Source organism: Copadichromis virginalis, linkage group LG4 (genome assembly GCF_057382275.1).
Source record: "Copadichromis virginalis isolate Kocher_CV1m ecotype Utaka linkage group LG4, C_Virginalis_male_GT1.1, whole genome shotgun sequence".
Taxonomy (NCBI): Eukaryota; Metazoa; Chordata; class Actinopteri; order Cichliformes; family Cichlidae; genus Copadichromis; species Copadichromis virginalis.
In genome coordinates, this window is record NC_140621.1 from 35,835,482 (window position 1) to 35,889,083 (window position 53,602).

The 53,602-nt window shown below is 43.1% G+C and overlaps 5 protein-coding genes across 6 annotated transcripts; 4 read left to right on the forward strand and 1 right to left on the reverse strand.

The window, feature by feature from the left end:
- Nucleotides 1–9,753: 9,753 nt before the first annotated feature.
- On the forward strand, nucleotides 9,754–12,256 carry LOC146712071 (GTPase IMAP family member 4-like). Its single transcript, XM_085455487.1, has 3 exons — nucleotides 9,754–9,834; nucleotides 10,563–10,586; nucleotides 11,092–12,256. Exons 1-3 carry the CDS (start codon nucleotides 9,828–9,830, stop codon nucleotides 11,874–11,876), a joined length of 816 nt encoding a protein of 271 aa, XP_085311613.1. The 5' UTR covers nucleotides 9,754–9,827; the 3' UTR covers nucleotides 11,877–12,256.
- Nucleotides 12,257–16,670: 4,414 nt separating this feature from the next.
- Nucleotides 16,671–20,208, forward strand: LOC146712072 (GTPase IMAP family member 5-like). The gene is made up of 2 exons (XM_085455204.1): nucleotides 16,671–16,770; nucleotides 17,724–20,208. Exons 1-2 carry the CDS (start codon nucleotides 16,710–16,712, stop codon nucleotides 18,587–18,589), a joined length of 927 nt encoding a protein of 308 aa, XP_085311330.1. The 5' UTR covers nucleotides 16,671–16,709; the 3' UTR covers nucleotides 18,590–20,208.
- Nucleotides 20,209–22,713: 2,505 nt separating this feature from the next.
- On the reverse strand, nucleotides 22,714–28,332 carry LOC146712073 (GTPase IMAP family member 4-like). The gene is made up of 2 exons (XM_085455488.1): nucleotides 28,221–28,332; nucleotides 22,714–25,354 (listed from the first exon to the last, which is right to left on the reverse strand). Exons 1-2 carry the CDS (start codon nucleotides 28,285–28,287, stop codon nucleotides 24,540–24,542), a joined length of 882 nt encoding a protein of 293 aa, XP_085311614.1. The 5' UTR covers nucleotides 28,288–28,332; the 3' UTR covers nucleotides 22,714–24,539.
- A 4,470-nt stretch (nucleotides 28,333–32,802) lies between these two features.
- LOC146712074 (uncharacterized) lies at nucleotides 32,803–36,476 on the forward strand. Its single transcript, XM_085455489.1, has 4 exons — nucleotides 32,803–32,888; nucleotides 33,128–33,484; nucleotides 35,106–35,214; nucleotides 35,842–36,476. The coding sequence occupies exons 1-4, from the start codon at nucleotides 32,816–32,818 to the stop codon at nucleotides 35,852–35,854; spliced, it is 552 nt and encodes a 183-aa protein (XP_085311615.1). The 5' UTR covers nucleotides 32,803–32,815; the 3' UTR covers nucleotides 35,855–36,476.
- Nucleotides 36,477–42,866: 6,390 nt separating this feature from the next.
- On the forward strand, nucleotides 42,867–45,531 carry LOC146712075 (uncharacterized). 2 transcript variants are annotated; one of them, XM_085455492.1, is made up of 4 exons: nucleotides 42,867–42,984; nucleotides 43,452–43,808; nucleotides 44,168–44,276; nucleotides 45,386–45,531. In XM_085455492.1, the coding sequence occupies exons 1-4, from the start codon at nucleotides 42,909–42,911 to the stop codon at nucleotides 45,396–45,398; spliced, it is 555 nt and encodes a 184-aa protein (XP_085311618.1). In that variant the 5' UTR covers nucleotides 42,867–42,908; the 3' UTR covers nucleotides 45,399–45,531. The 2 variants fall into 2 exon arrangements, with proteins under 2 accessions (XP_085311618.1, XP_085311617.1); XM_085455491.1 differs by lacking the exon at nucleotides 45,386–45,531 and having other exon boundaries at nucleotides 44,168–44,766.
- Nucleotides 45,532–53,602: the final 8,071 nt, after the last annotated feature.

The following is a 53,602-nucleotide window of genomic DNA, read 5'->3' on the forward strand; positions in this document are numbered from 1 at the left end:
AACAGTCTAAATATCTTGGTTCTTTTAAATTTTGAGACAAGCCAGTTGAGTCTAATAACCGATTAAATGCAGTGTTGAGGCTGTCATTTTTAGCATCTACATGGATGTTAAACTCACCCACAATAATAGCTTTTTTTTCTTTATCAAACATAAAAGCTTCTTTAAACTAAAATGACGTCATTTTCTCTGATTATTTTGAGGATCTTTTTCTTTTTTTTTCCCCCCCAAGAAACCTAGGATCACTGGACTAAATGACTACAGACCCGTGGCTCTGACATCTGTGGTCATGAAGTCTTTTGAGCGCCTGGTTCTCTCCTATCTCAAGACCCTCACGGCCCCCCTCCTGGACCCCCTGCAGTTTGCATACAGAGCCAACAGGTCTGTAGATGACGCCATCAACATGGCCCTACACTTCATCCTGCAGCATCTGGACTCCCCAGGAACCTACGCCAGGATCCTGTTTGTGGACTTCAGCTCTGCCTTCAATACCATCCTTCCAGACCATCTCCAAGGCAAGCTTTCCCAGATGAATGTGCCTGATCCCATCTGCCGGTGGATCACTGACTTCCTGTCGGACAGGAAGCAGCATGTGAAGCTGGGAAAGAACGTCTCGGACTCCCGGACCATCAGCACCGGCTCCCCTCAGGGCTGTGTTCTTTCTCCTCTGCTCTTCTCCCTGTACACCAACTGCTGCACCTCCACCCACCAGTCTGTCAAGCTAATCAAGTTTGCAGATGACACTACCGTTATTGGACTCATCTTGGACGGGGATGAGTCTGCCTACAGGAGGGAGGTTGAACGTCTGGTGTCCTGGTGCAGCCACAACAACCTGGTGCTGAATGCCCAGAAGACAGTGGAGATTATTGTGGACTTCAGGAAGCACACAGCTCCACTCCCCCCCATCATCCTGACTGACACCCCCATCACCTCTGTGGACTCATTCCGCTTCCTGGGTACCACCATCACCCAGGACCTGAAGTGGGAGCCCACCATCACCTCCGTCATTAAGAAAGCCCAGCAGAGGATGTACTTCCTGAGGCAGCTGAAGAAATTCAACCTGCCAACACGGACGATGATGCAATTCTACACTGCAATCATCGAGTCCATCCTCACCTCCTCCATCACCGTGTGGTACGCTGGAGCCACTATCAGGGACAAACAGAGACTGCAGCGTGTTGTGCGCTCTGCTGAGAAGGTGATTGGCTGCAGACTCCCATCTCTGCAGGACCTGTACACCTCCAGGACACTGGGGCGTGCAGCTCGGATCTCAGCTGACCCTTCTCACCCTGGACACAGTCTGTTTGACCTGCTCCCCTCAGGCAGGAGGCTCCGGTCCATTCGCACCAGAACCTCTCGCCATAAGAACAGTTTCTTCCCCTCTGCTGTTGGACTCATGAACAATAACCGTATGACTGTTCCCACCACTAACACATGACCCTACGCTGTGTCACTGCATCATTCCATGTTTGCACTGATCACCACCTGCACTCATGTATATATCATGTATATATCTATCTATCTACTTAGCACTTTTAATTCTTATTCTCATTTTTATTTTCATATCTATTTAAGCTTAATTTATAACAGTATTTATGACAGTATGTTTGCACTGAAGCACCGCAGCAATTTCCTAATGTTGTAAACCCGCTCAACATTTGGCAATAAAACCCTTTCTGATTCTGATTTTTTTTGTTTTTGCATCAAGAGAGCAGACTGTGTGAAGTGAACCTGCTCCCTGGCGGGTTCTCTTTCTGACTCCTCCTCTTCCTGCTCAGCCTACAGCAGCTGTCTGATTCGGTGGCTGTGTCCCCATCCAGCGACCGCAGGCTTCGGAGGACGCGCAGTTCGCGTACTACGTGCGGCGGTATTATATGTATTGTCAGATTATTATGATATATATATATTACAGGATATATTACAGCAGAGTTTGAACTCTGTGTCAAAGATTCAAGTTGCAGTTATTTATATTTCCCATCACCTTAAATCATCACTCAAAGACAAGTATCTGTGACAGTGTATATGTAGGTGTATTATATATAAGAGACAAATATTGTTCTTTTAATATGTTGGCATTATTACATTTGGCTCAATGCTTATATATGTGTGGAAAAAGCAAATGTACGAGCTGTGATAACTGTTTCTGATAGAATGAAGAGCAGACTGATATATGAAATATTCCTTTATTGGGTGAGAAAATCAGACCATGTCATAACTGCTGTAAGTCACACAGAATAGATATCAGAGCCTTAAACAGGCTGACGTCTGCTAAATGGGTCAAACTGGGCAGGAAGTCTACAAACACATAACATCCTTATAGAATATGATGTAACACTATAGATCAACTTAGCTCTGAATATATAAAGCATATAAACAATTACAGCAATATGATGCAACAAACACAGCAGCTACTGATCCAAAATACTCAAAGCTTCATAGAACTGAAACCAACATTTATTTTAGCTCCATTCTGCTGCTGATACATACTTGATGGGGTGACCGTGGCTCAGGGGGTTGGGAATCGCATCTGTAACCGGAAGGTCGCCGGTTCCATCCCTGGGCTCTCTGTCCTGGTCGTTGTGTCCTTGGGCAAGACACTTTACCCTACTTGCCTACTGGTGTTGGCCAGAGGGGCCGATGGTGCGATATAGCAGCCTCGCTTCTGTCAGTCTGCCCCAGGGCAGCTGTGGTTACAACTGTAGCTGCCTCCACCAGTGTGTGAGAGTGAATGAATAGTAGCATTGTAAAGCGCTTTGGGTGCCTTGAAAAGCGCTATATAAATCCAATCCATTATTACTTTATGTTTCTGAACATTAAACTTGTTGCTGCCTTTCACAGTGTGTAACTTGAAGGCCCTGAGTACTTTCTACCACACTGAAAACACTGGAATAATAAAATTATTTGAACATTACCTAATAAGACTGATTCAGGACAGACAGACAGGTGACAGTCTCAGGTGTACACACTGCTACAAACAGGAGGATTTAGTGTTTGTGTTATTACGAGTGTAAACAAGAAGAGTTCCAGATGGTGCAGTGGACACATGTGTGACTGCTGTGATTAAAGCATCTTTCTTTCAGCTTAACGAGTGAACCGTCAGCTCGTTCAAACACACGTTAAAGTCCGTTTGGCTCGACACCACCGAACAGAGGCAGCAATATAACATAGCTAACAGTCATGTTTTAATGTTCTTCATTATTAAATATTCACACATAAATAAGTGACATAATGTTCAGTACTTACTTTTGAAAGTAAATCTGTCGTCAGTTAAAGACAGAGGCAGTGTGGATTTATTCTAAGCTCAGAATAAAATCTCGAGGCTCCATCTTTCTGTGTGACTCTGGACTAATGCAGCTTCAGACCCACAGTGGGCCTGAACTGGGAGGCTAAACTGGAGCTAACTGATTAAAAACAGCATCCTGCACACACGTGAATTTAGTTACTACTTACACAATTAAATCAGACTAAAGCTAACTTGTATTTTTATGATTATTATCTTTTAATTCCCCTCTGCAATGTAATTAATTTAACGATAAGCTTGTTATTTTTATTTGCTACAAGTGAGAATTTGAATTTTCAAAGGGGGGGACTGCAGTGAAAATAAAACGTGGCATTTTAAGTTCATGTGCATTCATCAGTGTTTTAACAGAGGGGGTTAAGTTCTGTACTTGTACCTCTGCATGCTGCATGTTGCATGAAACAGAAACTCGCGGTTAAGATGCCTGAGACGAGCTCTTGCAGTTCACCAAGGTGATAAATATCAGCCTCTTGTACAGGAACAGTTGTGTAAAGCCCCTCCTCCTCAGCCTTTTTGGATTCACCGCCTGTTTGCAGTTTGCCTTCTTGCTGTGCAGACTCCGATCTCCGTTTGAAGATATGATTAAAACTCAGAAAGACTCCTGCTCCCTTTTGGAGTCAGACTCAAGTGGTCACTAGGGGAGTTTCATTTGTGAGTCATAAAAGACTCAATGAAAACATGGCTTCCAGATTAATTTAACCGAAACTGTGAGCAGAGCCTGCTCTGAACTAGGTCAAGTGTTCAGTATAGGTTACCATGGTGATCTGATAAATTAAAAGACATCCATCTTGTGAGACTGACAACTCTGACTTTAATCTGTGTTAACCCATTAACTCAGCTTCATGGTACAGCCCTCAGGGCAGCAGCTTCAACTGTTTAACCACGGTGCACATACAGGGCTCGTCCCAGAGAGGAAGGCAGGCTAGTTCAGGTTCAGCTGTAAAAACTAGAATGAAAAACAGGACCAAAATCAGAGGAAGATTATTCTCTCCATTATTCTTTATGGTTATTTATGAACTTTTCCTGTCATCATGTTGTCTTGATAAGCTGCTTGTCTCAGTCCTCATGTGTGCGCTGAGGGGGCGCAGAGATGTTTAGACAGGAAATGTAAGGCACACTTTACAAAGGTTACAGGCGGTGAAATACAGCTGTGATGTTTTGCATCTGTAGGAGTGCAGTGCAGTACTCATGAAAGAGGAAGTACTGCACGCTTGTGAAGCAGAGCATAAAAAGAATGAAGAGAAGTGAGGAAAAAAGTGAAGAAACTGACGTGTTGAAAACACATGAGGTATACTGGCATAAAAACAAAGGTGCTGGTGCAATCCAACTGCCCGTTTAATGCCGTCTAAGGACAGGACAGACATTTTAAAGATGACCAGAACTGAGTGGTGATGGATACAATGAAGACCCACACCCTGCTGTACAGGAACATCCACACTGCATGGAAAATAAATAATATTCCACACCCTGAGGCCTGCAAACACACTGAATGCCGAGTCCTTCTCCAAGTGTGGAAACATAGTTACACATATCACAAACACGTGGCTGCAAACCATGGTGTTTCATTGCTTTAAGAACATGCTGTGTGAAAATTGGACTCATACCCATAAAACCTCACCCTGTGGTTACAAAGCAAGTGGCACCTCAGGAAGTGACAGCTACACAGTTCTTTCAGTTTTACACACAGACCTGTAGAGCACATTTGTGAAGAAGAAAAAACTGGCTGGGTCACAAACAGGGCGTGTTAAACCGTCCTGAACATGCTGATCTGGCACACAGCAAAGACCACATGTCAGCAGGAAGAGATCACAATCTGCACAGTTAGCCAGGGTTAGTACCGAGACACTGTTTCAAATGACTTCCCAACATTTTGTGAGTATGGAGTAATCTGTGCTTAACACATAACAGAGAAAGAGAAGGAAGTAGGTAACACAATCACTGATTCACAAACATCCAAACAAAGGCTTCAGGCATCTGTTTTGCTTCTTGACGCACCTCTGAAAAGCAAAATGAGCGGCCTAGTCCAGACCTGAATCTGTCTGAGATGTTGTGGCATGATTAAAAAGGCGGTTCATGCTGGAAAATCCTCCAACGTGGCTGAATTACAACAATTTGGCAAAGATGAGTGGGCCAGAAATCCTCCACAGTCCTGTAAAAGACTCCAGGTAGCCAGTTAATGCAAATGCTTGAATGCAGTTGTTGCTGCTAAGAGAGGCCCAACCAGTTATTGTGTTTAGGAGGCAATCACTTTTTCACACAGGGTCATGTAGGTTTGGTTTATTTTCCCCTCAATAAAAAACATCTTCATTTAGAAGCTGCATTTTGTGTTTACTTGTGTTATCTTCGTCTAATATTTAAATTTGTTTGATGATCTGAAACATGTAGGTGTGACAAACATACAAAAAAACAGGAAATCAGCAAGGATGCAAATACTTTTTCACACCAGTGTAATTCCTGTTTTTAAATCAGATATCGGTCTTTGCATGTGAAATGTTTTTCATATTGTGAAACGTGCTGCAAAACAAACTAGGCTGTTATCTAAAGGCTGCATTAAAATACTCAGCAGTTTAGGTTTGCAGTACTGTGATGGATTTAAAATAAAGAGCAGTGTGTGATTGGTGCACAGTGGTTATCGTGTTCACAGTCACAGTTAGGGTTCATCAAGTGTAGCGTGATGAGTTTGGGGTGGGGGGCGGTAGCTCAACAGGTAAAGCAGGTCACCAAACAATGACTTCCAAGTCTCTGTTAGTACATGACTTAATAATTGATCAACAAATTGATTTACTCTGCCTTACAGAAACCTGGTTGCAGCAGGATGATTATGTTAGTTTAAATGAATCAACACCCCCGAGTCATTCTAACTACCAGAAACCTCGAAGCACAGGCCGAGGGGGAGGTGTGGCAGCAATTTTTCACACCAGCCTATTAATCAACCAAAGACCCAGACAGACTTTTAATTCATTTGAAAGCCTCTTACTCGTCCGTGTCCAGGCTAGCTGTAAAACTCAAAAAACGTTTTTTTTGTTTTGTTGTTGTGTTGTTGTTGTTGTTGTATGTAAAATCACACTGGATCACTTTCCTACATATGGCACAGTAAATGAACATTTTCAGTATTTCCTGAAAACTGAGGGAAAAAAAATTCCATTCCAAATCACATTTAAATTTACAATAAAGGTTTACACGGCTGTGAGTAATAGATTTCATCACAGTAGACGTCGTTCTAAAAGTGCTGTAACTAAGTTTATAATTCCTATAGGATATAATTCCTTCGTTGATATTCAATGCCATGCGCCAGCACAGTGCAGGGAAGCTACCTGAACTCTGCCTCCACAGAGGTCGATTATCTTGTTAATAGTTCAACATCTACACTGCACATGGCTCTGGACACTTTAGCTCCTCTGAAGAATAAAAGTCTCAAATCAGAAGTATTTGACTCCCTGGTATAACCCTCAAGGACACACCTTGAATCAGAAAAACTACAAGCTGGAGCAGAAATGATGTCTCAGTAATTCAAAAGATCTTTATGTAGCCTGGATAAAAAGTTTGTGTATCGATAGGAAAGCCCTCTGTAACCATCTCGTAACACGTAACATATATACAGATACTTTCAATACTACTGATATTTTTTAGACTCTTTTTCTCCATCTATTTTCTTCTACTTGTCCAGGGCCATGTCACAGGAGCATAAGCCCAAGAAGAGGCGTCCAGACATCCCTCTCCTTAGGCACCTCCTTCAGCTTATCCTTGGGAACACAAGGACATTTCCAGGCCAGCCAAGAGACATAATCTCTCAAGTGTGTCCCGGGTCTGCCCTGGGGCCTCCTTCCAGTGGGACATGCCTAGAACATCTCACACAGGAGACACCAGGAGGCATCCTTATCAGATGCCCGAACCACATCAACTGGCTCCTTTCAATAGCGAAGAGTATCTCACCCGGTTTCTCTAAGGGAGAGACCAGCCACTCACTGGAGAAAGCTCATTTCCACCCTTTGTATCCACGATGTAATTCTTATACTTTTGGTAACTACCCATACGTGAGGATGAGGATGTAGATCGACCGGTAAATTTTGACCTCCGCTTCAGCATTTAGCTCTCTCTTCACCACGACAGACTGGTATGTCTCGGTCCGTCCAGTCCAAAAATAACTTCAATTTTTATTTCAATTTTATTTATACAGCTCCAAATCACAACAACAGCTGCCACAATACAAAGAAAAAAGAGAAGACCCCAACAATCATATGACCCCCTATGAACAAGCACTTTGGCAACAGTGGAAAGGAAAAACTCCCTTTTAACAGGAAGAAACCTCCTGCAGAACCAGGCTCAGGGAGGGGCGGGGCCATCTGCTGTGATTGGTTGGGGTGAGAGAAGGAAGACAGGATAAAGACATGCTGTGGAAGAGAGACAGAGGTTAATAACAGATATGAGTCAATGCAGAGAGGTCTGTTAACACATAGTGAGTGAAGAAGAAACACCCAGTGCATCATGGGAATCCCCTGATTCCCCAGCCAATGAAGGGAAGCCAAAACAGGAGAAATCTGCTCTCTCTTTCTAGTCCCTGTCAGGACTCTTGCTGCAGCATTTTGGATTAGCTGAAGGCTTTTCAGGGAGTTTTTAGGACTTCCTGATAATAATGAATTACAGTCGTCCAGCCTGGAAATAATAAATGCATGAACTAGTTTTTCAGCGTCACTCTGAGACAGGATATTTCTAACTTTAGAGATGTTGCACAAATGGAAGAAAGCAGTCTTACATATTTGTTTAATATGTGCATTGAAGGACATGTCCTGGTCAAAAATGACTCAGTTAATCCAAAATACTGCAGCAAGACTACTCACAGGGGCTAGGAAGAAAGAGCAGATTTTGCCTGCATTTGCCTCTCTTCATTGTCTCCCTGTTAAATCCAGAATCAAATTTAAAATCATCCACATCATATATATTATATATATATTATATCTTGAATAACCAGGCCCCATCTTATCTTAAAGACCTCATAAGTAGGGCTGTCAATGTCAACGCATTAATGTGTAATCATGATTAACGCGATTAAAAAATTTTAACGCATTTAACCCATCTGGAGCACAGACAAGCAGCTTTGGACAAACTGCCTGAAATGTGTTGACATTTCAGGGATTTTGAGTCATTCTGTGCTCTGGATGGGTTAATCGTGATGACAGATTAATCTGCATTAATGCATTAAAATTGACAACCCTACTCATAAGACATGATCACCCCATTAGAGCACTTCACTCTCCAACTGATCTCAGTTTTCAGGCCCCTCTTTGGAACCAGCTTCCAGTTTGGATTAGGAAGACAGACGTCTCTACTTTTAAGATTAGGCTTCAAACTTTTGATAAAGCATATAGTTAGGGCTGGACCAGGTGACCCTGCTTCAATAATGCTGCAAAAGATCTGAGGATTCAAGGATTCCCCTGATGGACTGAGCACTTCTCTCACCTGTTTTCACTCACTATGTATTAACAGACCTCTCTGCATTGAATCATATCTGTTATTAACCTCTGTCTCTCTTCCACAGCATGTCTTTATCCTGTCTTCCTTCTCTCACCCCAACCAATCACAGCAGATGGCCCCGCCCCTCCCTGAGTCTGCTGGAGGATTCTTCCTGTTAAAAGGGAGTTTTTCCTTCCCACTGTCGCCAAAGTGCTTGCTCATAGGGGGTCATATGATTGTTGGGTTTGTCTCTTTTTCCTTTGTCTTGTGGAAGCTGTTGTTGTGATTTGGTACTTTATAAATAAAAATGAAATAAATTGATTATGGAACTTTTTATATATTTTTTTTCTTTGGTGCCCATTAACAACAAAGAAATTAGAACTAACTAAAGTTTATAAGATGCTTATATTAAAACAGAAAAATGTAGCATTTAGTAACTAAATGCAGCGTAATGGTTTGCTCTTCTTTCTCTTGTCAAAGACATTAGCGCCATTCCTCTATGCGCTCTGAAATGGACAAGCTAAAGGTCTGGTTGTAGGTAAATAGCTGGCTCAACTTAAATTTATCTGTTAATTCAATGTCAATTATCTAGCATCAGAAATTTTAAGAACATGGTATTACTTACTCTATAACTACTAATTTTATAACTAATTCAGTTATAAAATGTTAGGCGAACAATAGAAAATGTGCTAATTCAACATTAATCAAGTTGACGTTTTTACAGTGTGGGTAATCCTGCTGCACAAAAAAAATACTTCCTCTATCCCGCTGTGGCTAAACGGTCAAAATGCCAGGTTCAGCATCCTGGAAAGTTCTCATTCCAGATTGCCTTTTCGATACTCAAACATGATTTTACTGTAAGAGAGGGAGCTTCCCCGATTCCTCCAGTCGTCAAACTTTTGTTTGGTTCTATCGTTTGCTGCGCACGGATATTTTGGTTTCTGGTTTCTGAGAAGTCGGCTCATTGGCAAGCAGACGATAGTCGAACGTCATTAAGGGGAGGACGCGGCACACTGCTGAATATAAAGATGGCAAACTGTTCAACGACATCAACGACACACTGCTTTTACAAAGGACAAAGATGGGCGGTACGTACATTTTACATTTCATACAGGTTGTAAATAAACCAGCAGAGCATTTCTGTTCTTTCTTATTACGTTTTCATGTGTTATTAACAGCAGTACTAACAACACAAATGTCTCATCTGTAACAGAGAAAGCTACACTTACACAGTCCAACACTCCCTGTTTAGTCTACGAGCTCGCTGGTTTTTAAAATAGTTTCTAGTCATCAGACGCCTCATTGATTACATCAAAGGTCACTCGGCTTTTTAATCGCCTTCATTTGTTGCTTCTTTCATATAATTTAATATTTGTAATAATTTCTTGATTACTTGTGTAAGTGTGTAACATGTAGAGATTTCTCTTTTTTCTAAATTGAATCCTGAACAGTTCTCAGTTAATCTGACGACATGAAATAATAGAAAAGTTGTTATGTGCAGTCAGTGCTGAGTGCAGCTTACATGATCACTCCGAGCACCCTAAAACTTTATCATCTATAAAATAGTAATGTTATTACATTTAATATCATTTTGACTAAATTCAGTTTTTAAATAATTGTGGCAAAGTTCTGCTGAGCAGCATGACAGAAAGGCTTCAGGTGCAAACTGCTCCAGATTTATGTATTTTTAGCCATTTTAGTCAGAAAATCCTCATGTAGAACTGCTGGATCTGTTGAAATATGCAGTGTGTACCATAATAAAATTAATACTTGTACACATTTGGGGTTTTAACATCTTTAACAATTCTCTTTATAGGGTCCCAGGGGAGTAAACCAGAAGGTAGGACAAACGTCTTATGCAGCTCCTATAAGTGACATTAACATAAAAAGCAGCTTTCTAGGCTAAATCTTCTATGCATTAATATACCTGCTTTTAATTAAACGCCTGCCCTGCACCAGACCAACAATTACTGCAGTACACAATGAAACTGTTACTTTATGAAGTACATTTTCTGAAAATAAAAACATTCAACTGTACAAATGGTCAATATGCTGCTATCATATTTATCTGAAGTGTTTCTGAACTTTGAATTTATCAGCGAGACACCATAAAATTAAGATGGGAAAGTGTGGGAGTAAAACGAGACTGACTGTGGTTTACATGAAAACTAATGAGTCTATAATGCTGATAATTAAGATAATAAAAACTTCTGAAAGTTAATTTCTTTGTAATGCAAAGTCAGTAAAACAAATGCAAGCTGGGAACAATTGAAGCGTCATTCAAACATCAGCTGTTGTTCAGAGTAAGTGCTGCAGTGCTGATATGTGATATGATTCTCCAACAGTGCCAGAGGAGCTCAGGATCGTGCTCATTGGAAAGACTGGAGCTGGGAAAACTTCAATCATGAACACATTCCTGGGAAAAGCTGCTGTGACGAACAGCTTGTTTGCCTCAGATGAAGCGCCGTGCACAACCGAGACGGCGCCGTTTGGAAACCAAAGACTGGTTTTAGCTGATACTCTCGGCCTGTGCCACACCAGCAAATCTAAGGAGGAGGTGCTGAGTAAGATCATTGCATCCACCTTTCAGTTCAATTCTAAGCAGGGGCCTCACGTGTTCCTGTACGTGCACAGCTGGGAGCACGATTTTACGACACAGGATGTGGAACGAGTGAAAGTCCTGAGGAGGATCTTTGGTAAAGAGGTCATGCGTTATTTCTTCCTCCTGATCACGCATATCGATGGAGACTTGTCTGGTAGGCAGAGAAACCAGATAAGGAAGTTTATTAAGAAAGTGGGATTTAAAACACAGAAATACTGTGTTATTAACAACAGAGGTAATGAAAAAGATAAAACAAAAGAACAAAAGCAGCTGGTGAAGGAAATCAATGAAATGGTACAAAATAACAAGCTAAGAAACTACACCAAGGAACTGTTCGAACATGCACAGGAAGTCTTAAGGAAGCAAATCCAAAAGTCAAAAACTCAGAGGCAGATGGGGGCTGGAGACCAACATGTGGCCACTGTTGCTAAAGCCCTGTTGTCTCCTGTGCTGCCAGCGGAATTTGTTACCTTAGCCCTACAAGCAAATGTCTGGCTGGCAACAAAGTTTGAAAACTGTCTCACTTAATAACAAAAAGCAGGGAAGTAAGTCGAGACCTTAAGCCTTCAGACTGTAGCAACAAACCCATTAAAAACGATCCACATTTATTGTGCTGTAATAAAACTGCAGCTGAGTTCTATAAAAGAGTAAAATATTCAGCTATTTTTACTGCACTTTATTAATCTGATACCTTCAGCTTCTCTGCAGACCGCAATCAATAATAACCAATGCATCACCATGCTTTAGAGGAAGGACATTTCCATGCTTGCTCCATCTGTGCCGACTCCACCTTTATCATTTTTCTGTAAACACTTATGTAATTTTTTTTAAAGTGATCGTTGTGTTTGGTGATGCCACATTCTTCTCCTCGTGTGTTCTTTTATCTTTCTGATTCAGTAAAGTTAAAATGCTAATGTATCAATCAGTGTGTGAAATTAATCAGACATTAACAGCAAAATCAGCAAATAAAAGATGATTCAAACAAAACGGTTGATTTTCTGACATGACTCAGCTGTGATGTGACGGGAAGATTTTAACAAAGCAAAATACAAATTTACAAAACTTGGAAAGAAGAAAATATCAAATGCAGCAATAAAAATAATAAAAATAAAACTGTACAACAAAAGATTATTCTGATTTCTTTATAGACCTTTTGTAAGAGCTAACAAGAGTACAGAGACTCAAAAAAGAAGCCCAACAACATTTAAAGACTCAAAACAGAAAGAATGAAAACAAAGAAAAACTACAACAACAAAAAGTGATCATGACAATACACAACAAGTTGCTGCTGTCATTATTATTATTGTTACTGATGACATCATTGTAAACGATTATAAGGGTGATTGGTTTTACTATTGTATAATTTTACAAAGTATTATTATTTTTATTATTATTATTGTTATTATTATCTTTTAATGCTATAATGCTATTTGATCCTGTGAAATCTAAGGCCTCAAATCAGAAGTACCTGACTCCGTGGTATAATTCTCAAACACGTAGCCTAAAGCAGACGACTCGTAATCTGGAGAGGAAATGGCGTGTCACAAATTTAGAGGATCATCATTTAGCCTGGAGAAATAGTTTGCTGCTTTATAAGAAAGCCCTCCACAAAGCCAGAACATCTTACTATTCATCACTGATTGAAGAAAATAAGAACAACCCCAGGTTTCTCTTCAGCTCTGTAGCCAGGCTGACAAACAGTCAGAGCTCTGTTGAGCCAACCATCCCTTTAACGTTAACTAGTAATGACTTCATGAACTTCTTCACAAATAACATTTTTATCATTAGAGGAAAGATTACCAGTAATCATCCCACAGATGTAATATTATCTACAGCTACTCTTAGTACCATTGATGTTAAGTTAGACTCTTTTTCTCCAATTGATCTTTCTGAGTTAACTTCAATAATTACTTCCTCCAAACCATCAACGTGTCTTTTAGACCCCATTCCTACAAAACTGCTCAAAGAAGTCCTGCCATTAATTAATGCTTCGATTTTCTTAAATAGAGTATCAAGTACTGCTGTAATGCAGAAATGCACTGTCTTTAGTCTGGTTTTATTTTATTTGAAAAATCTTGTACTTATTTTTTTATTATTATTATTTGTTTTCCATTAAAATGATATTAGATTAGATAGAACTTTATTAATCCCTCGGGTGGGTTCCTCTGGGAAATTCGATTTCCAAAAAAGCACAGCACCGACAGAAGTTACAGAGTTACAGAATATTATATATATATATATATATATATATATATATATATATATATATATATATATATATATATATACACACACACACACACATATATATAAATACAGAGACAATATAAATAAAATATACAAAGGGGATAAATAGAATAAATAGGAATAAAAATAAAAATACAAGTGAATTGCACATTTCAAGTATTGAGTCTATTGCACTGTTGACTATTTACAAAAAGTATTGCACAGTGAGGTGAAGAGGCACTACAGCTTAGTTGTTCCCCCCTCCTTTGTCCTCCTGTTTCCCCTCCCTCTCCCCTCCAGAGAGGAGTTAAACAGTCTGATGGCGTGTGGGACAAAGGAGTTTTTAAGTCTGTTAGTTCTTGTCTTTGGGAGAAGCAACCTGTCACTGAACAGACTCTTCTGATTGTTTATGGCCGTGTGCAGAGGATGCCCAGCATTGTCCATAATGTCCAGCAGTTTCTTTAATGTCCTTTTCTCTGCCACTGTCACCAGAGTGTCCAGCTTCATGCCGACCACAGAGCTAGCCCTCCTGATCAGTTTCTCCAGCCTGGATGAGTCCTTCTTTGCTGTGCTGCTCCCCCAGCACACCACAGCATAGAAAAGTACTCCAGCAACCACCGACTGGTAAAACATCCTCAGGAGCTTCCTGCAGATGTTAAAAGACCTCAGCCTCCTGAGGAAGTACAGTCGGCTTTGGGCTTTTTTATACAGGTGCTCTGTGTTGCATGACCAGTCCAGTTTATTGTCCACCCACAGCCCGAGGTACTTGTACTTGTTGACCACCTCCACCTCCTCCCCCTCTATCTGAACCGGCAGTGGACCTTCTCTGGACCTCCCGAAGTCCACAACCAGTTCCTTAGTCTTTGAGGTGTTGAGTTGCAGGTGGTTTGTGTGACTCCATGCGACAAAGTTCCTCACCAGACTTCTGTACTCCTCTTCCTGATCATCCCAGATACACCCCATGATGGCCGTGTCATCTGCAAACTTCTGAATATGGCATAATTCAGAGTTGTAGCAGAAGTCAGAGGTGTACAGGGTGAAGAGAAGAGGGGACAGCACAGTTCCCTGTGGTGCTCCTGTGCTGCTGACCACAGTGTCAGACGTGATGTCCTTCAGCCTGACGTACTGTGGTCTGTCGGTGAGGTAGTCGGAGATCCAAGCGACCAGGCAGGGGTCCACCTCCATCCTGTTCAGTTTTTCTTGAAGCATACAGGGCCGGATGGTATTAAAGGCACTGGAAAAGTCAAGAAACAGGATCCTGACCGTGCCTTTTCCCCCATCCAGGTGTGAGTGGGCTCTGTGTAGGAGGTACAGGATGGCATCCTCCACTCCGACACCCGCCTTGTATGCAAACTGTAGTGGGTCCTGGGCATGTTGTACCTGTGGTCGGAGGAGGTTGAGGAAGAGCCGCTCTAGAGTCTTCATAAGATGTGACGTCAGTGCCACCGGTCGGAAGTCATTCAGCTCATTGGGCCGGTTCTTTTATATACCACCCATTAAAAAGATTCAAAATACAGTTTCAAACAGTAGTAACTGAATATATACTTATAGCAATCTACTCTTCATTTTTGATTATATTAACTACAAAAAAAGTTTAGCTAGCCAAACAACAACTTTAGCTGAGTATAAGCTAACATTATACCAGCTAATGTTAGACTCCAGTATGCTAAATACTAAACTTCTAAGAAACAGTTTAATTATTCTCAAATTGTATTAGCAATTATTTGCGTCAGAGTCCAACAACATTAGATCCACTTCAAAGAATTTTTCACCAACGCTTGTAACAGAGGCTAACAGCAGCCAACAGAGTGTAACAGCAGCTAACAGAGGCTAACAGCAGCCAAAAGAGGGTAACAGCAGCTAACAGCAGCCAAAAGAGTGTAACAGCAGCTAACAGAGGCTAACAGCAGCCAAAAGAGGGTAACAGCAGCTAACAGCAGCCAAAAGAGTGTAACAGCAGCTAACAGAGGCTAACAGCAGCCAACAGAGTGTAACAGCAGCTAACAGAGGCTAACAGCAGCCAACAGAGTGTAACAGCAGCTAACAGAGGCTAACAGCAGCCAAAAGAGTGTAACAGCAGCTGTGGCGAAAACAGCAGCTTTTAAGAAGAAAAGTTAACTATATCCTCAAAAACTCACCGCAATAGTGAGCTTGTCTCATGTCCTTTCCTGAGTAAATGAAGGCAGATGCTGCACAACCAGCACCAACAGCAGAGTGACAGCATTCCACAAACAGGGAAAAACTCAGGGTTTGGTCCAAACAGTAGTAGAAACAAGCCAGCTGGCCTTGGCCTTCATGGGGTACAAACCAGATTTATTGTTTCTGATCTATCTTGGCTGTCTAAAACATGTTTGTCCTATAGCCTCCACCCAGCTAGGATTATGCACCTAAACTGGTTGGAGTAAGAAAACGTTTCACTGCAATCTGCAGTCTACTGACATCAGGCTGTGAGATTCTACACACTGTAACTGCTGGTAACTTTTTCATGATTTTACTCTAACTGGAAACTAGGAGCAGACTCAGACATCAAGATACAAGAAAAAACATATTTATTTACAAAGTGAAGCAATGAGGAAGAAGTGAGCGAGCCTGGGAGAGTGACTCTGCCAAAGAGAAAGGAAGGACCATCAAACTCGCCCCAGAACCCGGCATGTTTTTAGGGTTGTCTTATTTTATATGAATGAACAAATAGTTCTTCTACATTCACATTTGTCCAGGTTTAATAAGGTGTTGTCTGTGCTTTCTATAGATGTGTTGCTTTTGACAGCAGGTTGTTTCTGTTTCCAGCTGTAAATCTTTCTTACAGATATGAAAATGCAAACATAACTGTCAAAAAAGACAAAATCATTTTTCATAATGTGAAACTTTTGTTTTGAATTTGCCACTGTTAGGGTTTAAATGAAACTGTGAACAGATGTGTTACTGTGATGTCTTCATGGAGTCATGTAACTGTTATGGGTGAAAAGGCAGACCTGTGGAAATGCACTCTGCATGATGCACTCTTTTTCAGCCTTCTGATTGGTTGCTTTGTGCCACACTTCCTGCCCTAGAACAGCTGAAGTGCTGTATGTGAGGAAATGAGCAGCGGATGGTGAAATAGAGGTGAGATGGAAATTTAAGCAGCCAGATGAAGACATGGGCAGCACTGAGCCTTCAGAGAGCTCGGTGATGATCAATGAAGATCCAGAGAATGAAGGTGAGGTTGTCCTGCAGGGATACTCAGGCTGCTGTTTGGCTCAGTTTAGTGTGAGATTAGCTCCAGTCTGCATTCATATCCGAGTGCAGTCAGTGAGAGTTTAGTTTGAAGAATTACTGCCGAGTAACCAGCTAATAAAATTATTGTAATCACCTTTTATTTCACAGTAAATAATGGACAATCCAAGCATGCTGCATGACAGATGTTCAGTCCTTTGAGTCAAATCCTTTAAACAACTTGAGTCGTGTCTGAAACTTCAGTTTGTTTTTTCATTTTAATCTGTAAATGCTAACTTGTTAGCATAGTAGGGTTTTCCATGAAGGAAAAAAGATTACAGGCCCTATTAGTGATGGTGTTTGTTATGTTAAGTTTCCAAAACCTTTATTAGAAAATAAATCAAATGTATGCAGAGGCCGCATTCACAGTGTTGACCCTTCTTCATGCTGAGTATCAGCGCCTGGGCCCAAATAGCCGGAAGACTCCCCAAAGCTTAATCTGACTGAGAATCTGTGATGAGTCCTTAAAAAGCCCACAAACTGTGCTCATGTTGGAGCTCTGAGGTACAAACAGCTCTCGACCAATCCGGATCTGACCCAGAAGCTGCATGGAGAAGCTTCAACACTGAATCCAGACTGTTTGCACATATTTGATTGATCTGCCGAGAAAAGTCTTTGAAACTAAAATACTTCCGATTGTTTTCACTTCATCGTGAATGAATGAATTTAGATGCATTTTTATTTTTGTGCGTATATCGAATTATTAAGTTTCCATGTGTGCACTATTACATGCATATCGATGTCAGTGCAGCACGTGGCCTATGAAGGTCATTCGAAATGTCTCTTTGAGAAAACTGCTCATGAATTTGTGGTCAGCGGATGCATTTTGGGATAAAGTGATTCCACAGTTAGACACAAGAGTGGGACTTTTCTCACATGCAAACCTTTTTGTAACAGATGAGCAGGAGCTTCCAGAGCTGAGGATCGTCCTGTTCGGGAGGACGACGGTTGGGAAAAGTACGCTAGGAGGCATCATCCTGGGGGACAGTGCTGCATTCACGTTGAGCGATCCTCATGGAGAGCGCACAAAGACCTGCCACGTGGAAAGAAAGACAGACTCTGACAGTCACAGCGTGGTTGTTGTGGACACTCCGGGTCTGTTTAAAATGGGATCAAGTGAAGAGGACGTGGTGAAAGAGATCAAGTGGGCCACTGAAAACGTTGAACCTGGTCCTCATGTGTTCCTGTTGGTGGAAAGGCTCAAAATCATCACATCTGAAGAGTTAAAAGCACTGCAGGTTTTTGAACGCACTTTTGGCAAACGTGCAGTGGCCTACGTTACGGTGGTGTTCACCCACAAAAACGATCCGAGAGGGAACGAAGCTGACATAAAAGAGGGCATGAAAGACAATGAGCACCTCAGGGAACTGATTGAACGGTGCCAGTGGAGATATTTTATTTTTAACATTGCTGACAGGAGCCCTGTTCAAGTCACCGAGCTGCTGGAGAAGATAACTCAGGAGAGACAAGATTACTCGGACTTCTTCTACACGCCTCAGATGCTCCAGGCGGCTGAAAAAGCTGCGAACGAGGAGCGAAGCAAAGACGACCGCAGGAGGAAAGCATCAGAAAACAGACTGGCTATTCTTGAGAAGAGCGGATTGTTGGGAATATTTCTCGGGAGTGTTGTTGGGTATTTTAGCTGTGGTGGTGAGCTGACACCTACATCAGGAGCTCTACTGGGAGCTTTACTGGGTATGATACTGATAATGGGAATGACATTTTCAGGGATCTGTGTATTCGAGAAATACCATAAAAAGTGACTTTTCACTCATCTGCAGGGAATCCTGAGCTGGAAACTTTCTAAAGTTACTTATAGCATCAACACAGTGTGACACACTGACACAGCATCTGTGAGAGAGGGCTGATGCTGCTCTATCTAAAGTCCTGTAAAGACATGGGCGCAGGCCAAAGGGAATATAAAAACCATCCACTGACAAGACACTGCCCCCTGTTGGTAAAACAAGCCACAACATGCTGCATGGCCAAAAGCAGCATCTCACAGAAGAACGCAAACAAGTCGACACATGTTAGTCTGTTAATCTACAGAACCAGTCAGACCTCTGAACAGCGGATCAGGACAAAGCTGCTCAAAGAAACAACCTGCATAGTTATACAAGCACAACATGCAGTGAAATGTGACCTGATGCGCTCCTGTGCAGAAACAGAGAACATTATAGTAAATACATGCAAAGAGGACATTATGTGCAGTAAGCGAGTGAATTATATACATCAAGTAAATTCAATAGAATAAAACAATCTGGAAATTTGCAGTTCGAAATTCGAGAATGTACATTGTGAGAGTGGGGTGTTAACGTGAAGCCAGATCAGGATGTGATAACAATGAGTCCTGTCTCAGTCACTTATGGTTGATGGAGCTTGGGGGGGCAAAGATAGAAGCTCCTCTTGAGCCTCTCTGTTCTAGCCTGCATGGTGCCTGATTACAGAAGCTGGGACAGTTTATTGCTGGATGGGTCCTTCCATATCTGAGCAGCTCTGGTTCAGCATCTTCTGATTTAAATGTCGTGTAGAGGGAAAGCGTTCTGCCGTATGGAGCAGTCTACGAAGAGCTTTTTTATCCTTGACACAGCTGGTCTGTGTGAGGATGCTCTCCACAGCGCCTGTAAAGAAAGTCCTGAGGATCTCTGGAGAGACCCTGAGCTTCTTCAGTTGTCGTAGGTGGTACAGGCGCTGCCTGGCCTTTCTGGACTGCACCTGGATGTGGGCAGACCATGTCAGGTCTGAGCAGATGTGGACACCGAGATACTTGATGGATTAAAACAATGATCGGCACACAAACTGGTCACACGCTGCCTCCTTGTGGTAACAATTTTCATTACATGTCATTACAAACGTGCCTCTGGCCAAGTCTGTCCATTCATCCATTCATTCTCTTCTGCTTATCCAACAATCCTCACCTTAATTATATCTTCCTCTTAAATGTTGTATCCTTGTCTTATTTATACCCCTGCTAGCTTCCATTGTTTTTCTACATATACATAATATTTTTAACTTCTGTTGTTTTGTGTCACTGGGACCTAAATACTTCATCTGCTCCTGTTCTTATACCTCACGTGTTGGAACAGCAAAGCCCAAAGATCCAAGTTACCCAAAGAAGACAGGAAGAACTGACAGCACGATGCATACAAACCAGGACTATGAAGCCAGGTGTAGGAACCATTTTGTGATGTTACCTTATGTGTGAAACTTTTTGTGTTTTTACAGTATGGTGTGTTTATGTGACTGTATTTAAGGTAGACACACGTAGTTAATGTCAGGTGTTGTTGGTCGGACGGAGCAAACGGTTTGTGATTTATGTTACGTGATGTTGGATACTGTTGAACAACAAATACAGGAATGTATTAAAGATGTTATACAGACAGGATGAGTAGAGTTTCACTGATAACAGTGGCACCGCGTCACCCCAACCATCGAACACCTCCGTGGATTCAAGCGTCGGCTGAGCCTCTACACCAGGAATATGAACAGACAGAAACTGGGACAGCAAAACTAATGAACTCACAACACAAAACACTATAAAAAGTAATAAAATCAAAGACGGGAAAAACAAACAGCACAATAACGACTAACAAATAGAACTAGAAAGACCAAAAACTCAAAGTGCAGGCTCCAAAACCCAGGAGGAGCTGCCTGGATGTGTGCAGAAAGATTCGACCTCAGAACCAAAAGCACAAATCAAAGTACAGGTACGTGCACTCAGAGTGAGCTCAGCGTGTGCAGGGTATCGCTTTCTGTTGTCTGGATTCACTTATCCTAACCGGAGATCAGGACAACCAGTTATCAGATGGTAAAGTTTCACACGAGAGACCAATGACGCTGATGACTGTGCCGTCAGCAGAGCAGCTGATTGTTCACAGAAAGAATAAACAAAACATTAGAAAAACATGATGTCGTCACACAGTTTGGTCATAAAGACTGGAGAAGAGCGGCTGTGTTAATAAAGTTTAGCCTGTTTGAAACCTGGGAGGAGAGCCGAGGAGGAGATTATGGCGAAATCGTGCTTCGTAGCTACGGAGCACTCTGACATCACATGGCCTGCAGAAGCAAACACATGCAATGACGTGTGCATTTACAGTGACGCAGCAGCACTAACAGCGCCAAACAGACGGACGACCTGAACTCAAAGACAAAAGATGACAAACTGACCCAGGAACCATTATATGCATTTCACTCAGCACCAGTCCAGACCAGCTTCACCAGTAACAGCAACGTGTGCAAATAAAAGACAACAGCAGGTGAAAGTCTTTCACACACACAGGTTACAAAGAAGCCTTCGTTTCTTTCAAATATATGCAAACAATTGCAGAAATCATCATATGAACAACTATGTGATTAAATTCTCTGATGATAAAGCAGTTTTTTAACGTAAGATTCAGATGTTGCTACAAATCAGCAACATCTGAATCTGTTGTCTGGTGTCCCTCGCCTGAAGCTCTCTGTGAGAGCTGCTGTTACACTCGTTCCTGCACGCCTTCCTCTAAGTCTGCACAAACACCTTTTCTATTATTTTGAGTGCTCAGTATGCAGACCCAGGACACTCTGGACAGATTACATCTCCCAGCCAGCCTGCGAACGCTGTAGTGTTGCCCTGGATAAGCCTGAGGAGCTGGCTGGGGAGCGGGGGAAAATGGATGGGTGGAGTTTTCTAACCGTATATATATATATATATATCCTTTTATAGTTTAAGTAATGTAAAGCCAGTCTGGTGGCCTTATTGATGTAAAAATCAAAACTGAGATCACTGTCAAAATGATACCGAAGTTCCGACTCGCTCCCTGAGTTTCAGAGAAAAGGATGACAACTATGAACAAATCTGTTTCTGACATTTTGGAACAACAAAAATGTTCCCATGTTGTCTCTGCTCAGCTCTGAAAACAGACGCCAAGTAGTTCATCTCATCGATGCAGCTCAGCAGCATGACGTGCAGTACTCCCACGCAACATCGCGGTTCGCCTTTGGAGGTCACCACAGATTTATCAGTAAATTTATATTGTGTGAAATGTATTATTATGCTGCCTATGGCTATTTGAATGTTGTTAGAATTTAATCATTTTTGTGGTGCAATAAGCATCTTCTAGTCTAAAACATTAATAACAATATAAATACCATGTTATAGCTGAACAGCACAGCACTGATCCAGTCTATGCACCAAGGTATTCTCATTTATTCACACATTTAAGAGGCTTCACAGATGCCATATTACTCAGGTGATGACTCTTCACTGAATATCTAAGATTTGTCTCTAAAGTGTGTTTAAGAGTGTACGAAGGGTTTGTAACAGTGCAGAGAGGATTTTATGGCTTATAATGCATGAAAATACTAAAATAAACAATCATTTTGATCATCACGTCAACAGTTTCGAACGCAGCAGTGAGATCAACAAGAACTGAAACTGAAACTGTCGGTGAGTCACTGCTGATCCTCAGAGCTCTCTCTGTGCTGTGATTGGTTCTTATCGTAAAGTCTACAAGTTAAAAAATATTCATTCAGTTGTTTATAAACATTTTTTCAAATATGTTGATGAGGGATGAAAGAAAAAAGGTCCATAATTATCAATTATCAGTGGGGTTCTTTGACTGAGTGGTAGCAGCAGCACATTCAAGAGAAACATGGAAAGTTCTAGACTGTAGAGAGCCCCTATCCCCCCCACCCACACCTCCAAACCAGATCCTAGAACCAGGTTGAGGTGCTTCCATAGCAGCACTCTGAGCTGTGAACGATACAGGTCAGCCCGTCCAATCTCCCAGAGGAGGACATCTGAGAGCGTTCTCCTGTGGAGAGCTCCTGGAGCTCAGAGACTATCAGGACACAAAGAGAAGAAGACGTCTGTCTTTCAGCAGGTTATCAAGAACCTACTTCTGTTTTATTACATGCACGAGGTTATACAAAGGCAACAAGTGAAACAAGTCCGACATGTACAGGAGAATGACCTTTGACCTCTGATCTCGGTCCATCTATGAGACGGACATGTTCCTCTGCTAACACAGGGAGACGTCTGCAGACACGTCCCACTGTCTGTCTGCATGTTCACATGTTTGCTGCTCAAAGGCACAAGGTCAGGACTTCCTGCACAACAAGTTCAGGCACAAAATCCAAAGCAGAGCTGGTACTTAATACAACACACAATAACAATAACAGTCAGACATCATTTAGACTGTTTACCAAACTCCTCAGCACGAGCCTGTGGGTTCACATCAGGACAGATGTGACTGTGTTATATGTGCTCATGCTCTGGACTACAGAACATGCTGTAACATATACTGATACAAGAGTACAAATACTGGATTACATGTGTATGTGAGTAGAAATGCTGTCTTACATGCATTAGAATACAGGTAATGGATTATGTTTATATATATGTTTACAACACCAAACTTTTTTACAGCATGTGAAAGTTGAAGCACCTTTCTCCAGCCACCTAATCGATCTCATCCAGAGATGAAAACTCTTCAGCGTGTTCTGGGTCTGCTCACCTCACCCAGGGGGCGTCCAGTCTTCCTGTATTCTGTATGTAGCTTTGATTAACGAACAAGCTCTGTTTTCCAGTTCCCAGTCTTAGATCCCAGGGAGGTTGAGGTGTGCGATCTCCCTGTGGTTGCAGCACCCCAGCCTGCCAGCCCAGAGACACCCCCTCAGATCTCCATGGGCGAAGGCGTATCAACCAAGAGTCCTATAACATCCAGAGCCATTAGGAGCTGAGCCTTGGTCACCTCAGTGGAGATGTTTGACTATCTCAGTGACCAGCGAGGGGCGAGTTATCCCCCTTATCCCCAGACTGGGGATACTACGGAGGTCCTCAAAGCATTCCTTCACCTGCCCGACTTTACCCTCAGTTGAGGTTAACACCATCCTATCCTGCTATACACTGTGCGAGCAGAGCACTGCTTTCCCCTTTTTAGTTGGCTGACGGTTTGCTATAAATGCTTCAAGACACGCAAAGAAAGTCGAAAGTCTTGTTCTGTGGCCCAACTGAAATCTTCCAGCATCCAGTTTTTGGTTCAGCCACTGACCGAGCCTTGTTCTGCTTGTTCTGCCAGTATGTGCAGCTGCCTCCAAGTCCCCAAGCCCAACAGGATCCTTCAGCTTGATGGCTCCCTTCACCTTCGGTGCACACCATCTGGTTTGGGGATTAACACTACAATAGGCACCAACCATCCGCTCGGACTCCCAGCCTCCCTCAGTATGCCGTCAAAGTTCTGCCAGAGTTGGGATCAGGAAACAGTCCTGTAAAAGGGCTTTGATTCACGTCCACCTCTTTTTATCCTATTTTAACTGCTTCAGACTCCCAAAAGGAAAGACTGTGAAAGCCAAAATTTGAGAAATATTATTTGAAGCATCTTGTTGCTTATTTATTGACGTGTGTCTCAAGCAAACCCAGGCTGAACCCTGAACCCTCTCCCTGCACGTACACTGAAGCAACAGCAGTAACTAGAAAATATTTAGTTGTTTATGCTGCAAATCGCTGGTTCTGTCTTATGAACTGTTCCTGGAATAGAACATTTAACTGCGTTTGACTCGTTTTGAAAAGCTCAACCAGTCAGCAGCCGACTGAACAAATAACTTTTAGAATAAAGAACTTTACTCAAAAATAAAGTAAAATACCTAAACATACATCTTTATGGTTTCTAGACTAGATTTGGTCTGATCAGCGTAAGCAACAAAATCACTGACGCTGTCTGAAATCTATCTGCATCATGCCTGAAGTTTAATTTTAGCAAGTACGCCTAAAAACGCTATTCCCACGAACAGCATCATACCAACTACAGCTCCAACCCCAGCTCCTGTTGTAGGCGTCAGCTCGCCACCACAAATAAAATACCCTGCTGCACAGCCGACAGCCATTCCAATCAAACCACACCGGTCATAAAAAGAGCGCCACTCTTCTTCTGGCTTTGGTTTTGTTTCCTTTCGTGTTTTCAGAGCTTCCTCAGCCTCCTGGAGCATCTTAGACGTGTAGAAAGGTTGACATTTTTCTCCCGTCATCTTGTTTATAATCCCCAGCAGCTCGTCGAGTTGAGACCCTTGTTGTTCGTCTCTAATGTTAAAAACAAAGCATCTTTGCTGGAACTGATCGGTTAATCTTCTGAGGGATTTCAGTGTTTCCTGCATGAAAGCGGCGTCGATTTCCTTCCTTTTAGTGGTGAACACCACTATAGTGTAGTCCACTGCCTGTTTACCAAACGTGTCCTGAAAAGTCTTCAGTGCGTCTAATTTCTCTTGTGAGATCTCTTTAAACCTCTCCACGAACAGGAACACATGAGGACCAGGTTCAGCATGTTTGATGGACCGCTTGATCTCTTCCACCACTTCCTCTCCATCATCAGCTACTTTAAACAGACCTGGAGTGTCAACAACAACCACGTCTCGACCCGTGATGGTCTTTCTTTCCTTACGGCACTTCTTTGAGTCCTTATCAGAAGTGAATATTTCTCTGTTGCCCAGGATGATGCCTCCTAGAGTACTTTTACCCTGTCCACTCTGTCCATACAGGACGATCCTCAGCTCACCTGTTGGAAGAACGTCAGTGAGAATTATGATCACTCACTTCAAATACAGTTATTACTTCAAATTCATCGATCTATCAGTCTCAACCCTGATGTGGGTCACTTCTCATCTTTTGAACCCAAAATGTTTAATCGAAAAGCTGTTAAACCCTTTAAAGCAGATATGCTGCATTTGGTCAGACGTGGATATTGTTTGACATTAAAAATGTTGCTTTTAAGTAATTTTTCTAAAAACTAAACACGTAAAAAAAACTGTTAAAAGTCATTCAGCCTCCGGTTTTGGTTCTGCGCTTGAGCCCAATCCCTATTCTCGGGCCATTGAGCCATGCCAATAAATCCTCATCTGAACTTAATCCCTCCACTAGAGGGCAGTACAACCACCTGCTCTAATTAAATGGGTTGCAAACTGCCAGTAAAACAGAAGAAGATGAAAGAGAAATGAAATAATAGTCATGCTGTGAGAGAGCGCAGCACGTAATGGCAATAGATAAATATTTGAAAAGAAAAAGTCAGTCTGAGAAAACTCTGATCCAGATGATCCAGAGTTTTTTTGGTGGTGTGATTTCTCTGAAGTGAAATATAGATTGGTAAACACCGGTCTTAGGATTGTTGCCATTCCTCCTCCTCATCCTGTGATTGGAAGAGTCTGATAGTTGACTCAGGGGTGTCAAAAGTGCAGGAGGGACTGATGAAGAGGCCAAGCTGCTAGCAAGTCGGCTACAAGATAAACTAACATAGTGAATCCCTAAAACAGAGCGAATCAACAGAGACTGTGCTTTGGAAAAAAGTATGTGATGATTACACTATGAAATAAGAAGTTATCAGTACGTTTTTCATTGAAATGGCTACAAAAACACCACTGTGTGCTGTAACAGGAAGTGACCCACTACCACAGAAAGAGCCAACACCATTTAGAAGAGAGAGGCCTGATGCAATAATCCATATTTCACTGTTTTATCACTTGGTGCAGGACGTTATATTTTTCTTTCTTTGTGATTTTTTTGGTATTTTTTAATGTTTTTGCAGTTTTTTGGTTTCGTTTTTTTTAGGTGTGCGAGCTGACACAGTCCTGCAGAGCTGCGGTCCTGCTGCTTTTTAATGCATCTCTATAACACAGCTGAATCAAATGGTTGGATTACCTCTTGTTTGGCAAAGACCTGGCAACAAGCTATTCATTTGATTCAGGTGTGTCAGAACAAGAATGTGTCTAAAAGCTGCAGGACGGTACCTCTGCAGGACTCGAGTTGGACACCCCTGCCCTGAGGGGACGGGGTTTGGGGGTAACAGGAGGAGAGAAGCTGCAGAGAGGCGACTGCAACTCTGCTTCCTGGTCCCAACTCTGGAGATTCATGGTTTTGGGCAGCTTAATACATTTCAACAGATTTCTAGAAATGAGAGCTGCTACAAATCACAGGGCTGAACACACAATACACGGTTCAGTTTACTTCTCTTAACTGGCTGGTTTATTTGTAACTGAGAATAGAAACTCCAGAGTCGATTCCACAAAATTCTACCTTCTTAACTTCTTGTCTACATCTGCTTGTAAAGGTTGGTGCAGCTCTGTTTAAAGGATGAACTCTTTTTATCACTCTTATCAGTCACAAATTTTGTTGCTATATATAGTTTGACATTTTGAATTTAGGGCACTGAAGCATCGTTTTGACATCACAGAAATATAAATTAACTGACAGATTTTGTACCTCAGCAAGATACTGAGAAGCTGATTTCGTTTCTTGTAGAAATAATTCTGCAGTGCTGTTTGTATTGGTCCCAAACACTATCAGAGTTATGGTTAGTTAAGCATGCTGACAGAGTTTGAAGAGAGCCGGTCGAGTCCTCATATGGATCGATGTGAACTTGTGTTAAATGTAATGTTATCATCAGAATACATGTTGAATTTAAAGGAATTGTTCATGAATCATTAAATGGCTTCTGTCCAAATATATATGAGATCATTAATGGTAACACACAGATCTGAAACTAAACAGGCTGATGAGGCATTCAGTCACCGTGCTGTCCATGCAGCCATATCGGCCTCAAGGCTGAACAAAACAAATTCACCCTGATAACGACGGTGTTTAGTCTGTTCCTCCCCGACGCAAGGCCACCTGGGTCGGCTGGAGGACTGTTTACTTAGCCTGGCAGGGCGAAGGACACGGTCTCAGCTAAACTCAGGACACACACACTGATACACACTCATCCTCCCGTTCCAAACGCCTTCGATGCTTGTCTCCTCCCGGGCAGATGGCGGTCGACTGGACCAGCGCAGACATGCTGCAGGACCGGACGCGCCGTCTACACCGGCTCTCACCTTTACCCGCCCCTGTTGCTGTCTTGTGTCTCTGGGGTGCATCGACAGTCATGTGCTTTTTGAGCTGGGGTGTTTTTTCTGTTCTCCCACTAGGAGCTCAGTCTGAGTGGAGTGTTTTTCTCCTCCTCTCACCTCATGTTATGTATTTTCGTTGTTTTTTCCTGTCAGCCTACCTCTCTGACGTCTCCCAGTCTGATGTTTGTGTAAAGTTTGTTCAGAGGGTTCCTTTGTAAGTGTGCATGCACCATTAGCGTGCTGCCTGCTGTAACCCATAATTTCCTTCAGGATTAATAAAGCGATTCTGATTCTAAATAAACTTCCCTCGTCTACAGCAGCTCACTCAGTCACTGCATTCGTCTCCAGTGAAAACGTCTCTAAATGCTGCTCGGTACTAATCAGGCTTCAAACCGAACATAAAGGAACAATCTAACATCTCTGAACCAAACATCTGTCCAGATGAGCTGCTGCTGGTTTGTTTCAGGAATTAATTACTATCCCAAATATCAAACTAAACTCCACCCAGTGATCCTCCACCCTGAGTAGGATAACTTCACTTACCCATGTTTTCTGGATTTTCATCATAAATAGGAATCCTGGAGCACGTCGATAGCTTAGTATAGCTCATGTTGGCGTTTCTGTCTCACCTCTACATCACAATCAGTTATTTGCTTCCTCCTCACAACACTTCACCAGTCTGAGGGGTGAAAAAAAGTGCGTCAAGTAAAGTGTATTTCCACACATCTGGTTCCTCACCCCTAACCTCACAGTTACATCCCTGCATGAAGACATCGTAGTAACACACCATGTGTTAATAGTTTCATCAGCTAAAGTGTCCTGTGAGTGCAGAAAGTCGGCTAAACACAGTTTTTACATTCTGGAACATGTTTTGCTCTCTTTCTAAGCCACAGTGTCCAACTCCAGGCCTCGAGGGCCGGCGTCCTGCAGGCTTTAGATGTGTCCTGCTCCAACGCAGCTGATTCACATGGCTAAATGACCTCCTCAGCATATCTTGAAGTTCTCCAGAAGCCTGGTAATGAACTGATCATGTGATTCAGGTGTGTTGGCCTGGGGTGAGATCTAAACCCTGCAGGACACCGGCCCTCGAGGCCTGGAGTTTGACACCCGTGTTCTAAGCTCTTCGGGCTGTATCATCACAGAATTTGATCACATAAATTCTCTGACCTGAACAACTGCAGTAAAGATGACACCACGTGTAACACGTGCTTTCTACCATGGCGTCCCCTCTCCACTTTGCATTTTGTTGTTGTTTCTGTGTGGCCTGCAAGATGTGAAGTCTCTGCTGGTGTACGATTGGCAAACAGTTCTGGAGCTTCATCTGTCTGCTGTCAAACTAGTACAGTTCCACCATGAGGGGCCAGATTGTTCCATCCCATTCTTGGATTGTCACAGCCCTGGGTCGGTGACTCAATGTTTTCTGTATTATTATTTTAATTTGTTATCTCTAGTGTGTAAAATAAGTTTAGTTCAGTGCCTCTGAGTTTTGTCTATGGATTTCCTGTTTTACTTTGAAGGTCTGTGCCTTGTGTTTCCTGACCTGCTCCTCGTTCCCCTGTGTTCCTGTCTGTATTTATACTGTGTGTCCTTCAGTGGTCGTTGTCATGTCGTACCACCATTTCTGCCGGTGTGCTCCGTTCCTTTGTTATTTCAGTTTTGTATTTTGGCCAGCAATAAAGCTGAGGGTTTTTTAGGTTCACTTTTGCCTCCAAGAGTCCTGCACTTGGGTCCTTTTCCTGCCTGCCTGCACACAGACTATGACAGGGATACTGGTTTTCATCTACCAACCTCCAGGATCACCTCCCTGGATGAAGTGTGACAGACAGCAGCTCTGACTGTGAAGTCATAGCTATCCTGGCCCAAAAGAAATCCTTGCTAGTTGGATCCGGTGAACTCCTGGCTGGATACCTGTCTTTGACTGGTATCCAGCGATTCTACCTCCACGCTCCTACCCACTACACCTGCGCTGGTGAGGAGCACATCTCCAGAACTTGTGGCATCGGGTGTGCATTCCCCTCACCTCTGCTGTTTTGGATGTATTTGCCCTCTGGATGGGTCTGGTGAATGCCAGATCAATCATATCAATCATTACTGAATCCTGGATGTCTCCTGGTGAGTCCAGAACCTTCTGAGAACTGTGACCATGTGACTCTTTGTTTTTAAAATCCCCATGGGATTAGCGACTGTGTTCAAGTGACTTCTTGAGTGATCTCTAGGGGGAAATTGTGCTAAGATGTGACAAAGTTTTAATTGTCGGGAACTTTAATATCCACATTTGTTGTCCTAAGAAGCCTCTGGTGAAGGACTCTTTAGATTTAGTGGACTCTTTTAATCTATTTCAATCAGTAGATAGTTCTTCTGAGGAACATGTGCACACTTTGGATCTTGTTGTATCCGTCATCAACTTGGAAATTGGTGATGCAGTGTTTTCTGACCTGTTTTAACTGACTTTGTTACTAAACTGTGCGTTCCTGCAAGGCGCTGCCGTGCGATGGATGGATGGGTGGGTTGTCCATTTCTTGATGAAAACATGTAAACTGTTCTGTTTTGTCAAACTTCTCTATGATGCCTTCTTTATCTAAACTACCCAACTAAAGTCCTTCCTGGATGAACATGCAATTCTGGAAATGTTCCAGTCTGGGTTTAATGTTCGATTGTGGAGCAGCAGCGGCTCTACTCTGAGCCCCTCCCGGATGGCCGAACTTCTCACCCTATCTCTAAGGGAGAGGCCAGCCACCCTTCGGAGGAAGCTCATTTCTGCCGCTTGTATCCGAGATCTCGTTCTTTCGGTCACTACCCACAGCTCGTGGCCATAGGTGAGGGTAGGTCGACCGGTAAATTGAGAGCTTCGCTTTTATACTCAGCTCTCTCTTCACTACAACAGACCGGTAATCACTGCAGCCGCTGCACCAATCCGTCTGTCGATCTCCTGCTCCCTTCTCCCATCATTCGTGAACAAGACCCCGAGATACTTGAACTCTGTCACTTGGGGCAGGAACTCATCCCTGACCCGGAGTGGGCACTCCACCCTTTTCCGGCTGAAAACCATGGCCTCAGATTTGGAGGTGCTGATCTTTATTCCCACTGCTTCATACTCTGCTGCGAACCGTTCCAAGGCGCGCTGGAGGCCTTCACCTGATGAAGCCAACAGGACCACATCATCCGCAGAAAGCAGAGATGAGATCCTGAGACCACCCAGGTGAAAGCCCTCCGCCACTTGGCTACGCCTACAAATTCTGTCCATAAAAATTACAAACAGAATCGGTGACAAAGGGCAGCATGGGGGATCCCATCACCCACTAGGAAGGAGGAGTGTGAGTTCCCTGTAGTTGGAACACACCCTGTCTGGTCCAGGAGTTCTGCCCCTGATCTCTACACAACATTGTCGATTCAGTTCAGTTAAATTCAAATCAAGTTTAATGAACTGAAGTGAATTTAATCAAATTACAATTGAAAGAACCGTGTAGCTGCTGTTTCTGTTTCCACTGCTAGTTTTGCAACCATGAGGTTTTAGTGTGACAATCCAATGTTCACACAGTAGCTTCTCTAATATGGTAAAATGATAAAACAACAACCTCAAAATACTCAAGCATAGAATCAATTCATCCATGAACCAAGAAATATCTGATTAGAAACCAAGTTTCTAAGACATTTAGGGTCACGTGCAATGACCTCAGTTCTGTCTGAATTCAGAACTAGGAAATTACAGGTCATCCAGGTCTTTATATCTTTAAGACTTTCACACACCTTAAGTAATTGATATGCGCTATCTTCATGGACAGATAGAGCTGGGTGTCATCTGCATAGCAGTGAAAATGTATGCTATGTCTTCTAATGATACTGCCTAAGGCAGGGGTGGTAACCCCAAGGCCTCTAGGGCAGGTTTTAGATCTCACCCTGGGTCAACACACATGAATCAAATGATTAGTTCATTACCAGGCCTCTGCAGAACTGAGGAGGTAATTTGGATTTGGATTCGCAACTTTTCTTTTCTTTTCTAGGCTGAATGAACAAAATCTAAATTAGTGAGATGCCATTTCTGTCCACCTTACAAGTTATCTGTTTTAAAACATGTGTTTGAAAAAGGCCTGTGTGGGAGAGGTTTACACAAATGTCCCTTTATGAAAACTAACCACAGAGTTCAGCTTCATCAAATATGCAGAAGTACCAAAAGAGAACTAAACAAACTCTGCTGGGTTGTGGTGACAACTGATGTAAATTCAAACAATGTTCCATTTTCACACAAAGTTCTTTCTGTTGACTTTAATTTATCAATAAAATCTGTTTTCTGTTGCTTTTATAGAGCAGCAGGTAATAGGAAGAGTTTGATGCTCTATAAAAAAGCTCTCCATAAAACTAGATAAAACTAATCCCAGGTTTCTCTTCAGCTCTGTAGCCAGGCCGACAAAGAGCCAGAGCTCTGTGGAGTTAAGCATGACTTCATGAACTTCTTCACAAATAAAATCTGAACCACTCGAGGACATTCCCCAAAGCCTCCACTGGCTTTCCTTCTTCCTATACTGGTTTTAAGGTGGTTTTAAGGCAGCGACCATTCCTGTGCTCACACTGGTACAGTAGAACCAGGAGTCCATCACAAATGGTTCAAATGACAGTAAATGTTTTGGCCAGCAGGGGGCGATGTGTGCACATCTCCAGAACAAACACCTTTTTTATTTGGAAGCAGTTGAAAGCTTCAAGGCTTCATCTGGACATCGCTGTTCCCCATCTCAGCGCTTTCTTTCTTTGGGATCCAACACGTGTTGATCACAATGATTGATAATCTGGTATAACAAGTAGTCTTGTTCAGAACGCTGCATTGTCTGTGTCGCTAAAAGTGGCCAGCAGGTGCCGCTGTGGAGCTCGCTGTGTCAGAGTGGAAACCACATCTGTATGATACAGAGGCCAACTCAAAGTCAGCTTTTATCAGGCTTTTTTAGCATAAATATATTTGCAGTCATTCTTTTCTGATGTTATACTTATATATATATAAAAGTGTGTTTTTGAATCGCCTTCATCAGCCGTGAGAAGACAGAGGTGTGTGGTCTAAACCACAACTTCTCTACAGCTGAGTGCTGTCTGAGGGAGGAACAGAAGCTGTGGGTCTCCACAGAGGAGCTGTGAGAGATGAAGCAACGGTGATGAAAAGGTGTGAGAACATTAAGCTCTTACTGAGAAGCCTGCTTTTCACCTCTGTCTGCACCTCATGTTGGCGTGAGTAGAAACACAGCTTATTGATTTAATATCGTATTTATCTCATTACACTGAAAACTCCAAAGCTAAGTTGTTTCTGAAATTTCTTTCTCATCGATTTCTTTGGTCGTGAGTGATGACTTAATGTCTGTAAGTCTGGGTGTGATGTTTTTCATGTGGTGAAATGATCTGTGTAAAAGAGAACCTGACCATGGCGCCTTTATTTATGATAATAACTCACAGGTTTGTGTCTCTTGCAGCTGTTTCATCTGGCATGTTTGTTGTGACCCAGAGTCCAGATGTTTCTGTCATGGAGGGAGAGACAGTAAACATCACCTGCTGCTGGGCAGGAACGTTTGAAAGATTCAGAGTGAACTGGCTGAAAAATCAAACAGTCATTAAGAGAGAGGCCAAATTAAATCAATCTCATGGGTCTCTGAAAAAGGAGGCAAAGACCTGCTCACCTTTGAACATTTCAAACATCAGAACAGAGGATTCAGGAACGTACATCTGTAAAGTGACTGTGGAGATTCCATCTTTAACTGAGGCTACAGGAAATGGGACCATCATCACAGTCGGAGAGAAGACGATGAACAACAACAACCACACAGACTCCAGTAAGTGAACAGGTGACCAGCGCGCCTCCAAAATATGTGAATGTCGTCTTTTACAGGTTAAACGCTGTCACACATTTGTTGTAGTGAAACTACGGTGATGATAAAGAACGAAGGAAGAGCTGACACACTGTAACGTGGGTTAGACTCAGTGGTTGAGAGGAGGCGACGCACTCACGACCACACTGGTACTGGAAACTCCACAGTGCTCATCCTTTAATGAACACACTCTTCACCAACGTTACAAAGCTCGGCTGCTGTCTTATCATACATGAGTCGAGCCATAACATTACTCTGAGTTAGGGAGGTAAAGACATGAGGTCCGTCTCAGTGTGAGCATGGACACTGCCTTCTGTGGAGCGTCTCCCACACTCCACAGAGGGCAGTGGTGCACACTTGTGACATCACATTAACTTCAGTTGCGACTGTGCCTTGGGGGTGGGCAGACATCTGTCATCTCTGGCGCCGGTGCCCACATCTCAATTTTAAATACATGTCGACATCGAGGGTTGTGAACGGGCCGTGCTGACTCCAGCTGTTATCTGGCAGAGGTTTGCTGGCTACATGGCTCGGTAGGGCACCTTCTGGGGCGTGGAGGGACCTCGGACCTCAGGTCTCTGGGCCCGAGGGCTCAGGTCACTCTAGCATAACTGGCTGCCAGCAGAGACCGCAGGCTCATCGATGCAGCTTCTGCATCATGGTTGCTCGGTGACTCCCATCCAGAGCTCTCCTCAGCTCCTTTCTAGGTGGTTCTTCTTGGGCTGTCGTTCTCTGGGGGCCAGGTCTCCTCCGTGCCTGCTTCATGACCTGGGGGGCGGGGACTATTAGACACCTACATGGAGGAATCTTACGAACATAAGCGCGCTCACACACACAGGTCACAGACACTCTGTCTTGGTTGGCTGAGCCTCTAAACCAGGGGTGTCAAACTCAAATACACAGTGGGCCAAAATTCAAAACTGGAACAAAGTCGCGGGCTAACATTTATATGAAAAAAAATCTTCCTCCAGATATAAGAATGAATCTTTTCTTATGGACTCAAACAGGTTTTGCTGAAAAACTGAATATGGAACAAGCAAAGCTTAATACTAAACAATATATACATTAGCTGTATAATACCAGTAGGCCAGCTCTGATAGTAATTTGGTATGGCTTCGCGGGCCAAATGTAATTAGGCTGCGGGCCAAATTTGGCCTGCGGGCCAGAGATTGACACCTGTGCTCTATCAGTCCTGCGTGCTGCTCAGTAACATTCAGTATTTATTATTTACTGTTACGTCAGTTGGTCTGTGTTGGTCGTCGCTGTGCTGTTTTCTTTTTTGCTTGCTGTCTTTCTGTGCAGGTGATCAAACAAACTGCTGGTAACGCCCAACCTCTCTTTCGTTCCTGTGCCCGGTGCTGTCCATTCTCATTGTAATAACTCAACTAGAAAAAACCTAAATAAAAATAAATCACAATAATAACAATAAAGATCGAATAAAGAATGACAGTCAAGAAGTCCAGTATAGCAAATGATCCACTTAGGAACTGGAATCTTTTAGGCGTTTTCTTGGCCTTCAGACAATAATTCTGGTTGCTGCAGGGCAACGAATGAAGAGCTGAACTTTGTTTTGTGTGAATTTCAGCTCCTTCATCATCGCCTGTCATCTTCGTCCTGAGGAGTCTGCCCTTCATTCTCCTTGTTCTGATCTTCTGCTGCTTTAGAAACAAGTGGACCACGTCACAGCGTCACAGGTCACTACAACACATCTGAACCAGACTCTGTTACACTTCATGTGTTTTGTGCTTCTTGTAGTTTGTCGGTGTGAGTTGGTGTTTGTTGGCGCGTCGCTTTGGTCCAGACTGAAGTACCAACGATGGGATTTTATATTCATGCTCCTCAGAGGATAACCCCGTCCCTGAGGTTTGGGGGTTTAGTGACGACTACAACTTTTACTACTGATAACTACGGATTATGTTCCCAATGAGATTGTCTGAAACGTTTCTTCATAGAGAAATGTTTGACTAAATGTCTTGAAGGTACCATCAAACTTTATCATGTTTAAAGCTAATTACTAAAGACAAGACAGATGTTACCAAGGTAACAGGCTAGCTTAAGGTGGCTAACAGTCAAATGTTGCTGTGTGGCTGGCATCATTATGATCCAACATGCAGGACTCGGAAGCAGCACTGAACTCAACAGCGACACTGCTGGACTCACAGGGATCAGTAATACAAAGCAATGGGCAGATATTAGGAACTTATTAATGAGGAAACTACGCAGGACGCACAACAAGGCCGTCTGAGACGGTGTACACACATGCAGGTGTTTATTGTTCTGTGTCTACGTGTTTGTAGCTCATGGTGTGGTTCATGTTTCAGCTGCTGGAAGTGAAAGTCTGCCCAGAGAGGAGACCAAGAAGAAGAAGAAGGAAGAAGTGAGAGAAGAAAAGTGGAAACACTGTAGAAACTTTGCAAACTTTTCAGTGTTTTTGGTTTTGTGTTAAATTTATATTTGATTATTCCATAAACATAACGAACAGCTGTCCCACAAAATGTCAAACTGAAGCTGAAATAGTTCCCAACAACAGCTTATTCACTCACGTAAACACACCCAGAGTGTAATTCAATAATAAATATGAGCTTGTTTGAATGATTGCTCATTAAATCATCTGAACAGAAAGTGTCTGATTTCCAGCTCTAAGCTCATCCTCACTCTGACCCGCCCCCCCACACACAAACCTTCCACCCAGCAAGTACAACAAAGTGTAAGAGCTGATGAAGCGCTGCCTGGTCAGTGTTGAGCTGTTCGTGTGGGTTGACTGTGAGGTTTGTGGTGTTTCTGTTTCTACTACTGAGCAGTTAGCCGGCAGCAGAAGTTTCTTCCTGTGGTTTGTTGAACCATCTCTTTGTTTTTTCTCGATATTTTAGTTTGTGTCCTTTTGTTTAGCTCGTATGTTTGTGTAGCTTTCTCTGCGAGTTCGTCCTTTTTAATAAATATTAATGTCACAAACGACTCAGTTTGGCCTTTTATTTTGCAGTCTTACTATTGTTACCTGCCTCAGGCCCTCGAGGACATAACAGTATTAAAAAAGAAAGAAAAGTAAGAAATCATCTATTAACTGCAGATCACCTCTTCATGGCGGGGTGAAGGAAAACTGAAGGGTGGTTTTAGGTTTTCTTTCATTAAACAAATCCACATAATCCTACCCACAAGCGGTCGTGGCCCCGCCCCTCCCTGAGCCTTATTACGTTGGAGGTTTCTTCCTGTTAAAACAGAGTTCTTCCTTCCCACTGTCACCAAAGCGCTTGCTCACACAGGGTCATCTGATTGTTGTGGTTTCCTCTGTATTACTGTCGGGTCTTTACCTCACAGTATAAAGTGCCCTGGGGAGACTGTTGTGCTTTTGCACTATATAAATAAAAGTGAACTGAATTAGCAGGAACTTGTTTACAAAATATAATTTATGAATACAATATAACTGAAACTACAGATAATTATCACCGTCAGTTTGGATCAACTTCACGTTGGCATTGTTAGATAATGGTGATCTTTAGGTGTTTTGGGCGGCTGTGGCTCAGGAGGTGGGTTGTTGAAGAGTCGGTGGGTTGATCCCCGAGTATTCCAGTCGTGTTGTTGAAATATCCCTGGACCAGAGTTCAATGCATCCCTCACACTGTGAGTGTACGAGCTGCTGTATCACGTCCAATCAGCAGGTTTCTTCTGTGTGAAGTGTTTCTGTGACGACCCCAGCTGACTGTGCTGATCCTTCCCTCTGTTGCCGCCCTCCCTGTGAAACATGTGCTCGTTGCTGTGTGTCATGTTAGCGCGACCTTTGCAGCTCTGCTCTGCAGGTAAAACTGTGTATCTATTTGCTCTGCAGACACAGGATGTGAGGTTTTAGCATGGCATCTAACTCTAAACAGTAAAACAGCATGGAGTACAGCAGCCACATGTTGCTGATGACCTGTTTGTGTTTTGCATGTTGTGATTTGTTAGATCGCCATGGTAACTCATGCTTTGCCCATCAGCTGGTGCAGAGCAGGTTCTGTTCATGTTTAAAGTTTTCACTGATTCTTTTAACACTCGGAGATGAAGAGCGACGTGAGAAAGAGGACATGAGAGGAAGAACAGAGGTTATGTTTGGACTGCAAGAAGCTTCATTAAATTTAAAGCTGACATGTCTGTCTTTTAGAGTTTTGTGAACACACTGGATCTACACGTGCTGCATCCTGTTGTTGTTTCACATTGTGAAACATGCTGCTAAACATTTTCATGTACACTATCTCTGAGTTATTAAAGGGCTCCATGAAAATACATGTAGTTTAATGCTAAAGTGGTCGGTTTGCCGCACTGTGGTGATGTTTACAGTGATGTTATTCATGGTCAGTGTAACCACTCAGCAAATTCAAATTCAAATTCAAATTTTATTTGTCACGTACACAGTCATACACAGTACGATATGTAGTGAAATGCTTGGACAACTGCTCGTGACCTAAAGAAAACAAAAAAGGAAAAGGCTATGAATAAGATAGGAAATAAATATGAAAAATTAAAAAGGGTAAATTTAACTAGGAAGGAATAAAATATAAATTAAGGTTTAAAAATGAAATAACTGTACAACACAAATTAGAATGAAGGGTAAATTTAACTGGGAAGAATAAGATAAAATATATAAATTAAAGTTGAAAATAAAATAACTGTACAACAAAATACACAATATAGAACTATATAAGAATGTATGAAGAAATCTAAATATAAATAAATATATACACAATAACAGCAGCTGTACAAGTATTAACCGGAAATGAAGAATATAGTGACCAGTGTTGTGCAAAACCAAAGTCCAGAAAGTCCAGTGTGTGTGTAAGAACTGTATGTGTGGGTCAGTACTGTGTGGTGGTGTGATTGAGAGACCGTATCGCCTGCGGGAAGAAGCTCCTCCTCAGTCTCTCTGTGTTGGTCTTCAGGGAGCGGAATCGCTTTCCTGACCTCAACAGAGAGAACAGTCTGTTGTTGGGATGGCTGAGGTCCTTCACCATCTTCCTGGCCTTGGTCCAGCACCGCCTGCTGTAGATTGAGTGCAGGTCAGGGAGCTCGGAGCGGATGGTGCGCTCAGCTGATCGCACAACCCTCTGTAGAGCTCGTCTGTCCTGCATGGTGCTGTTCCCGAACCAGGTTGAGATGTTTCCCGTCAGGATGCTCTCTATGGTGCACGAGTAAAAGTTCCTGAGCACCTTGGAGGGCAGTTGGAAGTCTCTCAAGCGTCTGAGGTGGTAGAGACGCCGACGGGCCTTTTTCACCACGGTGTTGATGTGACAGGACCATGACAGGTCCTGCGTGATGTGAACTCCGAGGTATTTGAAGCTGTCCACTCTCTCCACTGGGCACTCGTTGATGACGGGGGTCTGGTAGTTCCTCTCCTGCTTAGTGCTGAAGTCCACTATCAGCTCCTTTGTCTTACTGACGTTTAGAAGGAGGTTGTTCCTCTGGCACCAGTTCTCCAGATTCCTAATCTCCTTCAGGTAGGCCGTCTCGTTGTTATCAGAGATCAGGCCCACCACGACGGTGTCGTCAGCAAACTTGATGATGGTGGTGGAGCTGGTAGTGGCCACACAGTCACAGCAGATACTAAATTTAAATTTAAGCTGTTGAATCACTCGCTGAATTCCTTTGTGCTGCTTTTAGGAGTGTGAATCAGCAACAGCAGCTCAGCTCATTCAGTTTTATTCATAAAGCACCAAATAACAGCAGCAGTCACCTCGAAGCACTTTACATTGTAAAGTAAAGGCCCAACGATAATACAGACAAAACCCCAACAATCAGACGCCAACAATCAGACGCCCCTGTGAGGAAGAGGTTTGGCGACAGTGGGAAGGAAAAACTCCCTTTAACAGGAAGAAACCTCCGACGTAATTAGGCTCTGTCACGGTTGTGGTCAGGAACAGAAAAACATTATTCACTGACTGGAGCTCTGGACATGTTTGATCAGTCAGCCTTCTGGTGGAGCGACACTGTCACACTTGGGCTCGATCACCTCCGTCTCCTCCTGCAGACAGGTAGCAGCTACAGTCGTCTGTGTTGCCATCCTGTCAGTCAAAGAGACCACGCCCCTAATAATGCTTTAAGCCTTAATGGGTTTATAAAAACCTTCTCCCCCGGTACAGCTGTTATTAAGGAAGAGATCAAAACAGTTTTCTATTAGGCTGTAAACTAACGTTAGCCTGCTGCAGCTAGCTTGTTTTAGTTGTGGTAGCTAACTGGGTTATCTGCCACTTCAGTATCTCCAATGAACTACTGCTGTGTAATTTATTACTATTACTGAAGGCTGCATTACAACATGCTAGCAGCAAATAATAATGTGAAGTTATTATTTGCAAAAAAGCAGAAAGAAAACATGTGACCGATGCAGAAATAGTTTCTATACGAGATCGCTGCAAAAAGTGCAGCCTTACCTAACGTCCACCTACTGTTACTCATTTATATTAAGGCTTAAACATCTAGTTGGTATTGGTGTGGAGAGTAACCTTCATTAACAGTAATAAATCACACAGCAATAGTTCATTCATGTAGCTGTAAAAAGCATGATAATATATTAAGTAATCCAAAGTATTCAGAATAGTTACTCTCATTGAGTAACGTAACAGAATCTGTAGTGGGATACATTTAAAATGTAACCTTCCCAACACTGAGCACATTTATTAGTAGATTAGCATCTTAACCTTTATAAATCACAGAACGATAAAACACAAGGAGAAACGTCAGGGTGCTACCAAACAGAAGATTTTTTAAAAATGCAAAAGTATAAAGTTGGAGCTGGTGCAGATGGAACAAGCTTGGAGATGTCCTTCCTAAATGTCTGTCATGAGTTTGTTGTGATGTTTCTGTGATGAGCTCTGAAACCTGACTGAAACTCTTCAAATAAACCTCTGCAGATGATCTGTTAGCTGTTTGACAACTACTCTTTCAAGGATGTTTGATATAAAGGAAGGTTGGAGATTGGCCTATAATTAGCTAAGACTGCTGGGTCTAGAGATGCTTTTTGAGTAAAGGTTTAACTACAGCCAGCTTGAAGGCCTGTGCTACATAGCCGATTATTAGAGATAGGTTGATCATATTTAAGATCGAAGAATTAATTAATGGCAGGACTTCTTTGAGCAGTTTTGTAGGAATGGGGTCTAAAAGACACGTTGATGGTTTGGAGGAAGTAATTATTGAAGTTAACTCATGTTCTGGCTTTGTGGAGGGCTTTCTCATAAAGCAGCAAACTATTTCTCCAGGCTAAATGATGATCCTTTAAATTTGTGAGATGCCATTTCCTCTCCAGCTTATGAGTCATCTGCTTTAGGCTACGTGTTTGAAAAAGGCCTGTGTGGGAGAGGTTTACACAAATGTCCCTTTATGAAAACTAACCACAGATTTCAGCTTCATCAAATATGCAGAAGTACCAAAAGAGAACTAAACAAACTCTGCTGGGTTGTGGTGACAACTGATGTAAATTCAAACAATGTTCCATTTTCATACAAAGTTCTTTCTGTTGACTTTAATTTATCAATGAAATCTGTTTTCTGTTGCTTTTATAGAGCAGCAGATAATAGGAAGAGTTTGATGCTCTATAAAAAAGCTCTCCATAAAACTAGAACATCTTATTATAAATCACTGATCACAAAAAAATAATTATCCCAGGTTTCTCTTCAGCTCTGTAGCCAGGCCGACAAAGAGCCAGAGCTCTGTGGAGTTAAGCATGACTTCATGAACTTCTTCACAAATAAAATCCGGTGTGGTTTCAGGGACGCTAGGTGTCAGCGCCAGTGAGCATCACCTAATCACGCCGAAGGAGAGAGCAGTGGATCGGATCAGCTGACGGAGACGCTGAAAAGTACAAGCAGACGAGAATAAAGTGTCGTTTGCAGCAGTTATATCTGGGTCGTCCTGGATTGTTGGGACCTTCTCGTCAGTATTGTTAAAACATTGTGAAATGTACTAGTACTATAGCAGCTGTAGAATATGTAATGTTGTTTCATCCATCCACAACATAAATTCATATATTATTTAAGTAATATATGAATTTATGTATTCTATTATCACATATGTCCAAATGGTAATTATTTAACGTTGAAACCACCTTACCATGATGGAGGGGACCAGTATGACCTGCTTGGGTAAGTAGCACCCACCCATGTGATCAGGAGAGATGAGCCCACCCTCCCGTAGGCCCACCACCCACAGGGGCAGTCTGGTGCAATGTGTGCTCAAGGATGGAGGCGTGGCCGTTTGATCCCCAGCTATCAAGGCCAACTATGAGACGTGGATGTGTCACTAGGGCTGGGTACTCTCACTGATTTCTAGGATCGATTCGATTTGAATCGGGGAAATTTAGCCTCAGACAGTCAGAAATTTATAATTCAGATCATGCATCAGTACATTTCCATATTTTTATGTCTATAAAAAGGAAGCTGACACTTGTGAGACTTTATCAAAGGTGTGAGCGTCACAGCAGAGGCCTTTGTGTATTTTTGGAACAGCGCACTTAAAGAAAACTGGTGTCATCCCTGCAGGGGCGATATTTGTGTCAATGATGTATTATTATCATTATTATTATTATTATTATTATTATTGTTATTATTAATATCATTATCATTATTATTATTATTATTATACATTTTATTTGAAATAATAAGTAGACTCAATGACACTGTACACAGCAGAATAATAAAAGCAACATCAAAGCAAGAAGTTCACACAATCCTAAAATCGTAAAACAGATTTCAAATAGCAGAGTGCAGCGTTTGTGTGGGATGAGCTATTTTGAACAGGCGAGTTTTGAGTCTACACTTAAAAACGAGAGAAGGACGTGATATTCCTTACATCAGGAGGAAGGTGGAGGAGCAGAGCAGCTGAAAGCCCCATGGTGGCGACACGGAGATGGTGATCTGGGCCAAATCAGAGAGAAATGCAGGAGATGAATAGATTTAATATCAGCTCTCTTTTAAGCAGGCGTGCAAGGTTACAGCGGGCTTTGGAGAAGCTCACTTATTCGGGAGTCCTGAGTCTGACAGAGTCCGACTCACCTCATTAATGGCGAATGACGTCACTCATGGTGTCTGAAGCCATCAGTGACCAAGATAACAGACAAAGACCAACTCACCACTTTAATGAGACGTCTTCATCATAAATATATTTTTACTCATTCTTTTCTGCTCTTCTACTTTCCTGTGATCAGATTTTATGTTCTTGGTATTAGGAACAAAATAAAGTGTGTTTTTGAATCGCCTTCATCAGCTGTGAGAAGAAACCACCACTTCTCTACAGCTGAGTGCTGTCTGAGGGAGGAACAGAAGCTGTGGGTCTGCACAGCTGTTTTAAAGATAACAGCACACAGGATGTTTCTGCTGTGGACGTATGTTTGCGTGTGTGGTGGGTGAGACTCAGAGATGAAGTGACGGTAATGAAACAGTCTGCAAACATGAAGCTCGTGCTAAGAAGCCTGCTTCTCACCTCGTTCTGCACCATCTCATGTTGGAGTGAGTAGAAACAGCTTAATATTGTTTTCATGTCGCTCTCATCTTATTGTGTATTTGTCACATGTTTGTACAGGATGTTGTATTTGTGTTAAATGTTATATACTTATGTGGTACATGTGTGTTGACTTTTGTTGCCATGACGCCAGGTCTCTCTTGGAAATGAGATAAATAAAGGACTAATAAAAATGTGTTACACTTATGTTCTTTCTATGGTGACAAGTAATGCAGGATGTTATTGATAAGTGATAAATGAATGTATGTAGGAAGTCTGTGACTCTCCCTCATTGTGTCGGTGCTCAGAGCACTGAGCAGCAGGACAACTGCGTTTAAAAAACGTTTAAAAGAAAACCTGAAAATATGATCATCTTTATTTATGATGTTTATTTTTTATTTATGACAAAACACTCACTGTGATGCGTTTAAATGCTGGTCTCTTGTGCTGACTCACAGGTTTGTGTCTCTTGCAGCTGTTTCATCTGGCATGTTTGTTGTGACCCAGAGTCCAGATGTTTCTGTCATGGAGGGAGAGACAGTAAACATCACCTGCTGCTGGGCAGGAACGTTTGAAAGAAGTGGAGTGACCTGGCTGAAAAATCAAACAGTCATTAAGAAGGAGACCAACATAAATCAATCTCCAGAGTCTCTGAAAAAGGAGGCAAAGACCTGCTCATCTTTGAACATTTCAAACATCAGAACAGAGGATTCAGGATCGTACATCTGTAAAGTGACTGTGGAGATTCCATCTTTAACTGAGGCTAAAGGAAATGGGACCATCATCACAGTCGGAGAGAAGACGATGAACAACAACAACCACACAGACTCCAGTAAGTGAACAGGTTCAGTTTGGTGACCAACGCGCCTCCAAAATATGTGAATGTCGTCTTTTACAGATTAAACGCTGTCACATAAAAGTTTAGTCACGTGTCTGTGCTGTTACCGTACATGTGGCAGCCTTTGGTCGTCTGAAGGGACGATTAATAAACATTGAATCATCCAAACCAGAGCGATGAAACGACCTGAATGTCTGTCAGCTGAAAACCTTCAAACTTACAGACGTCTGTAAGTTTGAAGGTTTAGAAACATGTGAGCCTGTGAATCTGCTAGAAAAGCTTTTGTTGTAGTGAAACTACGGTGATGATAAAGAACGAATGAAGAGCTGAACTTTGTTTTGTGTGAATTTCAGCTCCTTCATCATCGCCTGTCATCTTCGTCCTGAGGAGTCTGCCCTTCATTCTCCTTGTTCTGATCTTCTGCTGCTTTAGAAACAAGTGGACCACGTCACAGCGTCACAGGTCACTACAACACATCTGAACCAGACTCTGTTACACTTCATGTGTTTTGTGCTTCTTGTAGTTTGTCGGTGTGAGTTGGTGTTTGTTGGCGCGTCGCTTTGGTCCAGACTGAAGTACCAACGATGGGATTTTATATTCATGCTCCTCAGAGGATAACCCCGTCCCTGAGGTTTGGGGGTTTAGTGACGACTACAACTTTTACTACTGATAACTACGGATTATGTTCCCAATGAGATCGTCTGAAACGTTTCTTCATAGAGAAATGTTTGACTAAATGTCTTGAAGGTACCATCAAACTTTATCATGTTTAAAGCTAATTACTAAAGACAAGACAGATGTTACCAAGGTAACAGGCTAGCTTAAGGTGGCTAACAGTCATATGTTGTATCACTGCAGGGTCTTTACCTTACAATACAGAAAGCACCGTGTCCATCTTTTATACGCTCTGTGGTGAAAAATTTATTTGGTTTAAAATGATTAATGCTAATGTAAAAAAAACAGAAAAAAGCTGCACTGTGTCAGGAGTGATGTGCAGACTGAGGGATGCGCAGAGTGATGCAGACAACAGCAGGAAAAGACCTTAACAGAAAACGAGTGATTTATTTAGATGGATGCAAAAGTGCAAAAACACAAAATACCGAAGAAAAAACACTGAGACACAAGGACAGCTGCACCAATGCTCTGATGAGGGACAGAGAGAAACACAGCCAGTATACTGAAGGGTGATCAGGGAAGTGGAGACACACGGGAACACAGCTGAACCGATTAAGAGACAAAGGAAGTCAAATTTAAGACACTGCACAAGGAGCACGAGCTCACCAAAGTAAAACAGGAAGCAGCAGGACACAAAGAGCAGGAGTAAACAGTCACGACTGGACTGTGGAAAGGGGGAAACACAGCAGAGGATGGATGAACTAATATGAAGAGTCTATAGAAGGAAGTGACGCACGGGGGCTTTAAAATATGTGTTTGTATTGTTCTGTGTCAGCTGTGGTGAAGTTATTTCAACAGAACATGTTGTCACAGCATCATCAGTTATAATCTTGTAAAATTACAAACGCGTGCATCGCTGTGAACATGCAAAGTGTAACTCGTGTTTCATGTTTCAGCTGCTGGAAGTGAAAGCATGTCTGCCCAGAGAGGAGACCAAGAAGAAGAAGAAGTGAGAGAGGAAAAGTGGAAACACTGTAGAAACTTGTTCAGCGTTTTTAAATTTATGTGATGATCCCAAAAACTCTGCTGATTAAAAATGACTGATTGACTTTTGACTGATTGTCTCATTTAATGAATAAATTAATACTCCTCTGGGTTACCATAGTAACATGACCAGCACAGATGCTGGAGCAGCAGGGATCAGACCAGCGACCTTTCGGTTGTCAGGTGACCTGCTCCCTCCTGAGCCCCACTTCTCATGACCAACGACTCACTTTTCCCTTTCTGTTATTCTCACTGACACTTGAGGATTCATCATGTTTCATCAGGTTTTCTTATCACGTCTCTGTTCTGTGTTGAACAGATTACACAACACTGACACAATGTTGTGGGTCTGTGTAAACAGTGTTTCTGTGATGACTGCAGCTCACTGTCCCGATCGTTCCCTCTGTTACCGTCCTCCCTGTTAAACATGTTAGCATGACCTTTGCTCCAGTTCATCACCGGGTCCCATCATGCTCTGCAGCTCTGTGGGTCTGAAAACACTTTGTAGGTGTTGTTTCCTGAGCTGCTGCTAATTCTGCAGCCACAGGATGTGCCGAGGCTCAAGGAGGGGCAGCCACGTGACCAGCTGAGAGAAAGAAGACATCAAAGACGTGCTGTGGAAGAGCCAGATATGAACAGTGTTGGGTAAGTTACTTTAAAATAGTAACTTAGTTACATTACTAGTTACTTCTCTCAAAAGTAACTCAGTTACTTCAAGTTACTCGTTACTTTCAAAGTAACTAGTTACGGCAGCCTCGCCTCTGTCAGTGCGCCCCAGGGTGGCTGTGGCTACAATGTAGCTGCCATCACCAGTGTGTGAATGTGTGGATGACTGGTTGTGTAAAGCGCTTTGGGGTCCTTAGGGACGAGTAAAGCACTGTACAAATACAGGCCATTTACCATTTATTTAGGGAAAGTAACTTTGGTTTTACTCAGAATTCTCTTGTTAATGTGTTGCTTCCATAACTTTGCAGTCTTCTAGCTTGCTTACTTGCCACAGTGCACTGTGCCACCTACCAACAGAAAGGAAAAGATAATGTGCATATTTCCACGAGAGAAACCCCACGCCTGGACCGTCATTGACTGCCGCCATGATTCTAGCCTACGTCACAGCGTCATGTGCACCTTTTACATCCAACACAAAAACTGCAGTCGTGGTGCTTTGATTGTACTCAGAACTCAGAAATTCTGCCTTCTGAATAGGAAGATGTAGGAAACACCAGACTGCAGATGAGCTGCATACAGGGCTGGACTGGGACAGAAAATTGGCCCAGACATTTTGACTAGAGACCGGCCCACCATTATAGGAAAAATCATAAAGCCTTTGAATGAAAACAAACACTGTTGTGACAGTCATGTACACTGTTCTGATGGTATATATGCATCAATCTATCAATCGTTTGTTGTAAGATTCAGATAATTATTTATTAAAAGCGAGACATTTTAAATGAGAATAAGAAAGTATTTCTTTGTGCCCCCCTCTCCCTGTTAATGCCCTACCTGCCCCCCTGGCAGCACTTTGCTAGACCCGCCCCTGCACAGTTACCAGCTGTCAGCTACTTAGAAAAGGATCCTGGTGTTATTTGTCTCTCAGAAACAGTTCATAACTTCAACTCATTCATGTCACCTAAAAGGTAAACCTGTTTCTCCATCACAGCTCTGATGGTTCAGTAAGGACATCTCCTGGTTTCATCTTCATGTTTCCCTCTCACCACATATCCAAACCATCATGACCAGCAGCTTTACAGCTGTGGCTCCAGCAAACATCAGCTGATACTAGAAATTAATATTAAATCAATTCTAACAACAGCTGATCAAGCTTAAACGTGCTGCTGTTGTTTAGCGCGACATCTGCTGGTTTCCTCTTTCTGGCGCAAAGTGGGCGATAAACAAACAAGAGAGCCGATCAGCTGATCATTGATCAGTTTCATGACTGAAGTAGAAACAGGAGAGGGAGGGGAGAGAATGAGAGGAGAAGAGGCAGCTGTGCAGCGTAAACACAGAATAACTCCAGCTTTGTGTCTTTTTCATTGTAACTGTCAGGGTCCTGGGACTGGGCGACCCAGGACCCCTGGGCAGTCATGGACCTGTGTTATTGTTGTGTATTTTGGTGTTGCTTCCCCTTCTCTGTGCTTGTGTATATGTGTGTGTGTGTGGGTGGCTGAGCACTTGTTTATAGGCGGCGTCAGGCCTGGAGGGTGTGGCCCTGCAAGGGGACTGGCCACACCCGAAGCCACACACCTGCTGCTGATCAGGCCTCGTCGGGGGAGCTACTTAAGAGAGTCTTGGAGCTCCCACCGACGCGGGATCATTGCTTGGGACTCCACGTTAGTTACCCAGTTTAGGTTTTGGTCGTGTAGTGTATGCCTGCCATTGTTCAGTGTCCTGACTGCTGCCGCTATTGTTTCCCGCAGGAGGAGCGTGGAAGGCTTAAGGAGCAGCGAGCACCGGGAGTGCAGACACGGGAGCAGAGAGCACTTGGAGGACACGACACGGGAGTCTGGGGAAAAACACGGGGATTTATTGTTGTTTGATATCACCCTCTGTAAATAAACACACTGCTTGAACTTTGAGCTCCGCGCCTGGGTCCTCCTTCCCCACATCCCCACGGTCTGCCAGCCAGACCGTGACAGTAACTGAATTACGGGACAAACTGTTCCTTTTCACCTCAATAAGAAACGCGTAATATTTTCTCTGAATACCAGACGGGACGGTTGGCAACTCTAATAACTTATGAACAAAATAAAGTTCAACATCAGTAACATAGCACCACCCAGCTGTATAGAAACTCCGTCATGCTAGCTAGTATGCAGTACGGAAAAAGTCAGCATAACGAAAATAAACTCCACCTAAACTTGGTTTATATCTGACCCAGAGAGACTGCAGGTCAGAACTTCTTACCTGAAGTTCAGTTCACACTTGGACCGGCGGCCGCCTCGGGTCTCTTTTCCTGCGTCCCCTTTCCTTCATCCACCTGCTGCCTCCACCACTTGCTAATGTTACTGAATCTGTGGAAGCTCCGCGATGCCACCACACGAAGTAACGAGTAACGAGCCTATCTAAATCCCAGTAACGACTAACGCGTTCCTGATTTTGGCATAATAACTAGTTACCGTGCTCGTTACCACGATAATAACGTAGTTACTGTAACGCGTTACTTAATAACGCGTTAGTCCCAACACTGGACATGAATAATAACTAATGATTAAACACGTGTATTAACACATAGTGAGTGAAGAAGAAACACACAGTGCATCATGGGAGTCCCCCAGCAGCCTACTGGGTGGTTGTTACATGTACAAGATTCAAACTTGTAATTTGAACTAAATAATTTCATGTTTCTATGGTGAACATAATTAAATCATGTAGCATCTGCATGAAACTCAGCAACTTCATTTGTTCTTGTTGAGATGACAGGATACAATCTAGTCAGAGTGGTTCGTTGCTGGACTCACAAAGTTCACAAGATCACATAAGAATTCAAATTCAAATTCAAATTCAAATTTTATTTGTCACACACACACAACCATACACAGTATGACATGGGGGTGAAATGCTTGTAGCTGTACAATGCCCGACCATTAAATGACAGAAGAAAAGTTCTACAATATTTACAATTTACTACAAAATTTACAAATTAACTTAGAAATTTACAGTAAAGAATGTGCAAATAGCAGAAGAGATTATAAAGATAAGGATTATAAATTATAGGAATTATAGGATTATAGGAAATGTGTGGTGGTGACGTGTGTGAGAGTCCAGTCTTATAGTGACGTGTTTGGGAGAGTCCAGTCCTACACCTGGTTCAGGGCCCGAATAGCCTGGGGGAAGAAGCTCCTCCTCATTCTCTCTGTTTTGGCCTTAAGGGAGCGGAAACGCTTCCCAGACCTCAACAGTGAGAAGAGTCCATTGTTGGGATGGGAGAGGTCCATCATAATCTTCCTAGCTTTGGACTTGCACCGCTTGGTGTAGATGGACAGCAGGTCAGGGAGCTCTGATTGAATGATGCGTTCTGCCGAGCGCACCACCCTTTGCAGATCTCGTCTGTCCTGCTTGGTGCTGTTCCCAAACCAGGTGCAGATGTTTGCCGTCAGGACGCTCTCGATGGTGCAGGAGTAGAAGTTCTTGAGCACCTTCAGTGGCAGATGGAAGTCTCTAAGTCTTCTGAGGAAGAAGAGACGCTGACGGGCTTTCTTAACCAGGGTGTTGATGTGACAGGACCATGACAGGTCCTGAGTGATGTGGACACCCAGGTATCGGAAACTGTCCACTCTCTCCACTGGCGTGCCACTGATGATGAGGGGTTTGTAATTCCTCGCCTGCTTTGTAGTGAAGTCCACGATCAGCTCCTTAGTCTTGCTGATGTTTAGGAGGAGGTTATTCTCCTGGCACCAGGTCTCCAGGTTCCTAATCTCCTCCAGGTAGGCCGTCTCGATGTTGTCGGAGATCAGGCCCACAACAGCAGTGTCGTCAGCAAACTTGACAATGGAGGTGGTGTCGGATGTGGCTACACAGTCATAAGTGTACAGTGAGTACAGCAGGGGGCTTAAAACACAGCCCTGAGGCACTCCAGTGCTGAGTGAGATGGAGGGGGAGACTTGTTTTCCCACCCTCACTGATTGGGGTCTGTCTGTGAGGAAGTTGAGGATCCACTGACACAGTGATGAGCTGAGTCCTAGATCCGTCAACTTGGTGAAAAGCTTAGAGGGAATTATTGTGTTGAATGCTGAACTGTAGTCCACGAACAGCATCCTAACATAATTCCCTCTGCCAGTGTCCAGGTGACTCAGGGATGTGTGGAGCAGGTGAGATATGGCATCGTCTGTGGAACGATTAGTCCGGTAAGCAAACTGAAGTGAGTCGATGGTGGGAGGAAGTGAAGAAGTGATGTGATCTCTCATCAGTCTTTCAAAACACTTCATCACAATTGAAGTCAGTGCTACTGGACGGTAGTCATTGTGGCAAGCGGGCTGTTGTTTCTTTGGAACAGGGACAATAATGGACTGTTTGAAGCACGTGGGAACCACAGCTTGGGCCAGGGAGAGGTTGAAGATCTCCGTGAACACCGGCGCTAGTTGATCAGCGCAGGCACTAAGGACCCGGCCAGGGATTGCATCTGGTCCTGCTGCCTTCCTGGTGTTCACCCTCCTGAAGGTGTTCCTCACGGCATGCTCTGTGATGACGAATGCATTTTCTTCACTGGTGCACTCCGAGCGCGCGCAGCCGTTTGTTGTTTTAATTGCTGCGGCGTCGAAGCGAGCATAAAACGTGTTCAGCTCATCAGCCAGTGAAGCATCGGCATTCATCATTGAAGAAGCTGGTCGTTTATAGTCCGTTATAGTCCGCAGTCCTTTCCACAGGCTCCTAGAGTCGCACTGTCGTAGCTGTGACTCTAGTTTTTCCCCGTAGCTCCGCTTTGCCTTTCGGACCGCGCTGCGCACGTTGTAGGACGCAGCCTTGTATAGGTCCATATTACCGGAGACGAGCCCTTCATCGTAGGCAGCGGTGCGTGATCTCAGAGCGTCGCGGATGTTTTTATCCACCCACGGCTTCTGGTTGGGAAACGTTCGGATGATAGTTCTTTCTGCTGTGTCGTCCGCTAGTTTCCCGATAAATCCCACAACCGCTTCCGTAAACATGTTGATGTCATCAGAGCTGCGCCGAAACATGTCCCAGTCTGCGTCATCCAGTGCGTCCTGCAGCACAGCCACCGATTGGTCCGTCCAGCGAGCGACCTCCCTCCTGATTGGTGGTTGCTGCTTTAGCCTTTGTTTGTAAGCAGGCATGAGGAAGATGGCGGAATGGTCCTATTTCCAAATGCCGGCAGGGGTTGAGCCTTGTAACAGTTCTTGAACGGGGTGTAGCAGTGGTCTAATGTCCTCGTGCCCCGGGTGGGGCAGTTGATGTGCTGGTGAAGGTTGTGAAATGTCCGTTTGAGATTCACTCTGTTAAAATCTCCCATAACAATGAGTGCGGCATCTCGGTGAAGTGTTTGTTGATGTGTGAGAGCCTCATGTAGCTCACATAAGGCAGTGTCCGAGTCCGCGTGAGGCGGAATGTAAACAGTTCAGGCAATGACCGCAGTGAATTCCCGAGGGAGATAGAAAGGGCGACACTTAACGATCAAAAGCTCCAGATTGGGCGAGCAAGAGCGTGTGAGTGGGGAGATGTTTGTGCTGTCGCGCCATCTGTTGTTCACCATCAAACACACTCCACCACCTCTTTTCTTCCCCGACTCCATTGTCCTGTCCATGCGGTAAACCGAAAAGAACCCCGTCGGCTGCACGGCGTGGTCTGGTATCGCTGGGTTCAGCCAAGTCTCGGTGAAGCAGAGGAGGTTGCAGTCCCGAATGTCTCTCTGGAACTTGATTCTGGCTCTGAGGTCATCAAGCTTGTTCTCGATGGATTGAACATTGGCTAGCAGGATACTGGGCATGGGTGCGCGGTGTGCGCGAGCCCGTAGCCTGTTCCTGATGCCGGCTCTTTTACCTCGAGGCCGTCGCTTAGGGTCGCGTCCTTTGTTCTCTCTCAGGATCTCCTTTGGCCAGGTTGGGTCCGGAGTTAAACATGGTGAAATGTTCGTGTACTGCAGACCAATAGAAACCAAAGTGTCTCTACTGTAGCGGATTTGTGTGTTTTGCATGATGCCCATGTAAGATTATCGCAGATATAGCAAAAAGTGACGAAAAACTGCAAAAAGTGGAGAAGTTAGGGCAGAGCATCCAGCACGGCAGCCGACCTCACCGGCGCCATAAGATGTCAAACTGCAGGAAAATCGCTGGAGTTTTAAGACGCAGACAAGTTCACACCCACACCATGTGTTTGCTGTTTATTGTGGTTTAACCTGTCAAGGACAAAAACATACAGAAAATGCTGCATCAGTCACAGCTTTCCTGGTTGTGTTAAGCCTGGCGTGACAGCTTGGTGGTGTGATGGTTGGTGCTGGTGCCTCACAGCAAGATGGGCCTGGGTTCAAATCCACAGTCTGGCTGGTTTGCAGTGTGTAATTAGAGTTATTGGTGATTCTAAGTTACCCATGAATGTAAGTGCAAATGGTTGTTTGTCTCTATGAAATCATCAACCCCCACATTGGTTCATTAAGCAAGACTAGCACTAATCGCCTTGATTAACAAAGTAGTTGTTCAAACAACAGGATTTCATTGAGTTCTGCTGAAGCTTTTAACTTGTGTTGAATGAATTAAAACTTTCACTCTACATACTTAAATAAATCACTTCAAGTCAATGTAAGTATACTACATTGATCCAAGGTAATCTGATTACATCAAACCACCAAATGCCAAATGTGTTGGTTTGACATGGTTAAAATGGTTTATTGTACTTGGTTAAATCACGTAGAAAAAGGTGCCGTGACCTTTGAACTGGCGCCACATGCAGCTGTGCAGGTTAGCATCATGCTGGTCCACTCTCCCAGCCAGCTGTTGGCGGTAATGCAACACCAACTGCTTTTGTGGAGGATGTTTTATGCGTCACAGAGGAGAGGACATTTACTCAGCAACAAAAGAAATGTTAACTGAGATCAATCTGACAAACGTTGTCTCCACTGATGGGTCAAAGGAGCAGTTACTCGACTAAAAGAGGACAACCCGGACCTGCTATCACATCACTGTGTTATCTGTTCTATGCTCCTCACTCTGAGGGATACAGAGAGGCCATGAATACCGTCGCTCAACTTAACTTTCTCTGCTTCTTCATCTCATCAGCATCACCTGCTTCGTATTTTAGCACAGGTGAGCAACTTACTCCTACACAGCAATGTCAGGTAACTAAGTGCTGGGGCTACGTCCAGTGGTGGTCAAGTTACATGAAAAAAGTAATTAGTTGGTAATTACTGATTACTTCTCCAAAAAAAGTAATCCCATTAATTTACTGATTACTTATTTTTCAAAAGTAATTAGTTACTTAGTTACTTTTTAAAACCATGGTACACAACCTGAATATGTAATAAAGCAATAAACCTTTCAGCCCAAATCTATTTTATGCATAATCCATCATATAAAACTGAATCAAGCAGGAAGAAAGCACGATCACACTGCTGTCGGGAACTCCACAGCGTATCCTTTACTGCACCTTCACTCATCAACCATACAAGGTCCGGTTCAACGACTGCT

Bases quoted from the DNA above. Each gene is read 5' to 3' on its own strand.
- LOC146712072 (XM_085455204.1), top strand. From the start codon at position 16,710: ATGGGCAGCACTGAGCCTTCAGAGAGCTCGGTGATGATCAATGAAGAT. The intron at 16,771-17,723 runs GTGAGGTTGTCC...TTTTTGTAACAG, and splicing joins TGAAGATCCAGAGAATGAAG to ATGAGCAGGAGCTTCCAGAG.
- LOC146712073 (XM_085455488.1), bottom strand. From the start codon at position 28,287: ATGAGCTATACTAAGCTATCGACGTGCTCCAGGATTCCTATTTATGAT. The intron at 25,355-28,220 runs GTAAGTGAAGTT...TTCTTCCAACAG, and splicing joins TGAAAATCCAGAAAACATGG to GTGAGCTGAGGATCGTCCTG.
- LOC146712075 (XM_085455491.1), top strand. From the start codon at position 42,909: ATGAAACAGTCTGCAAACATGAAGCTCGTGCTAAGAAGCCTGCTTCTC. The intron at 42,985-43,451 runs GTGAGTAGAAAC...TGTCTCTTGCAG, and splicing joins CTGCACCATCTCATGTTGGA to CTGTTTCATCTGGCATGTTT. The intron at 43,809-44,167 runs GTAAGTGAACAG...TGTGAATTTCAG, and splicing joins CAACAACCACACAGACTCCA to CTCCTTCATCATCGCCTGTC.
- LOC146712074 (XM_085455489.1), top strand. From the start codon at position 32,816: ATGAAAAGGTGTGAGAACATTAAGCTCTTACTGAGAAGCCTGCTTTTC. The intron at 32,889-33,127 runs GTGAGTAGAAAC...TGTCTCTTGCAG, and splicing joins TGTCTGCACCTCATGTTGGC to CTGTTTCATCTGGCATGTTT. The intron at 33,485-35,105 runs GTAAGTGAACAG...TGTGAATTTCAG, and splicing joins CAACAACCACACAGACTCCA to CTCCTTCATCATCGCCTGTC.
- LOC146712071 (XM_085455487.1), top strand. The intron at 10,587-11,091 runs GTAGGACAAACG...ATTCTCCAACAG, and splicing joins CCAGGGGAGTAAACCAGAAG to TGCCAGAGGAGCTCAGGATC.